This window comes from Apodemus sylvaticus, chromosome 7 (assembly GCF_947179515.1).
Source record: "Apodemus sylvaticus chromosome 7, mApoSyl1.1, whole genome shotgun sequence".
Classification (NCBI taxonomy): domain Eukaryota; kingdom Metazoa; phylum Chordata; class Mammalia; order Rodentia; family Muridae; genus Apodemus; species Apodemus sylvaticus.
Window position 1 is genome coordinate 91,773,914 of NC_067478.1, and position 72,089 is coordinate 91,846,002.

General features: G+C 37.7%; 1 protein-coding gene and 2 pseudogenes across 1 annotated transcript; all 3 read right to left on the reverse strand.

The window, feature by feature from the left end:
• Positions 1-11,271: 11,271 nt before the first annotated feature.
• LOC127689766 (olfactory receptor 145-like) lies at positions 11,272-12,237 on the reverse strand (annotated as a pseudogene).
• A 29,491-nt stretch (positions 12,238-41,728) lies between these two features.
• LOC127690040 (olfactory receptor 8B3-like) lies at positions 41,729-42,676 on the reverse strand. Its single transcript, XM_052189603.1, has one exon. It carries the CDS (start codon positions 42,659-42,661, stop codon positions 41,729-41,731), a length of 933 nt encoding a protein of 310 aa, XP_052045563.1. The 5' UTR covers positions 42,662-42,676.
• A 9,420-nt stretch (positions 42,677-52,096) lies between these two features.
• Positions 52,097-55,306, reverse strand: LOC127689767 (olfactory receptor 143-like; annotated as a pseudogene).
• Between the last annotated feature and the right edge of the window lie 16,783 nt (positions 55,307-72,089).

A 72,089-nucleotide genomic window follows, 5' to 3' on the forward strand; every position in this document is an offset into this window, starting at 1 on the left:
TATATATGTGTGTGTGTGCATGAGCATGTGCATGTGTGTATCTGTGTTTGTATAATTTTTCAACTTGCTGCTCTAAGACAATAATAATCCTGAAGACAAAAGTTCACAGTCTGACCGTTAAGTCTATTGTCAGGTCTTCTGATATAGTCAGGGCTTTTTGCTGTCTATTCAAAATAGTTTCATTACATCACCTTTATAGTTTACTTATATGTCTACTTTTTGTTTCTTTTGTTCAATTGTGAGGGTATCTCTCTCCTTCTCTCTCTCTCTCTCTCTCTCTCTCTCTCTCTCTCTCTCTCTCTGTGTGTGTGTGTGTGTGTGTGTGTGTGTGTGTGTGTGTGTGTGTTTGTTTGTTTGTTTGTTCCCACATCTGCATGCACTTGGCTGTGAGTGCTGGAGTTCAACAATCAGTTTATTTCCTTTACACCTGTTACTTCAGATCCTATCTTTCACCAGGAACTTGTTGATTAAACTAAGATTTCAGGTCAGTGAGCTTAAGGACTGTAACTGTCCAGTGTGGACATTAGAAATGCTTTCATTCCATCACACTTTGTTTTTTGGGTGAAGAGGGGTGAGGGTCAGGAGGGTTAATCAGCCTCTCACTTTTACATGTAACCCCTTTATTTACTTTGTTATCTTCCCCACTTTGTCTTTGATTTAAAGTGATGGATCAATAGGACAATTATACCATGCATTTTCCAATGAATGAAGAACATGATTTTTGAAATTTTGGATATGCAGAAATATTTAGAATTACAAATATGAAGAAAAGTTTTAGTAACTTATAATTCACTGATTAAGTTTTATTGACCTCCCATTGTGGCTCTCTCTGTGTAGAACTGATTTGAAGATTCATGTTATAAAAGTCTATTGTTATTAGGAAATGGTGAGTCCTTTCACTTCAGTGATTGCCATTTAAAGGGTTTCTTCCTGTGTCATGAAATGTTTCATTTGAAGGGAATAATATTCTTGGCTCATATTGATTACAACTAGATAAATCACTAAAGATGATTTTCAAAAACAAATGTGTTATGAGGTTTCCTTCCTTATGTCCTTTAGGAGGCATCATACCCATCTTTAACAACACATAGATGGAAGTCTCTGTTTTCAGTGTTGCCAAGTTATAATGACATTCCTGAACTGAAGACATTAGTTTAGAAAACCCCTATTTTATATCTTTCAGAAGCACATCACATAGTGGGAATAGATTAGTGTGATCACTATGCTTCCCAGCTCTATAGCTTCTCATGGATAAGGCTAAGTGATTCATTATAGAATAAGTTTCCTGGAATATTTCAGCTGTCACTGTAAATTTCAAATGACATTCAAGATACGTTCATTTGGTTTCATTATGAAAACTGTGACATAACTCCCTGGGTTGTGCATATTACAGACCTTGACAATAATAATAGATGCTTAAGATCTGGGGAACATGGATATATATATATCCAATATATATATATTGGATATTAGTCCTCTATCTGATGTAGGATTGGTGAAGATCTTTTCCCATTTTGTTGGTTGCCGATTTGTCGTTTTGATGGTGCCCTTTGCCTTACAGAAACTTTGTAATTTCATGAGGTCCCATTTGTCAATTCTTGATCTGAGAGCATACGCTATCGGTGTTCTGTTCAGAAACTTTCTCCCTGTACCCATGTCCTCAAGGGTCTTCCCCAGTTTCTTTTCTATTAGCTTCAGAGTGTCTGGCTTTATGTGGAGGTCCTTGATCCATTTGGAGTTGAGCTTAGTACAAGGAAACAAGGATGGATCAATTCGCATTCTTCTGCATGCTGACCTCCAGTTGAACCAGCACCATTTGTTGAAAAGGCTATCTTTTTTCCATTGGATGTTTTCAGCCCCTTAGTCGAGGATCAAGTGGCCATAGGTGTGTGGGTTCATTTCTGGATCTTTAATCCTGTTCCATTGATCTGCTTGCCTGTCACTGTACCAATACCATGCAGTTTTTAACACTATTGCTCTGTAGTATTGCTTGAGGTCAGGGATACTGATTCCCCCAGATTTTCTTTTGTTGCTGAGAATAGTTTTAGCTATCCTGGGTTTTTTGTTATTCCCAATGAATTTGAGAATTGCTCTTTCTAACTCTGTGAAGAACTGATTTGGGATTTTGATGGATTTTGCATTGAATCTGTATATTGCTTTTGGAAAAATGGCCATTTTAACTATATTGATCCTGCCGATCCATGAGCATGGGAGGTTTTCCCATTTTTTGAGGTCTTCTTCCAATTCCTTCTTCAGAATCTTGAAGTTCTTGTCATACAGATCTTTCACAGGTTTGGTAAGAGTCACCCCAAGGTACTTTATACTGTTTGTGGCTATTGTGAAGGGGGCCATTTCCCTAATTTCTTTCTCAGCCTGCTTATCCTTTGAGTATAGGAAGGCCACTGATTTGCTTGCGTTGATTTTATAACCTGCCACTTTGCTGAAGTTGTTTATCAGCTGTAGGAGTTCTCTAGTGGAGTTTTTTGGGTTACTTAGGAGACTATCATGTTGTCTGCATATAATGATAGTTTGACTTCTTCCTTTCCAATTTGTATCCCTTTGACCTCCTTATGTTTTCAAATTGCCCGAGCTAGTACCTCAAGTACAATATTGAAAATATAAGGAGAAAGGGGGCAGCCCTGTCTAGTCCCTGGTTTTAGTGGGATTGCTTCACGTTTCTCTCCATTTAGTTTGATGCTGGCTACCGGTTTGCTGTATATTGTTTTTACTATGTTTAGGTATGGCCCTTGAATTCCTGTTCCTTCCAAGACTTTAAGCATTAAAGGATGCTAAATTTTATCAAATGCTTTTTCAGCATCTAATGAAATGACCATGTGGTTTTATTCTTTGAGTTTGTTTATGTAGTGGATTGCATTGATGGATTTTTGTATATTGAACCAACCCTGCATCCCTGGGATAAAGCCTACTTGATCATGGTGGATGATCATTTTGATGTGTTCTTGGATTCGGTTGGCAAGAATTTTATTGAGTATTTTTGCATCGATGTTCATAAGGGAAATTCGTCTAAAGTGCTCTTTCTTTGTTGGATCTTTGTATGGTTTTGTTATCAGCATAATTGTGAGTTCGTAGAAGGAATTGGGTAGTATTCCTTCTGTTTCTATTTTATGAAATATTTTGAAGAGTATTGGTGTTAGGTCTTCTTTGAAGGTCTGATAGAATTCTGCACTGAAACCATCTGGTCCTGTGCTTTTTTTGGTTGGAAGACTTTCTATGACTCCTTCTATTTCTTTAGGGGTTATGGGACTATTTAGATGATCTATTTGTCCTGATTTAATTTTGGTATTTGGTATCTGTCAAGGAAATTGTCCATTTCCTCCAGATTCTCAAATTGTGTTGAGTATAAGCTCTTGCAGTAGGATCTGATGGTTTTTTGGATTTCCTTGGTTTCTATTGTTATATCTGCCTTTTCATTTCTAAGTTTTTTAATTTGGATACTTTCTCTGTGCCCTTTGTTCAGTCTGGCTAAGGGTTTATCTATCTTGTTGATTTTCTCAAAGAACCAGCTCCTAGATTCGTTGATCTTTGTTTCCAATTGATTGATTTTAGCCCTGAGTTTGATGATTTCCTGTCTTCTACACCTCCTGGGTGAATTGGCTTCTTTTTGTTCCAGGATTTTCAGGTGTGTCGTTAACCTGCTAGTGTATGCTCTCTTCATTTTCTTTTTTGAGGCACTCAGGGCTATGAGTTTTCCTCTTAGTACTGCTTTCATTGTGTCCCAAAGATTTGGGTATGTTTTGCCTTCATTTTCATTAAATTCTAAAAATCCTTGATTTCTTTCTTTATTTCTTCTTTGGCCAAGGTGTCATTGAGTAGAGTATTATTCAGCCTCCATATGTATGTGGGCTTTCTGTTGTTTTTGTTGCTATTGAAAACCACTCTTACACCATAGTGATCTGATAGAAGGCATGGGATTAGTTCGATCATCTTATATTTCTTGAGGTCTGCCTTGTGTCCAATTATATGGTCGATTTTGGAGGAGGTACCATTAGGTGCTGAGAAAAAGGTATATTCTTTTGCTGTAGGGTGAATTGTTCTATAAATATCAGTCAAATTCAATTGGTCCAAAGCTTCTATTAGTTTTACTGTGTCCCTGTTTAGTTTCTGGTTTTCCGTTCAGTCCATTGAGGAGAGTGGTGTGTTGAAGTCCCCCACAATTATTGTTTTAGTTGCAATGTGTGCTTTGAGCTTTAGTAAAGTTTCTTTTATGAATGAGGGTGCCCTTGCATTTGGCTCATAGATGTTCAGAATTGAAAGTTCTTCTTGGTGGATTTTTACTTTGACCAGCAAGAAGTGTCCTTCTGTGTCTCTTTTGATGACTTTAGGTTGAAAGACAATTTTATCTGTTATTAGAATGGCTACTCCTGCTCGTTTCCTGTGACCATTGGCTTGTAAGATTGTCTTCCAGCCTTTTACTCTAAGGTAGCTTTTATCTTTGACACTGAGGTGTGTCTCCTGTATGCAGCAAATTGTAGGATCCTGTTTCCTTATCCAGTCTGTTAGTCTATGTCTTTTTATTGGGGAATTGAGACCATTGACATTAAGAGATATTAAGGAATAGTGATTATTACTTCCTGTCATTTTTGATGTTCTTTTTATATTTGAGTGGTTATCTTCTTTTGGGTCTGATGAAGGAAGGTAACTGTCTTGCTTTTTCCAGGGTGTAGTTTCCCTCCTTGTATTGGAGTTTTCCTCCTATTATTCTTTGCAGAGCTGGGTTTGTGGAAAGATATTGTGTAAATTTGGTTTTGTCATGGAATATCTTGGTTTCTCCATCTATGGTGAATGAGAGTTTTGCTGGGTATAGTAGTCTTGGCTGACATTTGTGTTCTCTTAGAATCTGCATGAGATCTGCCCAGGATCTTCTAGCTTTCATGGTCTCTGGTGAGAAGTCTGGTGTGATTCTGATAGGTCTTCCTTTATATGTTACTTGGCCTTTTTCTCTTAGTGCCTTTAATATTCTTTCTTTGTTTAGTGCATTTGGGGTTTTGATTATTATGTGACGGGAGGTATTTCTGCGCAGGTCCAGTCTGTTTGGAGTTCTGTAGGCTTCTTGTATATTCATAGGCATCTCTCTCTTTAAGTTGGGAAAGTTTTCTTCCATAATTTTGTTGAAGATATTTGCTGGCCCTTTCTGTTGTAAATCTTCACTCTCATCTATACCTATAATCCTTAGGTTTGTTCTTCTCATTGTATCCTGGATTTCCTGGATGTTCTGGGATACAAGCTTTTTGGATTTTGCATTTTCTTTGATAGTTGAGTCACTGGCTTCTATGGTATCTTCGGCATCTGAGATTCCTTCTTCCATCTCTTGTATTCTGTTGTTTATTTTTGCATGTATGGCTCCTGATTTCTTCTCAAAGTTTTCTATCTCCAAAGTTGTCTCCCTTTGTGATTTCTTAGTTATTTCTACTGCTGTTTTTAGATCCAGGATGGTTTTGCTCAGTTCCATCATTTGTTTGTTTGTGCTTTCCTGTAATTCTTTAAGAGATTTTTGTGTTTCCTCTTTCATGACTTCTTCCTGTTGACTCAAGTTCTCCTGCATTTCTTTAAGTTTTTTTTTTTTGTTTTTGTTTTTGTTTTTGTTTTTTTGTCTTTGTTCTTTATTGGCTTCTATCTCTTGGGCCTTATTCTCCTGCATTTCTTTAAGTGATTTTTGTGTTTTCCATTATACGGGTTTCTAGCTTATTCATTTTCCCCTGTATTTCTTTAAGAGATTCATTTATGTCCTATTTGTGTTCTTCTAGCAGCATCATGACCAGTGATTTTAAATCCAAATTTTGTTTCTCTGGTTTGTTGGCATAACCAGGACTTGCTGATGTTGGAGAATTTGGTTCAGATGCTGCCATATTGCCTACATTTCTACTAGTAGCGTTCCTGTGTTAGCCCTTTGCCATCTTGTTCTCTGGAGCTAGTTGGTCTTGTCTCTGGCTGGTGTTTCAGCCTCCTGAGAGGCTCTAGGGCTATTTCTGCAACACTGGATGGCAGGGTTTCCCCTGTTGAAGATTGCTGATGTGCTGTCCTCCTCTTGGGTGCCCTAGCAGCCCTAGTGTCCTTTGCCCCAGATTGTGTCTGTGAACCAGATGATGCCCGTTTGCTCCTTCAGGGAGTGCTGAGGTTGTATGCTGCAGTACCTTTTCTGCCTGCTGATCACTCTGCTGGCCAGAGGAACTCCCAACCAGGTTGGTGCACACAAGGCTAGCCTCGCTGCTCAGGCCCTGAGTCTAGGCAAAAGCCTGGCAGGCCAATGTCCTAGCAAAGTTTCCCTCAGCTCTGAGTGTTCATTGGGTCTGTCAGGTGGCCAGCATGGCAGCGTGCATGTGCTCTCTGAAAGTGCTGGGAGTCTGCTGGGCTAACAACCTCCTGGCCGGGTCGGCACACAGATGGCCCACCGAGCAGCCCAGGGCCTGGGGGCAGTCCAGGGCCTGACCGTCTTTGACCCCAGCTATGTCAACCTCTGGCTAGCCTGTTAGCCGGTTTTGCCTGCTCGGACTCTCTGGCTTCCCCTAGGCAAAATGGTGGCGGTGCCTGCTTGTGCTTATGCACCAGCCCGGGCAAACAACCTCCTGGCCGGGTTTGCACACTGGTGGCCCCCCCCCCCGACCAGCCAAGGGCCTGGGTGCAGGCCAATGCCCATCTGGCTTAGACCCCCTCTATGTTAGTCTCGGGTTGTATTTGCGTACCTCAGTCTGTCTGATCTCTCTGGCACCCGAGAACCAAGATGGAAGCCAGTCTCTTCGTAACTGACTGGCGGGAGGCAGAGTTATGAAGTGGCTTCTGCGTGGTGAAAGGCACCGTAAATACGCGGCTGCTTGCAGCCTGGCTGGCCAGCGATGGCCAGTGGTCATGGGCGCAGGGTCTGCCTGGACTCTGTCAGCCTGGTTCCACTGCTGATGGCCCTTCCTCTGAACCAGCCACTGGTGCTGTTGCTGCTGCTGCCGACTTTGACATAACCCCTGCCACAGCTTTTCATATCAGAACAAGGCTACAGGCTAGGAACAAGAGACAGGATACAAGGAGGAGAACGGACATTCTAGGCACAAATATATTATTTTTATGAAGAATCCAAATTCATAATGTTTTGTGGGAGGGAAGCTTTAAACTATTACAAAAGAGGATTTGAAAAGTAAAATATTTAAAAGCTCTTGTGGTACAATAGCACCCAAGTCTAAAACCTTAGATCTATGTGGAAAAGATATCTGCATCAGAATTTTTTCTGTCTGTTCAAAATTGTTTCATGATATTACCGTATGCAAGTATATGTATATATATTTTATTTTTTTTATTTCTACTCCATAATTTATTCCACCTGCCCCATCTACCCTCTTACTTTTCAACATCCCATACCTTCTCCCGAACCCATGTCTCCATGTCGGTGTCCCAAACCCCAGTGCCATTAGAAATCTAAACTCCCAGGGGCCTCTAGTCTCTTGAGGTTAGATGCATCAGCTTTGAATGAGGCCAGACACTGTAGTCATCTACTGTATGTGTGTTGGGGGCCTCATATAAACTGGTGTTTGCTGCCTGGTTGGTGTTTCAGTATTTGAGAGATCTAAGGGTCCAGATTAATTGTGACTGATCCTACAGGGTCAGCTTCTCTTCAGCTTCTGTCAGTCTTCCCTAGTTCAACAACAGGGGTCTGCTGCTTCTGTCCATTGGTTGGGTGCAAATATTTGCATGTGACTCGTTCAGCTGCTTGCTGATTCTTCTGTAGTGCGGTTGTGCTAGGCTCCTTTTTGTGAGAATTCCATAGCCTCAATAACAGTAGCAAGCCTTTGGACCTCCCTTTGAGAAGCTGGATCCCACTTTAGACCTATCACTGGACTTTATTTCCTCAGGCTTCTGTCCATTTCCATGCCTGTAATTCAGATATCACCAATTATGGGTCAGGGTTCTGACTGTGGGATGACCCCCCTCTTACTCATTTGATGCCCTGTCTTACTGCTGGAAGTGGGCTCTTATACATATACTTTTATTTGGGTCTGTGAAACTGAGTGTGTGTGTGTGTGTGTGTGTGTGTGTGTGTGTGTGTGTGTGTATGTGTGTGTGTGTGTGTGTGTGTTTCAAACATGTATGCATTGCCCTGTGTATGCTAGAGTTCAATATCCAGTTGATTTCCTTCTTCATGTTACACCTGTTATTTCAGATTCTATCTATCTTTGACCAAGAACTTGGTGATTAAACTAAGATTGCAGGCCAGTGAACTTAAGGACCCATCTAACTGTAATTGTCCATTGTGGTCATTATAAATTCTTCCTTCCATCACACTTTGGTTTTGTGGTAAAGAGAGGTGAGGGACAAGAGGGTTAATCAGGCTCTCAGTCTTACATGTAACCCCTTTATTTACTATGTTACCTTTCCAAACTCATCTTTACTTTAAAGTGATTGATCAATAGGACAATTATACCATGCTTTTTCAGTGAATGAAACACATGATTGTTGAAATTTTGAATATCCAGAAATATTTAGAAAAGCAAAGATGAAGGAAATTATTAATATCTTAAAATTCATTGGGGAAGTTCTACTGATTTCCCATTGTGGTTTTCTGTGTAATTTGAAAATTCATATTTTAACAGTCCATTATTATTAAAAAATGGTGAGTTTTTCCACTTCAGTGGTTGTCATTTAACTTTCAATCCGGTGTCATTGAAAGTTTTAATTAAAGAAAATATCATTTTTGGAAATGGAAATATATTTTGAAGAAAATATTTTTTGAACAATGGTATTTTATAGGATTTTTATTTATTTATATTACAAAGTTTATCCCGTTTCCCAATGTCCCCAAAAATGCCTATCCCATTCTACCCTCCTTCTGCTTCTATGATGGTGTGGCCCCACTCACCTACAGACACCTGCATTCCCCTACACTGGGGCACTGAGCCTTCACAGGACTAAGGGCCTCTTCTCACTTTGATACCTAACAAGGACATTTTCTGCTACAGATTTGGTTAGAGCCATGGTTCCCTCCATGTGTAAACCTATGTTGTTGGTTTACTCCCTGGGAGTTCTGAGGGTTCTGGATGATTAATATTCTTGTTTTTTTCTAGGGTGTTACAAACCCCTTATGCTCGTTCAGTCCTCTTTCTAACCATTCCATTGGGGAACCCATGATCAGCTCAATGGTTGGCTGCCAGCATCTGCCTCTGTATGTGTCAGCCTCTGGCAGAGCATCTCAAGAGACCTCTCACTATATCAGGTTCCATCAAGATGTACTTCTTGAAATTCGCAATACTGTCTGCATTTGGTGACTGTATTTGGGACAAATCCTCAGGCATGGTAGACAGGCAGGAAGATCAATGGAACAGAATTGAACAACTAGAAATGAACCTACACACTTATGGTCACTTGATCTTTGACAAAGGAGCTAAAATCATGCAGTGGGGAAAAAAACCAAAATTTTCATGAAATGGTGCAGTTTCAATGGTGCAGTTTGGCTATCAGCATGTATAAGAATGCGAATTAATCCATTCTTATCTCCTTGTAAAAAGCTGAAGTCCAAGTGTATCAAGGGCTTCCACATAAAAACAGATACACTGAAACTAATAGAACAGAAAGTGGGGGAAGATCCTGGAATGCATGGGCACAGGGAAAAGTTCCTGAACAGAATACCGATGGCTTATACTATAATAATGGACAAATGGTACCTCATAAAATTATAATGCTTCCATAACGCAGAGGACAATGTCAATAGGACAAAACAGCAACCAATATATTGGGAAAAGAGCTTTAGCAAACATACATCTAATAGAGTACTAGTATCCAATATGTACAAGAACTCAAGAAATTAGAATCCAGATCATCAAAAAACATATAAAAATGGTATATAGGGCTAAACAAAATATTCCTAACTGAGGAAACGCAAATATTTGAGAAGCACCTAAAGAATTGTTCCACATTATTAGTAATAAGGGGACAGCAGATGCTTGTGAGGATGTGGGGGAAGAGGAACACTCCATTATTTGTGGGATTGCAAGCTGTTAAAACAACTCTAAAAATCAGTCTGGTGGATGAAGAAATTCTTAGACAAATGGATGGAACTAGAAAATATCATCCTGAGTGAGGTAATCCAATCACAAAATAACACACATGGTATATACTCACTGATAAGTGGATATTAGCCCAAAAGCTCTGAAGACCCAAGATACAATTCACAGGCTACATGAAGCTCAAGAAGAAGGAGTACCAAAGTGTGGGTGCTTTGGTCTTTCTTAGAACTGGTAGCAAAATACTCATTGGAGGAAATATGGAGACAAACTGTGGAGCAGAAGCTGAAGGAAAGGCCATCCAGTTAATAATAGTCTTGGCTTATATTGATTACAATGAGATAAGTCACTAAAGATGATTTTCATAGAACAGATGTGCTATGGGTTCTACTTCCAATGGCCTTGAGGAGGCATCAGAACAATCTTTAATAGCACATAGACAGTAAGTCTCTGTTTCTAGTGTTGCCAAGTTGTAGTGGTGCTCCTTAGATGAGGACATTAATTTGGAAAATCCTTACTTCTTATCTTTAGAGAAAAATTACATAGTGGGAATAAATTAGTGTGATCACTATGCTTCCCAGGTCTATAGCTTCTTATGGATAATGTTAAGTGATTCATTAAAGAATAAGTTTCCTGGAATATTTCAGCTGTCACTGTAAATTTCACATGACATTTAAGATATCTTCATTTGGTTTCACCGTGAAAACTGTGTCAAAACCCGCTGGCTTAGGCATATTACAAACTTGGAAAATAAATATGAATGTTGACGATCTGGAAAACATGGGATGCATTGCTTGTGGACATCTGCAATTATTCAGCCATGTTATAAAACAATCTGGTAGTACAAACGAAACTTACTGTAGCAATTGGGAACATTGTAAAACCAAAGGACATATGGTCACCAAAGAAAGTAAATTAGGAATGTAGACAATTTGATTAACTACTCAAAAAGAAGATAAATAATACCTATACTATCCACTGACGTTCTTTTTTTTATTATTCATGTAATCTTTATTTGGACATGTCCAACAATTAATACTTTTGAGAATGTGATACAATGATAGTGAAATTAAGTTAATGATGTTCTCAAATTGCTAAATAGTGAAGGCTGAAAGCTATAAAATGGTAGAGATCAAAGAAAACCTAAAAAACAAAACAAAACAAAGCAAGTTACAAATTCTCCTTTCCAAGTTTATTCCCTACACACACAATATAGAGAAAGATCCAGAAAAATATATTAACCAGTACACAATAATTCTTGATGATATATCTAAAGCTGAAAAACATACCAAATTCTGTTTAAAACTTTCTTTTGGTTAAAGTTTTTTTTCACAGCAATTTTAACATCTTTGTTCCTAAGACAATAGATTAATGGATTCATCATGGGGACTACAATGTTATAAAACACAGAAGATATTTTCCCCTGGTCCAAAGACCCAGATGAGGAGGGCTTTAAATACATATATGCACATGATCCAAAGAACAGAGAAATAGCTATTATGTGGGAGCTACAAGTGCTGAAGGCTTTGGATCTGCCTGCTGTGGAGCTCATTTTGAGAATGCTTGAGAGAATGAAGCCTAAGACATAAAGATGATGAGAGCGGGTACAATGATGTTTTTTCCTCCTACAATGAACAGCTGCATCTCATTAACATAGGTGCTGGTGCAGGAGAGCTCTAACAAAGGGACACTTTCACAGAAATGATGTTTGATGATGTTTCTATGACAGAAGGTCAGTCTCAGAAGACCTCCAGTGTGCATCATTACATCAAAAAACCCCACTAAATATGAACCAAGGATAAGGTAAGAACACATCTTAGGAGACATGACAATGTTGTAAAAGTGTGGATTGCAAATAGCCACAAAGCAATCATAGGCCATTCATTGCTGTCAGCACATAGCATTCAGTAATGCAAAAAAATCAAAAGAATTAGAACTGTGTCATGCATCCCTCATAAGAAATAACATTCTTCTTTAGTATAAAGTTCATCAGCATTTTGGGTGTAAAAACTGAACAATAACAAAGGTCTATGCAGGACAAATTAAAGAGAAAAAAGTACATGGGAGTGTGAAGGTGAGAATTCAGAACAATCAGCAGGATCATAGCCAAGTTCCCCAAGATAGTTATCATGTAATTCAACAGAAACTGTAGCAAGAGGTATATTTGTAGGTCAGGCTGGTTTGTTCATCCCATCAAGATAAACTCAGTGACTAGAGAAGTATTTTCTAGAGCCATTTTACTCTAAAAGATTCTGTAGGCAGAAAAAAAAGATAAAATAAGATAACATAGTTAAACACTCCACCCTAATCTCTCCTATATATATGATATATATATTAGAAATGTCTGAAATTTATTTTTTTAAAAGTTACATTTCATGATACCACATTCCTCAGTGGTATAGACTATCCATTTAAAGATGAAGTGTATTCTAGAGCATCAAAAACAATGTATACAAGCTGAATAGATTACTGTCATACCCAATGCAACTTTTAGAAAAACTAAGGGAGAAGGGTGAAGCAGGTTGTGCCAAGTCAAATTGCCCTTGGTCTCTTTAATATTATTTCTTTGATTCGGTTTCTTCCTTGAGGAGGTTAGAGTAAAGGTACTGAACTTCATCTAAATTTAACCCTTGCACAACATAAACAAACGAACTTTATTGTACAGATAGCTAATTTAGTATACTTTTTCTACACTCTGGTAGTTTAAAAGGAGCAAGCAGATATTGATAGGTCAACTTCTTATACAATAAAACCAATTGTCTATTGGGTATATTTTAAAATATTCCAAGTTTGGACTGGACAATAGTTAGAGAACTATCTGTTGCATCAATAGTGAGTTTTAAGGACTACTTTTAATTGTATTTATAAGGTTTAGCTGAATCTGTCACTCTTTCTATCTCTGTCTCTCTATATTTGTTTCTAACCATGTCTCTCTTGCAAGTCTGTTTCTGTCTAGCTTGGTCTGTCATTCTATGTGATTCTCTCTCTCTCTCTCTCTCTCTCTCTCTCTCTCTCTCTCTCTGTCTCTCTCTCTGTCCCTCCCTCTCTCCCTCCCTCTCTCTCTCTCTCTCTCTCTCTCTCTCTCTCTCTCTCTCTCTCTCTCTCTCTGTGCGTGTGTGTGTGTGCCTGTTTGTTTATAAGCTCATTCATATATTTTACCAGCATGTAATTAATAACAAAATTGTCATGTTGAAAAGAGTCCACTTTGGCATACAGTTACTTTGAACCACCTTGCAAGTAATCATCTCAAATTCGATGATCTTTGTCATGCAAATAGGGACCATGATAATGAAGGCCATCCAAATAAGAAAATGTAGGGGATTTCAGGTCAGGTCCTATTGCTAGAATGTAGGTTCTTGCAGTCTGCTCTAGCATTTTGATGTACTTGGATTCATAGACATTTAGATATTTCTTTGAGTGGACTACCTTCATTTTCTAGTTTCTTATTGATGGATCACTCTCCATTTTAGTTACCAGCCCTCTCTCAACAAAAATCAAAAATTCAGAAGCAAGCTCTGTGTATTCAAAAGAACTTGTACTTGTTAATTAAGACACCAAAGCAACTCGCATTTGACTGTCTCTACATAAAATTTCTACTCAGTTTTCAAGATATTCCCTAGTGTAATTTGGTTAAATTTTCTGACTGTGCAGATCAGAAAAGAAAGAAAGAGCTTGGGACTGGGCTTCAGCTCAATACAAAGCCTTTCTGCAAACATAATGAGCTCAAAGCACAAAGTGGAAAATACTTTATGACCTCTATGATATTTATAATCTAAGAGTTTTGTCAACAAATATAGATCATGGAATTTTGATTTCTGGAACAAATGGAAGGTAAAATGAGAATAAATTAGTAAGTGGATGTCAAATGTCACTGTATAAATTGATGAATAAGAAAATAATACTATAAATAAAACTTATTGGTTTTAAACTTACAATGACTACATGTTAAAAGGAAATTCATTCAATTGGAAAGATGCAGAGACCTAAAGATCTACTGTTCAACATATTAACAGGAATAATGCCTCATTTTTACCTTGACTTTGTTAAGAAAGTATATCTTAAGGTAATCTTCTGACTGAATACATTTTAACAACAAATGAAAGCAGTCCTCTATTCAAAAAAGCCACTTTTGAATCAGTTTCATTGTTGAGCATTTCATAAACACATGGATTAAAACAGATCTGTCTCATATGAACATTTTAGAGATATATAAGTGGAATCGTGAGGATAAATAGATGTCCTTGATTCCAAGGTGATACATTACAAAATGAATATCCTATATTCCTTGAACATCTTTCTGAACTACTGATCATAATTCACAAAGCTATTCTCTAAGACTCTGAAGAGTCACAGAGAATCATTTATCTTTTTTTTTTTTATCATGTCAGCCACTGGGGAAAACTAGATATTTTACATGATTTGCTACTGTCTTACATGTTGGTATGTTTAAGGAAGGGGCTTTCTTGGTATCTTCTTTGGACATAGGCCTCAGATAGAAAAGGGTAATTACATTTGCATGCCTGACTGTGATGTATGTCTAAATCTTTAGTGACTAGTTGTTCTCTTTTCAGTTATGCCTTCTCCTTTTGGAAATGTACTTTCTGTGTTCTGGGACCAATACTCAACTCCTATAAGACAGTAGTCACCTTTGTCTCTTAAGGGTAATCTGATAATTTTGTTATTTTCTCTTTGTTGCCGTATACTTTCATGGTAATATTCCACAGAGTCTATTTCTGTTATTGTCTACTGTCCCATTATTTTTTATATTTCTTTTAAAGAAGTCACCTTTTACATATTTTTCTCAAGGCCAAGTCTTGCTTTTATAGATCTGCATAAAGCGCAGGAATTTACCCATGGTAGACATGTGCTCTAACTCTGGAACACATACCCAGAGCTCCAAAATCTTAAAATCACATTTATTGCTCTGTGTGAAGCAGGGTACTCTTTTATTTACACCACTCAAAAGGCAGAGGCGACCAAATCTCTGTGAATTCAAGGCTAGCCTGATTCTACACATTAAATGTCAGGCCATCCAGGGCTACATATAATATATTTTCTCAAACAAACCAACCAACAAGCAAAAAACAACAAACAATGCCACATTTATAGTGTTGCAACACAACTAAATATTTTAAATAATTACTAAAAAATTCTTAGAGGCTGCCTGACTTGGTTATTAATAGTTTAGTAACAAGATGAATATTTTTCCAGTAAAAAATCTTGTTATTAAATGGTTAAAAGACAAATTATAAACTTTAAATATAATATGTATTATATATTAATGATAGTAGTGAAAATGTAATCACTTGTGAGTTTGATTTATTTTTGTATATTTGTGGTTTTTTTATTTTCAACACTTAAAAATTATTATAGACTATCATGTTAGTGGAAAATGAAGGAAGAAAGGGAAGATAGACACAAATGAAAATACAAATTAATGTATATTAAACAACTTTGATATTTCATGTCATCACATTCAAAATGACTGTTTTCTAGTGATCAAATGAAAGCACAAGGGCAGATTCAAATAACCTCCGAAGGTGGACCTCTAGTCTTCAAACACACTAATTTTAAATATGTATAAAGTTCATCTGAAGTTTAAAAATCCCTGAAGGTACTATTTATTTTTATTTTTATTAAATAATATTCAAATTATACACATATACATATATACTTACACATATACATACTTATACATATACACATATATAGGGTGTGTATGTACACACAAACACACAGATACACAGATACACATCCCACACACACACACAACACACACACACACTCACACACACACACACACACACACACACATATATATATATATATATATATATATATATATATATATATATATACACACACATTTATTCACTAATATAAATATAATTGTTCTGAAGCATAATCATTCAGGTTTTGCACTTAGTTGTTAATGACTAGCTACATTCATTAGAAATTAAATAAACAAATGATCAATTTTTCTGATTTTATTTGTAATTTAAAATAGCATCCTATTTATACAGTTTACGAGTAAAAATGTTAAACAATAGAAATCCATTGATACTAATTACATTTAGTAAAATGAAATAGTTATCATCTGACATAAACATCTTTGTAAACTGAAATGTAAAATTTAATATTCTATAAATTAAAAAAATCATTAACTGGAGTCACTATGTGGTATATTAGACACAAATATAATTTTTGAAGCCATATACAGATCTCCCTTTTTCTTTCTGTCTTCTACAAGTTCCTTATATTTATGGCAATTCTCATCCCATTATAAAATGAGAAAGCACATATTATTTGTCATTTTTGGTTTAAGATGTGAAATGTTTCAATGTTTTGTAACATAAAATTAACTTTGAGGTGAAAAATAGCCTAGGAGACAAAGTATGAAAAAAATGAGAAAATCCTGTATTTATTGTATCATCCATATGATATCAATCAATCATTTGGGTAAGCTGTTATGTATGTTGGATTTACAGAATCAAAATGAAATTATCCATATTTCATAAAAAGAGTTTACCAACCTACACACAGACATAAAAATGATCTTCACTGAAAAACCAACAAAAATTTAGATCCTCCAATATCTTAAAGAATTATTGATTCCAATTACAATCTGACTTTTCTCTGAAACTTAATCAATTGTTTTTTTAATGCCATCATGACATCTTTGTTCCTCAAACTATAGATCTGAAGGTTAAGCATGGGCCCAACATTAGTGAAGAAACCTGAAGATATTTTCCTTGTTCCATAGATAAGGAAGAGTATTTACATACACACGGAGGCTGAACAATACTCTACTCAATGACACCTTGGCCAAGGAAGAAATAAAGAAAGAAATTAAAGACTTTTTAGAACACAATGAAAATGAAAACACAACATACCCAAATCTATGGGACACAATGAAAGCAGTGCTAAGAGGAAAACTCATAGCCCTGAGTGCCTCCAAAAAGAAAATGGAGAGAGCATACATTACCAGCTTAATGACACACCTGAAAGCCCTGGAACAAAAAGAAGCTATTTCGCCCAGGAGGAGTAGAAGGCAGGAAATCATCAAACTCAGGGCCGAAATCAATCAAGTAGAAACAAAGAGAACCATACAAAAAATCAACAATACCAGGAGCTGGTTCTTTGAGAAAATCAACAAGATAGATAAACCCTTAGCCAGAATGACCAAAGGGCACAGAGAAAGTATCCAAATTAACAAACTTAGAAATGAAAAGGGAGATATAACAACGGAAACTGAGGAAATCCAAAAAATCATCAGATCCTACTACAAGAGCCTATACTCAACACAACTGGAGAATCTGGAGGAAATGGACAATTTCCTTGACAGATACCAAATACCAAAATTAAATCAGGACCAACTAGACCATCTAAACAGTCCCATAATGCCTAAAGAAATAGAAGGAGTCATAGAAAGTCTTCCAACCAAAAAAAGCACAGGACCAGATGGTTTCAGTGCAGAATTCTATCAGACCTTCAAAGAAGAGTTAACACCAATACTCTTCAAACTATTCCACAAAATAGAAACAGAAGGAACACTACCCAATTCCTTCTACGAAGCCACAATTACGCTGATACCAAAGCCACACAAAGATCCAACAAAGAAAGAGAACTTCAGACCAATTTCCCTTATGAACATCGATGCAAAAATACTCAATAAAATTCTTGCCAACCGAATCCAAGAACACATCAAAACGATCATCCACCATGATCAAGTAGGCTTTATCCCAGGAATGCAGGGTTGGTTCAATATACGGAAATCCATCAATACAATCCACTACATAAACAAACTCAAAGAACAAAACCACATGGTCATTTCATTGGATGCTGAAAAAGCATTTGACAAAATTCAGCATCCCTTCATGCTTAAAGTCTTGGAGAGAACAGGAATTCAAGGCCCATACCTAAACATAGTAAAAGCAATATACAGCAAACCGGTAGCCAGCATCAAACTAAATGGAGAGAAACTTGAAGCAATCCCACTGAAATCAGGGACCAGACAAGGCTGCCCCCTTTCTCCTTATCTTTTCAATATTGTACTTGAGGTACTAGCTCGGGCAATTCGACAACATAAGGAGGTCAAAGGGATACAAATTGGAAAGGAAGAAGTCAAACTATCATTATTTGCAGACGACATGATCGTCTACCTAAGTGACCCAAAGAACTCCACTAGAGAGCTCCTACAGCTGATAAACAACTTCAGCAAAGTGGCAGGTTATAAAGTCAACTCAAGCAAATCAGTGGCCTTCCTATACTCAAAGGATAAGCAGGCTGAGAAAGAAATTAGGGAAATGACCCCCTTCACAATAGCCACAAACAGTATAAAGTATCTTGGGGTGACTCTTACCAAACATGTGAAAGATCTGTATGACAAGAACTTCAAGACTCTGAAGAAGGAAATGGAAGAAGACCTCAAAAAATGGGAAAACCTCCCATGCTCATGGATCGGCAGAATCAATATAGTTAAAATGGCCATTTTGCCTAAAGCACTATACAGATTCAATGCAATACCCATCAAAATCCCAACTCAATTCTTCACAGAGCTAGAAAGAGCAATTATCAAATTCATCTGGAACAACAAAAAACCCAGGATAGCTAAAACTATTCTCAGCAACAAAAGGAAATCTGGGGGAATCAGTATCCCTGACCTCAAGCAATACTACAGAGCAATAGTGTTAAAAACTGCATGGTATTGGTACAGTGACAGACAGGAGGATCAATGGAACAGGATTGAAGATCCAGAAATGAACCCACACACCTATGGCCACTTGATCCTCGACAAAGAGGCTGAAAACATCCAATGGAAAAAAGATAGCCTTTTCAACAAATGGTGCTGGTTCAACTGGAGGTCAGCATGCAGAAGAATGCGAATTGATCCATCCTTGTCTCCTTGTACTAAGCTCAAATCCAAATGGATCAAGGACCTCCACATAAAGCCAGACACTCTGAAGCTAATAGAAAAAAAACTGGGGAAGACCCTTGAGGACATCGGTACAGGGAGAAAGTTTCTGAACAGAACACCAATAGCGTATGCTCTAAGAGCAAGAATTGACAAATGGGACCTCATAAAATTACAAAGTTTCTGTAAGGCAAAGGACACCATCAAGAGGACAAATCGGCAACCAACAAATTGGGAAAAGATCTTCACCAATCCTACATCAGATAGAGGGCTAATATCCAATATATATAAAGAACTCAAGAAGCTAGACTCCAGAAAACCAAACAACCCTATTAAAAATGGGGTACAGAGTTAAACAAAGAATTCTCACCTGAAGAACTTCGGATGGCGGAGAAGCATCTTAAAAAATGCTCAACTTCATTAGTCTTTAGGGAAATGCAAATCAAAACAACCCTAAGATTTCATCTTACACCAGTCAGAATGGCTAAGATTAAAAATTCAGGAGACAGCAGGTGTTGGAGAGGGTGTGGAGAAAGAGGAACACTCCTCCACTGCTGGTGGAGTTGCAAATTGGTACAACCACTCTGGAAATCAGTCTGGCGGTTCCTCCGAAAACTGGGCACCTTACTTCCAGAAGATCCTGCTATACCACTCCTGGGCATATACCCAGAAGACTCCCCACCATGTAATAAGGATACATGTTCTACTATGTTCATAGCAGCCCTATTTGTAATTGCCAGATGCTGGAAAGAACCCAGGTATCCCTCAACAGAAGAGTGGATGCAAAAAATGTGGTATATCTACACAATGGAGTACTATTCAGCCATTAGAAACAATGAATTCATGAAATTCTTAGGCAAATGGATGGAGCTAGAGAATATCATACTAAGTGAGGTAACCCAGACTCAAAAGGTGAATCATGGTATGCACTCACTAATAAGTGGATATTAACCTAGAAAACTGGAATACCCAAAACATAATCCACACATCAAATGAGGTAGAAGAAGAAAGGAGGAGTGGCCCCTGGTTCTGGAAAGACTCAGTGAAACAGTATTCAGCAAAACCAGAACGGGGAAGTGGGAAGGGGTGGGTGGGAGGACAGGGGAAGAGAAGGGGGCTTGCGGGACTTTCGGGGAGTGGGGGGGCTAGAAAAGGGGAAATCATTTGAAATGTAAATAAATTATGTCGAATAATAAAAAAAAAAAAAAAAAAAAAGAAATGAAAAGGGGGATATAACAAAAGAAACTGAGGAAATCCAAAAAATCATCAGATCCTACTACAAAAGCTTATACTCAACACCACTGGAGAATCTGGAGGAAATGGACAATTTTCTAGACAGATACCAAATACCAAAATTAAATCAGGACCAAATAAATCATCTAAACAGTCCCATAACTCCTAAAGAAATAGAAGGGGTCATAGAAAGTCTTCCAACCAAAAAAAAACAATAAAACAAAAAACAAAAACAAAAAAAAAAAAACAAAGCACAGGACCAGATGGCTTCAGTGCAGAATTCTATCAGACCTTTAAATAAGACCTAACAACAATACTCTTTAAACTATTCCACAAAGTAGAAACAGAAGGAACACAACCCAACTCCTTCTACGAAGCCACAATTATGCTGATACCAAAACCACACAAAGATCCAACAAAGAAAGAGACCTTCAGACCAATTTCCCTTATGAACATTGATGTAAAAATACTCAATAAAATTCTTGCCAACCCAATCCAAGAACACATCAAAACGATCATCCACCATGATCAAGTAGGCTTTATCCCAGGGATGCAGGGTTGGTTCAATATATGGAAATCCAACAGTGCAATCAACTACATAAACAAACTCAAAGAAAAAAAAGCACATGGTCATTTCATTGGATGCTGAAAAAGCATTTGACAAAATTCATGCTTAAAGTCTTGGAAAGAACAGGAATTCAAGGCCCATACCTAAACATACTAAAAGCAATGTACAGCAAACGGGTAGCCAGCATGAAACTAAGTGGAGAGAAACTTGAAGCAATCCCACTAAAATCAGGGACTAGACAGGGCAGCCCCCTTTCTCATTATCTTTTCAATATTGTACTTGAGGTAATAGCTTGGGAAATTAGACAACATAAGGAGGTCAAAGGGATACAAATTGGAAAGGAAGAAGTCAAACTAGCATTATTTGCAGGTGACATGATAGTCTACCTAAGTGACCCAAAAACTCCACTAGAGAACTCCTACAGCTGATAAACAGCTTCAGCAAAGTGGCAGGTTATAAAATCAACTCAAGCAAATCATTAGACTTCCTCTACTCAAAGGATAATCAGGCTGAGAAAGAAATTAGGGAAATGACACCCTTCACAATAGCCACAAACAGTATAAAGTACCTTGGAGTGACTCTTACCATACATGTGAAAGATCTGTATGACAAGAACTTCAAGGATCTGAAGAAGGAAATGGAAAAAGACCTCAAAAAAATGGAAAAATCCTCCATGCTCATGGATCGGCAGGATCAATATAGTTAAAATGGCCATTTTGCCAAAAGCAATATACAGATTCAATGCAATACCCATCAAAATCCCAACTCAGTTCTTCATAGAGTTAGAAAGAACAATTCTCAAATTCATCTGGAATAAAGAAAAAAAAAACAGAATAGCTAAAACTATTCTCAACAACAAAAGAAATTCTGGGGGAATCAGTATCCCTGACCTCAAGCAATACTACAGAGCAATAGTGTTAAAAATTGCATGGTATTGGGACAGTGACAGGCAGGCGAATCAATGGAACAGAATTGAAGATCCAGAAATGAACCCACACACCTATGGCCACTTGATCCTCGACAAAGGAGCTGAAAACATCCAATGTTAAAAAGATAGCCTTTTCAACAAATGGTGCTCGTTCAACTGGCGGTCAGCATGCAGAAGAATGTGAATTGGTCCATCCTTATCTCCTTGTACTGAGCTCAACTCCAAATGTATCAAAGACCTCCATATAAATCCAGACACTCTGAAGCTAATAGAAAAGAAACTGGTGGAAGACCCCTGAGGACATTGGTACGGGGGGAAGTTCCTGAACAGATCACCAATAGCATATGCTCTAAAATCAAGAATTGACAAATGGGACCTTATAAAATTACAAAGTTTCTGTAAGGCAAAGGACACCATCAGAAGGACAAATTGGCAACCAACAAATTGGGAAAATATCTTCACCAATCCTACATCAGATAGAGGGCTAATATCCAATATATACAAAGAACTCAAGAAGTTAGACCCCAGAAAACCAAATAACCCTATTAAATAATGGAGTACAGAGCTAAAAAAAAGAATATTCACTTGAAGAACTTCGGATGGCTTAGAAGCATCTTAAAAAATGTTCAACTTCATTAATCATTAGGAAAATGCAAATCAAAACAACCCTGAGATTTCACTTTACACCAGTCAGAGTGGCTAAGATTAAAAATTTAGGAGACAGCAGGTGTTGGCTGGGATGTGGAGAAAGAGGAACACTCCTCCACTGCTGGTGGGGTTGCAAACTGGTACAACCACTCTGGAAATCAGTCTGGAGGTTCCTCAGAAATCTGGGCACCTCACTTCCAGAGGATCCTGCTATACCACTCCTGGGCATACACCCAGAGGTTTCCCCAGCAGGTAATAAGGATAAGTGTTCCACTATGTTCATAGTAGCCCTATTTATAATAGCCAGAAGCTGGAAAGAACCCAGATATCCCTCAATGGAAGAATGGATGCAAAAAATGTGGTATATATACGCAATAAATATTCAGCCATTAGAAACAATGAATTCATGAAATTCTTAGACAAATGGATGGAGTTGGAGATCATACTAAGTGAGGTAACCCAGTCTCAAAAGATCAATCATGGTACGCACTCAGTAATAAGTGGATATTAGCCTAGAAAATTGGAATACCCAAAACATTATCCATACATCAAATGAGGTACAAGAATGGAGGAGTGGCCCCTTGTTCTGGAAAGACTTAGTGTAGTAGTATAGGGAAAAACCAGTACAGAGAAGTGGGAAGGGGTGGATGGGAGAACAGGGTGAGGGAAGGGGGCTTATGTGACTTTGGGGAGTAGGGGGCCTGAAATGGAGAAATCATTTCAAATGTAAATAAAAATTATATCAAATAAAAAGAGAAGAGTATTTAAGATCCATGAATGCAGCTGATCAAAAAAAAAAAAAAAAAAGAAGAAGAAGAAGAAGGAATCGTCATGATGTGAGAGTAACAGGTGCTGAAGTCTTTTGATCTTCCTTGTGTGGATTTGATGTTAGGAATGTTGGCAAGGATGACTAAAACATAGGAAAGGAAGATGGTAAAACTGTGGATTATGATGTTAATACCCACAATATGAGAACCATGACCTCATTGACATAGGTGCCTGTTCAGGGAAGTTGGAAGAGAGGGAGAATGTCACACAGGTAATGGTTGATGACATTGGCCTTGAGGAAGGTCATTCAGAGGATGCAGCCTGTGTGGGCAGAGCATCCAGTAAGCACCATCCTATAAACAGCAAAAGATATCACAGAACATCTGAGGGAACATGGTGACCTTATACAGCAGTGGATTGCAGATGACAATATAGTGATCATAGGCCATTAAGGTCACTATGTAGCATTCAGAGATGAGAAAAAAAGAGAAAGAGATAGGGCTGAGTCATGCATCCCTCATAGGAGATGGAATTCTCCTCAGAGACAAAGTATATCAGCATTTTGGGACTGAAAAGAAAAACATAACAGAGAATCATGAAGGAGATGTTGAAGAGGAAATTGTACATGGGGGTTTAAGATGAGGTGTGCAGATGACTATTGAGGACAATCAGGTGATCAATTGAAAGTTTCCTACCACTGTGAATATGTAGATTGTTAGAAACAGATAAAAGAGAGGTAGCTGGAGCTCTGGACTATATGTTAAATAAGAAAGGACAAATTCTGTCACAGAGGAGCCATTTCCAGCCTCATCATTGAAAGTGCTTGTCATTGAAAATATAGAAGCAAAGAAAATTTTATTAATGAATGGACCAGCTCTGTCCCAAGATTTATCATAAGCTGAATTTAGCACCATAGACAAACATTATGCTTTGTAATCTGGTTATCAGAGACTCCCATTAGTGAAAATATCGGTCAATCATTGCTTATCCTAATGTCCTGGATGCTATAATAGTATTCTCCTATCCTTGCCTCAACCTATTGAGGTAGTGTGCCAGACTTGCACACTTATCCATTAATAATCTTAGGTAGTGGGCTGTGGCTTGAAAAACAGCTCCATGATATGGTCCTTTATGTCTCACTCCTTTGTTCCATTAGACAACCTAGATCTTCTCTGATGTACATAAACATTTGTTCTAGCAGGGAATCACCCATACAGTTCCATTTCTCACAGTGTGTGAGGTTTTAATAGCACTTACAACTAGACTCTAGTAAGCTAACTTTTGACAGCAGGTAGAGAGGCTATATATAGTAGCTAAGTTTTATCTTTTTAATATTATAATATCAATTGTATTTTCAGTGCTTCTTTCCATTTTCTTCTACTCTGTCCTAGCTTCACACATGGATGAAGAAAGAATTTTCTATCAAAGGTTTATGAAATTATGAATGAAAAAAATAGTAAACAATGCAGGTGTAGTTTTCATTAATGATACTATTTTTAATATAAAAACTCTAATCATATATATAAAATCCTTTTGTACATGGTACTTTAGTGTATAGTTTAAACAAATAGCTCCTGTTTGTTATGGGAGCTTCTTATTTTCTGTGTCCCCTGAACCTATTATGGTTGCCCTATGCCAGGAGCCATCCTCACTTAGAACTCAATGCCAAGAACTCTCCATACCAGGAGCCATCCCCAGCTGACTCTCAATGCCAGGAGACCTCGATACCAGGAGTCATTTTCACTTAGATCTCCATGCCAGGAACTATTCCTAAGTAAATCTCAAAACCCCCTCCTATTGAAGTTCATCTGTAGATAGGTTACTGTAGCAAACACCTTTCCACTTCAACGCCTCATGACCCCCCTTTTATCATGCCAGAATTCCAACAGCAATAACTGGCTTTACCAGAAATTATGAGAAACTTTCTTAGAAATGATGTCAGCCCCCTGAGATTGTTCCCCCCTTTACCCCTCCCAAACCTTGTATGCTTCCCTTTATATTGACTTGTATGAAAATTAAAGTTTGACAGCTTGATCAGAACTACACAGGCTGTCCGGCCTCTCTCTTGTCTTGTTGCCCCATCGCCTTTCTTCTAGGTAGCCTAAGGAACCCTGTTGACTGTCCTGTGGGTCGGGACAGACCTACACTCCGAGTATAGAAAGAATAAAAACAACAAAGAGGAAACACATACAGTTGACAATAGTGTCAGAGCTCTGTAACAGTGTTCCATTGTTTGATGTTGTTATTTTTTTGTTCAATGTATAAGTACTCTATTTTTTAAATGCAATGGTAATTGGTGACATAAAATAGGGAATGAATGAACTCACCTCTTCTTATTTTTGAACAGCTTTCTCTCTATATGTCACCTCTACTATCCAGGCTGTAAACATGGCCAGATATGATCAAAACATCCTTTGGGGCAAAAGTGTCATAGCACAGGTCTCACAATCTGAATGTTTCATAATTCACACTGAGATGTGAATAACACTTCTAACTAGCCATTTCCCTAGAAATCTGTGAAGGAAAACCATGTATATCACTCCAGATTCACCATTTAAATAAGGCATACTTCCTGTTTTAAGTTTTGGGCCTGATTTAAAATCCAGGAGTAGGTCTCCCCTAAGGAAATCTCTATGATGATCAAGTAGGAAGGAAAAAATAAAATTTATGTTTAAATCACATGTTGTCATAGTACACATAATATTTTCACCAGGGAATTTCTAGTGCACTGGCTATAGACTTTGTAAGATGTAAATGCAATCAACACCATAAAAATGTTCACTTATTCAGGAGAATGTCCTCAGGTCAATGCATTAAAGGTATTTCCCACTTACTCTTCTATGAGATTTAGAGTGTTCAGTTTTATATTGAGGTTTTTGATCTCCTTGGACTTGAATTTTGTACAAAGTAATAAATATGAATCTATTTCAGTTCTTCTACATGTAGACATCCAGTTAAACCACCATCATTTGCTAAAGATACTTTTTTCCCATTTAATGAATGCGTCTTCTTCATCAGAAATACTGTGTCTATAGATGTGTGGGTTTATTTTTGGATCTTGTGTTCAATTCAATTGCTTAACATGTTAGCTTCTCTTCCAATACCATAAAGTTTTTGTCAGTATTACTCTTTGTAGTACAGTATGAAGTCTAGGATAGTGGTTCCTCCTAGAGTTCTTTATAGTTCAGGAATGTTCTAATTTTGTTTCTTTGTTTTTCAAATGAATGTAAGAATTGCTTTCTCATGGACTATAAAGCTTGTTTTGGAGTTTTGAAGGGAATTGCAATGAATCTTTAAATTGCTTTTGGCAAGATGACCATGGTATATACTCACTTATAAGTAAATATTGCCATAAAATACAAGTTCTATGCTACAATCTACAGATACAAAGAAACTAAGAAAGAAGGAAGGTCCAAGTGAGGAAACTTGAATCTCATTTAGAAGGGGGAGCAAAATAGTCATATGAGGCAGATTGAGGGAAGGACTTAGCAGGGAGCAGAAACCACAAGGATAATTGGGGGGGGGTGCAGGGTTCAGGAACAGGTTGGAGGAAGGACAGGGCACACTGATAGATGGCCAAGAAAGTGAATGGAAATCTGAAACTCACTGGCTTGAGGAGGTGGAGGACATAAGAAGAAAAAGATAACAGACATAACAAAAGAGAGGTACCCAAGAATCAGTGGGGGTGGCCTTAGCTGTAATTCACAACATTGGGTATAGAACCTGAAGATGCAACCTCCTCTACCAGGCAGGACCCCCTGTGGAATGGTAGAGACATTAACACCTCCACAAAACTTCTTAAGTAGCCTGACTATAAATAATGCAGACACAGAGATGAAGCAGAGACTGAGTAAATGGCCAATCAATAACCAACCCAAATTGGAACCCATCCTGTAGGGAAGCACCAATGCCTGACACCATTAATGACTCTTTAGTTTGCTCATGGATAGGAGCATGTTGTACTCAGAAAGACTCTGTCTCTGTAGTGGCTGGTTTTGTGTGTCATCTTGACACAGGTTGGAGTTATCACAGAGAAAGGAGCTTCAGTTGGGGACGTGCCTCCATGTGCTCCAGCTGTGGGGCATTTTCTCAATTAGTGATCAAGTGGGGAGGGCACCTTGTGGGTGGTACCACCTTTGGGATGGTGTTCTCGTATTCTATAAGAGAGCAGGCTGAGCAAGCCAGGGGAAGCAAGCCAGTAAGAAATATCCTTCCATGGCCTCTGCATCAGCCCCTGCTTCCTGACCTGCTTGAGTTCCAGTCTTGACTTCCTTTAGTGATGAACTGCAACATGGAAATGTAAGCTCAATAAACCCTTTCCTCCCCAACTTGCTTCTTGGTCATGATGTTTGTGCACTAATAAAAAACCCTGACTAAGACAGTCTAGGATTTGTCTTCAAATATTACACACACACACAGCCTAATAGTGGATAGAACTTGAGAACTCTTATGGAAGAATGTCAGGAAGGTTTGAGGGTCTGAAAGGGGATAGGAACTACAAATGAATGCCAACAGAGTCAACTAATCTGGACTGTTGGGGCTCTCAAAGACTAAACCATTTAAGCTAAGCCTCCCCGCACATATATAAAGGATGTGCAGCTTGATCTTCATGTGAGTCCTGACAAAGAACCAAAGTTTAGATAACCTTATCCAATCCAGGTACAAAAGAAACAGCCAAAAAATGAAAAATGACTTCGAATAATATTCTTCCATACTTAGAGATTGTCAAGAGAGTCTTCCTCCTTCAACAGATCGACCACACATTACAAAGATGATGAAGATACCACAATATTCAAATGCAATATGTGAAAAGAGTTGAACAAAGTCTGACCTGAAAACCTACCCAACAGGGACTAGCTTTCATGGTACTACAAATTGTTATTTGCCAAATAGATTCAATCAATAGTCCAACTCAGTCATGACACCTATTAATCTCAACAATCACTAACATGGCTAGACACTCCTAAAATGAAAAGTAGCACCTCATATCTAGGAGGCAACCAACAGCTGTCTAAACCGACTTTATGTCAGCTCAGTAGTAGGGTATTTTACTAGACATTGGGAATCTAGCCAATACCCAGAGCTAGTGAGGGTATGGATTCTAAATCAGGACATACAATGACTATTAAAACAGTCTAATTCTTCATACCTGCCTTCTAAATAATTATCTGTGTATGAAACCAACAGGTACATATCATACCACCCATCAGTAAAGCTTCTCTTTGCAATAAATGAAGAATACTATACAGGTAGTCAAACTGTAGAGAACAATTGATCTTTGTTTCCAATTCGCAATTTATAAATCCGCAATTCAATTTCTGCACATAAGGGTATGGGATATCAGAAAAAAAGGGAATAGTACGATTAGGAGACAAGACCAGAAAATCATTTGGGAGATTGAGTTGCATAAAAATGACACACCCATGATATTTCAACTGTATTTATGTTAAATAATACTTGAATAAGTAAAACACCATGTTAGTAGAAATGCTGATGTGGGAGAAATCCCCTGAGACATTACATATAGATAAGTTAATGCTTACATAAAAAGAGTTTATCTTCACCAGAAATGGACAGTTTTACTGGTTCACAAATACCAAATCATCTATATATACAAACATAAGTGTGTGTGTGTGTTTGTGTGTATGATTGATGACTGATAGATAGATAGATAGGTACAGATATGGACAGACTAAGCTACATACCCTATGTGTGTATATGAAATAAAAGGAAGTCATTAACTTGAGAGAGAGAATTGAGAATTGTGTGAAAAGTTGAAATAAGGAGAAAAGGGGCAATGGTGTAATTATATTTTAAATGAAAATAAATAACTCCTCATGCTCCAGCTTGCAAACTTCATGCAACATAAAAATAGCCCCAGTCATGATCACAGCTGAATTTCACAGAGCACTGTCTCAATGGTAACCTGGTGTGACCACTTGTATTGTGCAGCATGTCGCAGAAGTGTTACTCTAAATGACAGATAAAAAGATTTTGTTACACTGAGATCAATGTTACAATTAGAGCAGACAGGTTGTATCTGTATGCTAAGTAGGGTATTTCAATTTTTCTGTACATATTTCTTTTGAATTAAAACGTTCCTTTCTAGAGAGAGGAGATTGTTTACTAAGATTCAGTTTTTATGTAAGTCTGAAGATCAAAATGCTAGTCATAAATATTATTAAATTGGAAGTTAATTTAAATTTAAAAATTATTTCATTTTTCCAGATCAATAAAAGTAATTAAACTAGTAAAATAAGCCCATTTGCTAAGATGATAGCTTAATAGATAAAGTACTTGTCATGTAAGAATGAGGACTGGAGGCCAATCCTCCAAATCCACATAATTTCCAGGTGGGAACCTTGATCTTCCTGTAGTTGCAGTACTCACAAGACAGAGACAGGCTATATTTGGAGCAAGCTAGCTGTCCAGAGTAGCTATATTGCTTAGCTTAGGCATCAACTCAGAGACTAACTCTTTGAATATCTGGATAATCATGGTTCAAGTCTCCTGATATCAACCTCATGCATCTTCATTCACAAAGAGGTGCATGCATCCCTTGTGTGTGTAAACACTCATATGAACACTATGCACAAGTGCAAATTGAAGAAATAAACAAGCCCATTTACTTCACAAAACTGGGCCACCAGGCTGTACTGATGACTAGAAAAGATCACTCAGATGACATTTCCTATCTTGAACTTGAACTATCCTACAATTCAACATTTACTTTGTATTTAAGAACATTTTGCATTTGGGTTTTATGCGCCTGACCCTGTGACCTTAAAGAATTGTGCATATCTATAAAAATATGTATAAGTACTTTTCTTTCTTGTTTCTTGTTTTTTTGTTTTTGTTTTTGTTTTTTTGAGACAGGGTTTCTCTGTATAACTCTTTCTGTTTTGGAACTTACTCTGTAGACCAGGCTCGCATCTGCCTACCTCTGCCTCTCAAGTGCTTGGATTAAAGTCATGTGCCACCACTACCCAGTTGTAAGTACTTTTCAAACCATATTTCAGAATTCTTTGAGGTAAAGAAAAACAAAAAATAAAAAAATAAATAAAAAGCATAGAATATTCTTTTTTTTCTTGGTTACTTTATTTATTTATATTTTAGATGTCCCCATTCCCTGTTTCCCTTCCACAGCCCCATTATCCCAACCCCTATTCCCCTGCCTCTATGAGAATGCATACCTAGGCACCCCCACACACCTATCCATTTCTGCCTCACTGACTTACCATCCCCCTAAACTGGGACATCAAGCCTCCATAGGACCAAGGGCTTCCACTCTCATTGATACAAGCTCAGGATTTTATCTACTACACATATAGCTGGAGCCGTGGATCCTTGCATGTCTACTCTTTGGGTGGTGATTTAGTCCCTGGGAGCTCTGGAGTGGGCGTGGTCCTGTTAGTTGATAGTATTCTTTCTATGGGGGACTCAAGGTTCTTCAGCTCCTTCAGTCCTTCCCCTAACTCTTCCATTGGTGTCGCCATGCTCAGTGTGATGGTTGACCTCGAGCATGTGTATTTCTATTGGACAAACACTGGCAGAGCCTCTCAGGGGACAACTGTAACAGGCTCCTCTCAGCAAGTCCTTCCTGGAATCAGTAATAGTGTGTGAGTTCGTTGTCTGCAGATGGGATGGTTCACTAGGTGGTTCAATCTCTGGATGGTTTTTCCTTCAGTCTCAGCTCCATTTTTTGTCTCTGAATTTCCTTCAGACAGGAACAATTCTGGATTAAAATTTTTGAGAAGTGTGAGTGGAGTCATCCCTCAAATGCAGGTCATATATATCCACTGGTTAGGGTCTCTACAGGTTCTCTCTCCCCTTTGTTGGGCATTTCGGGTAATGTTATTCATGTTGGGTCCTAGGAACTTCTTGCATCCTGGTATCTGGGACTTTTTAGTAGCTACCTGCAGTTTCCCATCCCCCACTGCTACTTAATTCCATTCAGGAGTCAGGGGAGAAGTACAGAATATCAAGAAATAACATATTCTTGAGACATCAACTTTAAGTGCATTTGATAGTAATATAAATATTTTAATAACTAAAAATGCTTAACTCTATTAAAATTAATTTTAATCAAATTTATTCAAAGATTTAACTGGTATAATTATTTTTCAGACTATATATCCAAACAAATATTTAAGAACTTCTCAACTATCATCTTCAACATAAATAAAAGAATCACAATTTAAAGGTTCATTAGAGTACTCATATCAATTGATTTTTATAATATTTCCTCTAATGTTAGTTACCTCTCCTGGTGGAAAAGTCTATGCTCCTAATATTCATAAAGTTCACAATATTCACAATTCACTGCATCACGAAAATTAAATGCACCCTGAAGGAAGAATGTTCTATGTAGTCTTGACTGCCTGTCAGTTTGGGGACTTGAGAAATTGCTTATGACAGCCAGGGCTTATCAATGATGAGCCTTATGTGAGTCTCTCAAATTCCTGTCAGTGTCCCATCTTCTACACTCCCGTGAGCAATCCAATCAAATACATTTTTTTACCAGCTTGACTTGTGTTCATTTCTTTCTTTGGTCTGTTGTTGATACCCTAAGTAGAATAATGAAAAGTATATCCTTGGGTTTCCAAAAAAAATCCTTATGATGTACATAAAAGATCTTGTGCTCTGAACTGATTCTGGTAATGTGAAGACACACAAAAGGATATGTTGTACAATACAATTAACTGCTTTGTGTGTGTCAGGCTAAGTCATTTTTCTCTAGAAATAAATATATCAAATGAGAAAGGCTATGTAAAAGTATATTTAACAAAGAGAACATGGACATTGGGAAATCCTTTTCAAACTCTGCAGACTTACCATCCTAGAAAAAGAATCCCTAATCATAAAAGAGGATAAAAGTAGTACTCTGTGTCTCATGCACGTGCCACTTAAATACATAGATCGTAAGAACATGTACATTTTTTTAAATTATTACTAATTATTTACAATATTTCTATAATAAGGCACCATAGCTAAGTCTGTTTATTGACAGAAACCCAACTTTTAAATGATTATGAAACAACTCTGTATAAGGTCTGCCTGTCTTTTCCCTATCATCTGCCTTTGCATTTCTTCACCTATACACAATGAGTTTGATTCTAGTTTCTGAACCACAAGCTGTGTACCCTTAAAAATGTTATATAACTACATCCTTGTCTAGTCACATAAAGAAATAGCTATATAAAATGCATAATACTCTTGGCCTTGAGAATCAAACTAAAACAAAAGTGTATATACAATTTATTCCAAACACTTAGGCACAGCTTTGGTTTGTTTTATACAGGGAGCAAATTCATTGTTCTTTCAAAACTGCATCCATCATACATAAAGAACAGAGGAAATAAATTGCCCTGTGTTCTGTTGCCAGGAATGTAAGTATGCCATTTACATAACAATCATAGATCAATTATAAATGAGAGAAAGACTGTGACAATTTCTGCTTGATTCAAGAAGGCAATCAGATTTTCTACGTATTATCAAAACTTCAGTGGTAGATTAGGCTGATAACTTCATCAGTCTTCTAAGGATCAAATATTATATGGATAAAGAAAGATTTTCATTATAAACGTGAGACTAAAAGTCTGGAATAACAATCTCCTCTAAAGAACCCAAAACCATCTTGAAAGTTTGATAACTCTACTGTATCTACATTTTGTCTTCTTTTTATCTCATCTAAGTAACTTAGTTAACGAAACTCACTGTTTCCTTTGGAAATAAACAAAGAAAAGCAAAATTGTCTAAGCAAAGCAAGAAAGAAATAAAAGGAAGGAAGAAAGAATGGAAGAAGGAGAGAAAGAAAGAGGACTTAAAGATCATGTTCATGACTCTCTTTGCAGAAAAAGCACATAGCAAAAAGCTACTGTCATTTTTACTTTTTAGAAAAGAAAGACAGGGCAACAGGGTCTTGATCTAATATTGACAATGACCAACATCTTGGAGCTGTATGAAGATGAAAATCTCTCTGAGAGAAAAAAATGAAACACAACTGTTACATTTTATATTAGCAGTAATAAAGAGATTACAGTGGAATACTTTCCATACTGCTGACAATAAAATAGAACAGAATAGAATAATATAATGAAAATGACAAATAGAGAGGGTAAAGCAATGCTGTGGGGCACGACTAAAAAAGCAAAACGGTTTTTACCTTGTGACTCATTTCAATGTTCACTTCACAATAATTTTGACATCATTATGCCTGAAGATGTAAATAAGAGGACTCAGCATGGGTATCACAAGTGTGTAAACTACTGAGAAAAATTTCCCCTGGCCCACAGTCTTAGCAGATGACCAACCCCTACTTGATGGTATATGAAGGATATTGGAAAGGATCACAGCACATGAGACTCAGATAATGGGGCAAGATAAAATGGTAAGTTTTCCAACCATAGCAGAGCTTGCAAGCTCATTGACATAGGTGTTACTGCAGGAAATCCAAAGGAGAGGAAAGTTGCCATAAATGTAGTAGATGATGATATTTCAATTATAAAAACTGAGCCTAATTATGAACCCTGTGTGAGTCATGGCCCAAGAAAACCCCATCAAGGAACAAGCAAAAACCTGCAGATAGCAGATCTTGGGAAACATGAGAGTCATGTACTGGAGGGGAGGACATATGGCCACATAGTGATCATAGGCCATAGGTGTCAGCACATAACATTCAGAGTTTACAAAACAAACAGATGAAAAACAGTTGAGTCATGCATCCTTCATAGGAGATGGTGTTCTGCTCCAGAAACTGGAAAAGCCCCAGATGTCCTCAACAGAGGAATGGATACAGAAAATGTGGTATATATACACAATGGAGTACTATTCAGCTATTACAACAAATGAATTCATGAAATTCTTAGGCAACTGAATGGAAATAGAGTGTGTCATCCTGTGCGAAGTAACCCAATCACAAAAGAACACATATGGTATGCACTCAACAATAAGTGGATGTTAGCCCAAAAGCTCAAAATAAACAAGTTACAATTCACAGACCATAGAAAATTCAGGAAGAAGGAGGACTGATGTGGTGGTGCTTTGGTTCCTCAGAGAAATAAAATACAGGAACAATAAAGGAGACAAAGTGGAGAGCAGAGACCAAAGAAAAGGTCATGCAGAGACTGCCCTTCCTGGGGATTCACCCTGTAAACAGTCACCAACCCCCTGACACTTTTATGGATGACCAAAAGGAGCAGGTCATTGTCTCTGGAGGCACCCTGTCTGAGCTTTACACTTACAGAGGCAGATGCTAGCAGCTAACCACTGGACTGGGTGTGGGGTCCCAAATGGAGAAGTTGGAGGGTGGTCCAGAGGAGCTGAAGGGGTTTACAGCCCCATGGGAAGAACATGATGTCAGATACCCAGACACCCCAGGACTTCTAGGGACAAAACCATCAACCAAGAGGTCCACATGGTTTCAGCCAACAAATGTGGCAGAGGAATGCCTTGTTGGGTGGGCATCAGTGGGAGGAGTGCTCCTTAGTCTGGTGAAGGCTCAATAGGTACCCCAACAAAAGGAAATCAAGTGGGGGGAGGGCAGGAGGGAGGTGGGAGTGGGTCAGGTGGAGTAACATATACTTGGAGGCAGGGGTGGGAGGAGGGGTTGGGGGTTTTCAGGGAGCAGGAAAACCAGGAAAGGTGTTAACATTTGAAATATAAATGAAGATTATATTCAAGAAAAAAAGAGCATGAACTCAGCCACTGAAGAATTACTTCCTGTGACAATTAGTTCCATGACTTGTGTCTTTAATAATGAGAGGATAAATTGTCATGAGTAGACTATTTTCTTGGATTTACGGATTTCTATGGGAATACTTTGGCCAACATCTCAGTTGTATGTCCAGTTTCACCACTTGACAGAATTCTTGCTGTCTAAGGATGACCAGTTGGTATTCCTTCTACCTCATTATATGGAGACTTTATTATGTTCAGCTTCATATACGTTAGGAAGTGTCTACTGCACCATACTAGCAGTCAAATGCCCCTTGATTCTCTTCCTACATTCCTTACCTCATACTCACTTCCCCTCCATGTAAACCTCATCCTCCCATTCCAAATTACCCACCTTCATTCCACTGATAAATTCTCTTAATTACTCCCTCCAGTCTCTTCCTTTATACCTATCATCTTTGGGATTATGAATTGTAGCTTAGATATCATTTGTTTCAGAGTTAATATCTATATATTAGTGAATGGATATCATAAACATGTTTTTATGTCTAGTTTAACTATGTTTTTATTTTCTAGCTCTAACATTTGCCTGCAAATACTACGGTGTCTTTTTTTCCTTTATTTTTATTAGACATTTTCATTATTTATATTGCAAATATTTCCCCTTCCTTGGTACATCTCAGAAATACCCGTATCCCATCCCCCTTCCCCTGTTTACCAACCCGTTCCCCACTCATACTTCCCTGATTTGGCATTCCTCTTCACTGCAGCATTGAGCATTCACAGAACCAATGTTCTCTCCTCTTATTGAGGTCTGAAAAGGCCATCCTCTGCTACATATGTAGCTGGAGCCATGGGTCTCTCCATGTTTACTCTTTAGTTGGTGATTTAGTCACTGGGAGCTCTGGGGGTACAGGTTGGTGCATATTATTGTTCCTACTAAAGGGTTGCAAACCTCTTCAGCACTGTGGGTCCTTTCTCTAGCTCCTCCATTGGGGAAACTATGCTAAGTCCATTGGTTGATGTGAGTCATGGGTATTTTGATCCCCCTTTTGATCCATTCTTTTCACCATGTACTAAACTTCACTCCAGGTGGATCAACAACCTCCACATAAAACCAGACACACTGAAACTAATAGAAAAGAAACTGAGGAAAATCCTTGAGGACATGGGCACAGGGGAAAAGTTCCTGAACAGAACAACAATAGCTTATGCTCTGAGATCAAGAATTGACAAATGGGACCTCATAAAATTACAAAGTTTCTGTAAGGCAAAGGACACTGTTAAAAGGACAAAACGGCTACCATCAAATTGGGAAAGGATATTCACCAACCCTACATCTGATAGGGGGCTAATATCCAATATATACAAAGAACTCAAGAAGTTAGACCCCAGGAAACCAAATAACCCTATTAAAAATGGGGTACAGATCTAAACAAAGAATTTTCACCTGAAGAAATTTGGGTGGCTGAGAGGCACCCTCACTTCCAGAAGATCCTGCTCTACCACTCCTGGGCATATACCCAAAAGATTCCCCAGCATGTAATAAGGATACATGTTCTACTATGTTCATAGCAGCCCTATTTATAATTGCCAGAAGCTGGAAGGACCCAGGTATCCCTCAACAGAAGAGTGAATGCAAAAAATGTGGTATATATACACAATGGAGTACTATTCAGCCATTAGAAACAATGAATTCATGAAATTCTTAGGCAAATGGATGGAGCTGCAGAACATCATACTAAGTGAGGTAACCCAGACTCAAAAGATGAATCATGGTATTCATTCACTAATAAGTGGATATTAACCTAGAAAACTGGAATACCCAAAACATAATCCACACATCAAATGAGGTACAAGAAGAACGGAGGAGTGGCCCCTTGTTCTGGAAAGACTCAGTAAAGCAGTATAGAACAAAATCAGAACAGGGAAGTGGGAAGGGTTGGGTGGGAAAATAGGGGGAGGGAAGGGGACTGATGGGACTTTCGGGGAGTGGGGGCCCAGAAAAGGGGAAATCACTTGAAATGTAAATAAATATATCAACAAATTAAAAAACAAAACAAAACAAAAAAACAAGAAGTGCTCAACATCATTAGTCATTAGGGAAATGCAAATCAAAACAATCCTGAGATTTCACCTTACACCAGTCAGAATGGCTAAGGTCAAAAACTAAGGTGGAGATAGAGGAGCACTCCTTCACTGCTGGTGTGGCTGTAAGATGGTACAACCACTTTAGAAATCAGTCTGGCGGTTCCACAGAAAACTGGACATGACACTTCCAGAGGACCCTGCTATATCTCTCCTGGGCATATACCCAAAGGATTCCCCAGCATGCAATAAAGACACATGCTCCATTATGTTCGTAGCAGCCTTATTTATAATAGCCAGAAGCTGGAAAGAACCCAGATGTCCCTCAAAGGAGGAATGGATACAGAAAATGTGGTATATTTACACAATGGAATACTACTCAGCAATTAGAAACAATGAATTCACAAAATTTTTAGGCAAATGGTTTGATCTGGAAAATATCATCCTAAGTGAGGTAACCCAATCACAAAACAATACACATGGATCCTCTGATGAGTGGATATTAATTAGCCCAGAAGCTCTGAATACCCAAGGCACAAATCGCATAACAAATGACTCCCATGAAGAAGTATGGAGAGGGTCCTGATCTAGAATTGGAGGGGAATATAAGGACAGAGAAAAAGGAGGGAGTTGATTGGAGAATGGATGGAGAGAAGAAGGTTTATTGGACATATGGAGAGAGGGGATCTGGGAAAGGGGAAATCATTTGGAATGTAAACAAAGAATATAGAAAATAAAAATATTCTTTGTTTAACACTGTACCCCATTTTTTAATAGGGTTGTTTGGTTTTCTGGAGTCTAACTTCTTGAGTTCTTTATATATATTGGATATTAGCCCTCTATCTGATGTAGGATCGGTGAAGATCTTTTCCCAATTTGTTGGTTGCCAATTTTTCCTCTTGATAGTGTCCTTTGCCTTACAGAAACTTTGTAATTTTATGAGGTCCCATTTGTCAATTCTTGATCTTAGAGCATACGCTATTGGTGTTCTGTTCAGATACTTTCTCCCTGTACTGATGTCCTCAAGGGTCTTCCCCAGTTTCTTTTCTATTAGCTTCAGAGTGTCTGGCTTTATGTGGAGGTCCTTGATCCATTTGAATTTGAGCTTAGTACAAGGAAACAAGAATGGATCAATTCGCATTCTTCTGCAAGCTGACCTCCAGTTGAACCAGCACCATGTGTCTAAAAGGCTATCTTTTTTCCATTGGATGTTTTCAGCCTCTTTGTCGAGGATCAAGTGGCCATAGGTGTAGCATCTTAAAAATGCTCAACTTCATTAGTCATTAGGGAAATGCAAATCAAAACAACCCTGAGATTTTACCTTATACCAGTCAGAATGGCTAAGATTAAAAATTCAGGAGACAGCAGGTGTTGGAGAGGGTGTGGAGAAAGAGGAACACTCCTCCACTGCTGGTGGGGTTGCAAATTGGTACAACCACTCTGGAAATCAGTCTGGCGGTTCCCGCGAAAACTGGGCACCTCACTTCCAGAAGATCCTGCTATACCACTCCTGGGCATATATCCAGAGGATTCCCCACCATGTAATAAGGATACATGCTCTACTATGTTCATAGCAGCCCTATTTATAATTGCCAGAAGCTGGAAAGAACCCAGGTATCCCTCAACAGAAGAGTAGATGCAAAAAATGTGGTATATCTACACAATGGAGTACTATTCAGTCATTAGAAACAATGAATTCATGAAATTCTTAGGCAAATGGATGGAGCTAGAGAACATCATACTAAGTGAGGTAACCCAGACTCAAAAGATGAATCAGGGTATGCACTCACTAATAAGTGGTTATTAACCTAGAAAACTGGAATACCCAAAACATAATCCACACATCAAATGAGGTCAAAGAAGAAAGGAGGAGTGGCCCCTTGTTCTGTAAAGACTCAGTGAAGCAGTATTCGGCAAAACCAGAATGGGGAAGTGGGAAGGGGTGGGTGGGAGGACAGGGGGAGAGAAGGGAGCTTACGGGACTTTCAGGGAGTGGGGGGCTAGAAAAGGGGAAATCATTTGAAATGTAAATAAAAAAATATCGAATAAAAAATAATTTTGAAAATTAAAAAAAAGAAAAATATTAAAAAAAAGAAAGACAAGACAAAAAAAGAAATAAGCACAGTCAAGACAAAAAAAAGGAAAAGCTAGGTTTTGATGTTTAGTGAGAAAACTTGTGATATTCATGAATATAAATCTTACTACTACAGTCTAAAATGTTTCCACGTATTCAGCAGAAACTACTAAAATTATCTGTCTTTGTTCTTTGTATTTTGTCTATGTCTTACGCACAGTAAGCATCAGCAGCAATTTGTTGAGTGAATGAATAAGATAATCTATATAGTTACTGGATAAAAAACAGACATTACTAACTAAAGATTTAATTAAAATTAAAAAAAAAGACAGGATTTTCAACAAATGGTGCTGGTTTGATTGGTGGTCAGCATGTATAAGAATGCAAATTGATCCATTCTTATCTTATTGTACGAAGCTCAAGTCCAACTGGATCAAAGACCTCCGCATAAAACCAGATACAGTGAAACTAACAGATGAGGAAGTGGGGAAGAGCCCAGAATACATAGGACCAGGAGAAAAGTTCATGAACACAACACCTATGGCTTCTGCTCTAAGAATGGACAAATGGAACCTCATAAAATTGCAAAGCTTCCATAAGGCATAGGACACTGTCAATAGGATAAAATGGCAACCAACATATTGGAAAAAGATCTTTACCTATCCAACATATATTAAAGAGTTAATATCCAATATATACAGACTACTCAAGAAATTAGAATCCAAACCATTAAATAAACCAATTAAAAATGGGTCCAGAATCATTAGTCATTAGGGAAATGTAAATCAAAACAACTCTGAGATTTCACCTCACACCAGTCAAAATGGCTAAGTTTAAAAAGTCAGGAGACTGCAGGTGTTGGCAAGGATGTGGAAAAAGAGGAATACTCCTCCATTGTTGGTGGGATTGCAAACTGGTACAACCACTCTGGAAATCAGTCTGGTGGTTCTTCAGAAAACCGGGAATGACACTTCCAGAGGACCCTGTTTACCACTCATGGGCATATACCCAGCAGATTCCCAGCATGCAATAAGGACACATACTCCTCTATGTTCATAAAAGCCTTATTTATAATAACCAGAAGCTGGAAAGAACCCAGATGTCCCTCAGTGGAGGAATGGATACAGAAAATGTGGTATATTTACACAATGGGATACTGCTCAGCAATTAAAAACAATTAATTCATGAAATTTTTAGGCAAATGATTGGAATTGGAGAATGTCATCTTAAGTGAGGTAACCCAATCACAAAAGAATACACATGGAATGCAGTAATGATAAGTGGATATTAATTAGCCCAGAACCTCTGAATACCCAAGACACAATTAACATTCCAAATGTTTGCAAAGAAGCAGGAAGGAGAGGTCCCTGGTCCTGGAAAGGCTTGATCCAGTATTGTAGGGGAGTAACATGACAGAGAAACTATGTTCATAGTTTCCAGATTTAATTATAGTAGCCAGAATGTAGAAAAAACCCAGATGTCCTTCAACAGAAGAATGGATACAGAAACTGTAGTACAATTACACAATGGAGTACTACTCAGTTATTAAAAACAATGAATTCATGAAATTTTTATATGAATGAATGGAAACAGAAGATATCGTGCTGAGTGAGGTATCACAATCACAAAAGAACACACATATACTCACTGATAAGTGGATATTAACCCAAAATCTTAGAATACCCAAAACACAATTCAAGGACCACATGAAGCTCAAGAAGAAGGAAGACCAAAATATAGGTCCTTCAGTCCTTCTTAGAAAGAGAATACAATACTCACAGGAACAAATATGTAGACAAAGAGGTGAGCTGAGACTGAAGGAAAGGCCACCCAGATAATAATATTCTTGGCTCATATTGATTACAACTAGATAAGACACTAAAGATGATTTTCATAGAGCAGATATGCTATGGGTTCTACATCCAATGTTCTTGAGGAGGCATCAAACCATCTTTAATAATACATAGAGGGAAAGTCTCTGTTTATAGTGTTGCCAAGTTATAGTAATGCTCCTGAGCTAAGGACATTTAGTTGGAAAGTCCTTACTTTATATCTTACAGAGGCACATTATATAGTGGGAATAGATTAGTGTGATCATTATGCTTCCCAGTTCTCCAGCTTCTCATGGACAATGCTAGGTGATTGATTGTAGATTAAGTTTCCTGGAATATTACAGCTGTCACTGTGGATTTCACATGACATTCAAGATATCTTCATTTGGATTCATTATGAAAATTGTGTTATAATTCACTTGGTTGGGCATATTACAAACCTGCACAATAAAAAATGAGCATTGAAGATCCCATAGAATATATGGCTTCTGGACATCTACAATTATTCAGTCATGTTATCAAACAGTCTAGGAGTACAAAAAGTGAGTTACTGTAATGACTGTGAACACTGTCAAATCTAAGGACAAATGGTCACCAAAGAAAGTAAATCAGCAGTAGAGACAATCTATATGACTCACAACTTAAAAAGAAGACAAATAATAACTGTACCCTCTAATGACATGTTTTTATTTATTATTTATGTAATCTTTATTTGGACTTGTTCCAACAATTAATGCTTCTGAAATGTGATATAAAGAAAATGAAAGGAAGAAGTTAATTACTTACTGATATTCTCAAATTGCTGAAAAAATGAAGGATTACGGCTTTCCAATGGTAAGGATCAAAGAAAATCTACTAAAAATGAAACAAGTTACAAATTCTCCCAATGTTAATGCCCCCACACACACACTTCAGAGAAGAATCTAAAAAAATATGGTAATCAGTATACAATATATCTTGGTGTTATAACTAAATCTAAGCATGTTACCAAAGTGTGTTTATAACTTTCTTTGGGTTAAGGTTTTTATCAGAGCAATTTTAACATCTTTGTTCCTAAGGCTATAGATTAATGGATTCATCATGGGGACCACAATGTTATAAAAGATAGAGGAAATTTTTCCCTTGTCCAAAGACCCAGATGTGGAGGGCTGTAAATACATATATATACCTGATCCAAAGAACAGAGAAACAGTTATTATATGGGTACTACATGTCCTGAACACTTTGGACCTGCCTGCTATGAATCTTATTTTGAGGATGCTTGAGAGGATGAAGGCATAAGAGGTAAAGATGATCACAGTGGGCACAATGATGTTTTTTCCAACTATAATAAGCAGCTCTATCTCATTGACATAGGTACTGGTGCAGGAGAGCTGTAGCAAAGGGATGAGGTCACAGAAATAATGATTGATAGTGTTGCTATCACAGAAGGTCAGTCTTAGGACACATCCAGTGTGGATCATTCCATCAGAAAAGCCCACTAAATATGAAGCAAGCATAAGATAAGAGCACACCTTAGGAGACATGACAATGTTGTACAAGAGTGGATTGCAAATGGCCACATAGCGATCATAGGCCATTGCTGTCAGGACATAACATTCAGAAATGATAAAAAAGCAAAAGAAGTAGAACTGTGTCATGCATCCCTCATAAGAAATAACATTCTTCTTTAGTACAAAGTTCATCAGCATTTTGGGTGTACCAACTGAGCAATAGCAAAAGTCTATGCAGGACAAATTAAAGAGAAAAAAGTACATGGGAGTGTGAAGGTGAGAATTCAGAACAATCAGCAGGATCAAAGCCAAGTTCCCCAAGGTAGTTATCAAGTAAGTCATCAGAAAGAATAGGAACAAGGGAATTTGTAGGTCAGAATGGTTTGTTAACCCCATCAAGATGAACTCAGTGTCCAGAGAAGCATTTTCCAGAGCCATTTTCTCTAAAAGAATCTGTAGAAAGATAAAATGAGAAAATTAGGTAACATTCAAAAAACACATCACCAAAACTTCTATATAAGTGAGGTATGTATTACAAACAACTTAAATGTATTAATCTGAAAAAATAAACAGCCACATTTCATGATACCATATTACTCAATGGCTTAGTCTATCCATTTAAAGATGAAGTATATTGTAGAGCATCAACAACAATGTATACATGTTCACTAGATTACTGTCAAACACAATACAACTTGAAGAAAAACCAAGGGATAAAAGTGAAGCAGTTTGTGCCAATTCAATTTGCTCTTGGTCTTTTTAATATTGTTTCTTTGACTGAGCCTCTTCCTTGGGCTGTCAGAGGTTAGAGTAAAGGTGCTGAAGTTCATTAAATTTAATACTTGAATAACAGCACAAACAAAAGAATTCTATGGATATTTAATGTTGTGTACTACATGTCTACTCTGGTAGCTTAAGAGGGACTGGCAGATGTTTATAGATTAACTTCTTATACCAAGTGTTGTGTACACTCCAAAATGTAGTAAGTTTGGACTAGGCAATAAGTAGAGAAGTATTGTCTCAACAGTGAGATGAAATGATCATTTTAATAGTATTTATTAGGTTTAGGTGAGTCTGGCTCTCTATCTCCCTATTTCTGACTAAGTCTCTCTTTCTCTCTCTCTCTGTCTCTGTATGTTTCAGTCATTTTTTTGTCTATCTCTGTTGGGCTGTGTGACTCTCCCTTTTTCCTCCCCCAACTCACACTGTGTGTGTGTGTGTGTGTGTGTGTGTGTGTGTGTGTGTGTGAGAGAGAGAGAGAGAGAGAGAGAGAGAGAGAGAGAGAGAGAGTTTACAAACTCATGCATGTACTTTCCCAGAATGTAATTCATTAAAAAATAGACAAATTGAAATGGATACACTTTGGTATACAGTTATTGTGAACCACCTTGCAAGTAATAATCTGTTGTTGGATGATCTTTGACAGGCTAATATGGGCCATGCTAATAAGGGCCATCCTAATAAGAACCCTCAGGGGCTTCAGGTCAGGTGAAGCTGCTAGGATGCAGCTTTTTGAAGACAGATGCACCATTCTTGATGTGCTTGGAACTCCTAGACTTATAAAAAATTCCTTTGAGTGGAACACCTTCATATTCTGGTTTCTTATTGGTAGATAACTCTCCATTTTAGTTACCAGCCTTCTCACAACAAAAATCATAAATTCAGAAATGAGCTCTACCTATTGAAAACAACATGTTGATTAAGACACCAAAAGCAACTCCTATTTTACTGACACTAAATAAATCTTCTGCTCACTTTTCAGGATATTTCCTGGTTAATTTTGGTTACATTTTGTGACTGTACAGATAGGAAAAGAAAGTAAGATCTTGGGTTCTGAGCTTCATCTCAATACAAAGCCTTTCTTCAAACATAAGTAGATCAAAGCATAACATGGGAAACACTTTATGACCTCTATGATATGTGTAATGTAGGACTTGTCCACATGCATAGGTCATGGGATGTTGGTTACTCAAGCAAGCAGGAGGGAAGAAATCAGAATTAAGGAGTAAATGTTTGTCAAATGTCACTGTACAAATTTATCAATAAGAATAATAATAGGAACAAATACAAGATGTTGGCTTTAAACCTGCAATGACTATATAATAAAAGAAATCCATTCAATTGGGAAAGACGCTGAGAACTAGAAATCTACTGTTCAACATATTAACTGCAATAATGTCCCATTGTCATCTTTAATTTGTTTAGTATATCTTAATGTTACCTTATCACTGCCTTCATATTAAAACCAAATGAAAGCAGTCCTATGTCCAAAAAAGCCATATTTATTTCAGTACATTTCATAAACACATGGTATTTCATAAACACATGGATTAAACAAATCTGTCTCATATGTACATTTTAGAGTTTAGAAATATGTTAGTGAAATTGCCAATTAACAAGTAAAATATTGGCTTAGGATTCAAAAATTACCCTCCTTTAGTGAGAAAAACATTCTTGCTTACTTACAGAATCCTTAGGATACTCCTGGTGTCATGAGAAGGATTTAGATGCCCTTGTTTCCAAAATGATGCAGTACAAAATTAATATCATATAATCAAAGGAAATTTTTCTGAACTACTGATCATAATTCATAAAACTATTTCCCAACACTCTGAAGAGTCACAGGGAAGCATGCAGCTCTTCTTTATATCCTGATGGCCACTAGATAGTTTACATAGTTTACTACTGCCCTACATGTGGCTATGGTTAAGGAAGGGCTTTCTTCGTCTCTTCTCTGAGCATAGGCCTCAAACATAAAAAGGGGAAGGGGTTATTTCCTTTGTGGACTTGACTGTGATGTTTGGCTAAACCTTTGGGGACTAATTTTCTATTCAGTTATTACTTCTCCTTTAGGGAATGTACTTCCTCTCTTGGAAGAGAGTGGAACAAATACTGAACTCCCCTCTGAAAGACATCTTTGTCTCTTAAGGGAAATCTGATGCTTTTGTTATTTTCTCTTTGTTCCCATATTCATTTAAGATAATCTTCCACAGAGTCTATTTCTGTTATTTTCTAATTTCTCATTATTTTAATTTTTTTTTCAAGGAAGTCACCCATGTTTAGCATGTATTTTACCACTAAGCAATATATCCAATCCTCCAAAACCCTAAAATCACATTTGTTGTTCTGTGTGAAGTAGGGTAGTCTTTTAATTACATGACTCAAGAGGTAGAGGCAGGCAAATCTCTGTGAGTTCAAGGCTAGCCTTATTCTACAAATGAAATGCCAGGCCATTCAAGGCTATAAAAATAATATATTTTCTCAAATAAATAAATAAACCAACAAACAGCATGCATGGTATTTCAACTCAATATTTTTAAACAATCACTAAAATATTCTGAGTGAGTGCCCTGCTTAGTCATTAAGAGTTTAGTAACAAGATGAAAATTTTTCCAGTAAAAAACGTATTATTAAGTGGTTAAAAACAAGCAAATAAAAATTTTTAAAGGCAATATGTAAGTGGATTTTCTATATATTAGTGAAAGTAACAGGAATTTAATCATATGTGAGTTTGACTTATTTTTTCTATTTTCAACATTTAAAAATTACTATAGCCTAGCACATTGATGAAAAATCAAAGGAGAAAAGGAACATATACACAAATGAAAATGCAAATTAATATAAATTAAAACAACTATGATATATCATCTCATTGCAGTCAGAATAACTGTTAGCAAGTGACCAATGAAAGCAAAGGGTAGATTCAGGTGCTACCTGAAGGTAGACATGCAGTCTTCAAACACACTTACAAACTATAAATATATATTAAGTCACTCAAGGTTGCTGAATCCCAGACAATAATATTAAGTTTTATTACTACTTCAATATATATGTATATATAAATGAAAATATGTAATTCTTCTGAATCAAAATTCATCAAACCGTGTAGCTTTTAATGACTATGTCACTTTAATTAGAAGTTATATAAACAAATGAGCAATTATTCTCATTTTATATGTAATTTAAAATAAATAATACATATATTTTTTGAGTAACAATGCTAGACAATAGATATTCACTGTGAAATAATTGAATTGAATAAAATTAAATACTTATTATCTGATATAATTGTTACTTCTTTGTAGCTTGAAATTTAAAATTTATTCTTTATAAATAATACAAAAAATCACTAACAAGAATGACTATGTGGTGCACTGGACTCAATTGTAATTTTCCTGATTGAAACTGTGTAACCTGTCTGCCTTCTTGCTCACTTCTACACAGCTCACTATACTTATGGTAACTCTGGTTCTATTTCAAAATGAGAAAGCACCTAGTATGTCATTTTTGGTTTTATATATGAAAGTTTTCAATGTTTTGTAACATAAATTTTCCTTTTTTGAAGTTAGAAATAGCCTAGGAGAAAAAGTATGTATCAATAATGAAAATTATCTGTGTATTTAATGCATCATCAACAAGGGATTAGTCATTTGGAGAAGCTGTTCAATTACACTAAGGATACTGAAAAAATGAAATTATCCATATTATTATAAAAGGAATTTATCAAACAACACAGTTACATAAAAACAATTTTCAGTGAAAGGACCAAGAAAAGTTAAGGTCATCCGATTTCTTACAGGATTATTGTTTCTAATCAAAATCTCTCTTTTTTTCTGACACTTAATCAATGATTTTCATAAGGACATCTTGACATCTTTGTTCCTCAAACTGTAGGTCAGAGGGTAGAGCATGGGCTCAACATTAGTGTAGGAAACTGAAGATATGTTTCCTTGTTAAATAGATCAATAAGAATATTTAAGATACATGAATGGAGCTGATCCAAAGAAAAGAGAAATCGCCATGATGTGCAAGCTACAGATGATGCAGGCTTATGATCTTCCTTATGTGGATTTGAGGTTTAGAATTTTGACAAGGATGAAAACATAGGAAAGGAGGATGGTAAAGCTGGGGAGTGTGATGTTAATACCACAACTATGAGAACCACGACCTCATTGACATAGGTGCTGGTGTAGGAAAGTTGGAGGAGAAGGAGAATGTCACACAAGTAATGTTTGATGACATTAGCATTGTAAAAGGTCAGTCTGAGAATGCAGCCTGGGTGGGCAAAGGATCCCATAAGCAGCAAAAGATATCACAGAACAGACCTGAGGGGACATGGTGACCTTCTACAGCAGTGAAATACAGATGGCCACATAGCAGCCATAGGCCATTGAGGTCAACATGAGAAGACAAAAAAGAGAAAGAGAAACAGCTGAGTTATGCCCCCCTCATAGGAGATAACATTCTTCTCAGAGACAATGTTCATCAGCATTTTGGGGCTGATGAAGAAGGAGTAACAGCAATCAATGTAGCAGATGTTGAAGAGGAAATGAGGGTGTACAGATGAGGATTGAGGCCAATCAGGTGATCAAGCCAAAGTTTCTCAACACTGTGATTATATAGTTTATTAGGAACAGATAAAAGAGAGGCGCCTGGGGCTCTGGACTACCTGTCAAGCCAGCAAGGACAAATTCTGTCATAAAGGAGGCATTTCCAGTCATCATGCATATTATTTAAATTCTAAAAGAGAAAACCATATTAATTCATGCACCATTTCTGATTTACAAATTTACCATCAGCTGAATTTAGCACAACTGACAAAAGTTCTGCTATGTCATCTGAATATATTTTCATTCTCTTCCATTGTGGAAAATATGAGTTAGCCAATGCTTATCTTTATAGTCTGAATACTTCAATAATATTCTTCTGTCCTGGCTTCAACCTATTGAGGTAGTTTGCCTGTCCAGCATGCCTTTTCATTAACTTAGGTGGTGGTGAGATTCATTCCTCACAGTGTTTGAGGTATTCATAGAAGTTACTACTAAAATCTTTGAAGCTAGCAGTTTATAGCAAATATAGAGGCTATCCACTGTAGCTCAAGTTTTATCTTTTTGAAAATATAGTAACGAATATACTTAATAATATAATAACAGTGTTTCTTCACATTTTCTTCTACTCTATTCTAGTTTCACAAAGGGACAAAAGGATTTTCTTTCAAAGGTGTATACAGGTATGAAAAATAATTAATAATCAATGTGGGTGTGGGTTTTATTAATGATACACATTTTAATTTCTAAACAGTATTTTTCATATATAAAATCTTTCTGTACATGGTACTTTAGAATATTGTCTGATATGGTAGCTTTGTATTTCATGTACCACATTAATATGTACCACATGTTTAAACTACACCTTGGCATGTTATACATAATATTTTCACCAGGGATTGTCTAGTTCACTGGGTATACAATTAGAAAGATGTAACTACAATTAACACCATTACATTTTTCACTAATTCAGGAAATTGGCATATGTTCCAATACATTAAAGGATATTTCTCACTTTCTATTCTTTGATATTTAGGGTATCCAGTTTAATATTGAGGTCCTTGATCTATGTGAACTTGAATTTTGTGCATAATAGTAAATAGGGATCTATTTTTATTCTTATACATATAGACATCCAGTTAGACCTGTATCATTTGTTAAAGATGATTTCTTCTTTCTTTTTTATAGTTGTGGCTTCTTGATCAAAAATAAGGTGTTGCATATTTGTGTGAGTTTATTTTTGTATCTTGTGTTCAATTACAATGATCAACATGTCAGCTTCTCTATCAGTACCATGCAGTTTTTATCAGTGTTACTCATTGTAGTACAGCTTGCTGTCAGGGACAGTAATTCCTCCCAGAGAACTTTTATTTTTTCAGTATTGTTCTGTGTTTGTTTATTTTTCCAAAGGAACCTGAAAATTGCCTTCTCAAGGTCTATAAAAGTAGTTTTGGAATTTTGATAGAATTGCATTGAATCTGTAGATTGCTTTTGGCAAGATGGCTATAGTATGTACTCACTAATACATGAATATTGCTATAAAATACAAGTAACACCCTAAACTAGTAACGCCCAGACACAAAGAAACAAAACAAAAAGAAAGGTCCAAGTTAGGCAGCTAGGCTCCCACTTAAAAATGGGAATAAAATAGTCATAAGAGGCAGATGTAGAAAGGGAACTGGCAGGGATTCAAATCAGGGAAGGGAATGGAGAGTTCAGGGTCAGGTGTAAGAAAAGACAGGAGTGACTGCTAGATGGACATTAAAATGAATCGAAATTGAAAATTGACAGTGGAAAAGAGGCTGGGGGGCATATCTCCAAGAAAAGTCAGACATCTATCATAAGAGAAGTAACCAACAAAGACCGGCTTATTGATAAATGGAATAGAAGTGAAGACCCAGAAATGAACCCACACACCTATGGTCAATTGATCTTTGACAAAGGAGCTAAACCAATCCAATGGGAAAAATATAGCTCCTTCTACAAGTGATGCTGGTTCAACTGGCAATTAGCACATAGAAGAATGCAAATATATCCATTCTTATCTCCTTGTACAAATCTCAAGTCCAAGTGCATCAAAACCACATACACTGAAACTAACAGAAAAGAATGTGGGAAAGTATTTCAACCCCAAAAGAACAGGGGAAAATTTCCTGAACAGAACACCAATAGCTTATTCTCTGAGATCAAGATTTGACAAATGGGACCTGATAAAATTACAAAACTTTTGAAAAGCAAAGGACACAGTCAATATTACAGAACAGCAACCAACAAATTGGGAAAAGATCATTACCAGCCCTACATCCGCCAGAGGGATAACATCCAATATATACAAAGAACTCAAGAAGTTAGACTCCAGAGAAGTAAGTAACCCTATTAAAAATGGGGCACAGAGCTAATCAAATAATTTTCAACTGAGGAATATCAAATGACTGAGCCGCACCTAAAGAAATGTTCAACATCCTTAGTCATCAGGGAAATGCAAATCCCAACAACCCTTAGATTCTACCTCACACCAGTGAGAATGGCCAAGATCAAAAACTCAGGGGACAGCTAATGCTGAAAAGGATATGGAGATAGAGGAACACTTCTGCACTACTGGTGGGATTGTAAGCTACTGAAACCACTCTGGAAATCATTTTGGTAGTTCCGCAGAAAATTTGCCATAATCCCGTTAGAGGACCCTGCTATTCCACTCATGGGCACATACCCAGAGTATTCTCCAGCATGTAAAAAGGACACATGCTACACTATGTTTATAGCAGCCCTATTTATAATAGCCAGAAGTTGGAAAGAACCCAGATGTCCCTCAATCGAGGAATGGACACAGAAAATGTGGTATATTTATACACTGGAATACTACTCAGCTGTTAAAAACAATGAATTTATGAAATTCTTAGGCACATGGGTGGAATTGGAAAATATCACCCTGAGTGTGGTAACCCAATCACAAAAGAATGCTCATGGTATGCACTCAGTGATAAATGGATAATAGCCCAGGAGCTTTGGATACACAAGACACAATCCACAGATAAAATGAAGCTCAAGGAGAAGGAAGAACAAAGTATGGATACTGGTCCCTCTTAGAAGGTGGAACAAATACCCACAGAAGGAGATATAGAGACAAAGTGTGGAGAAGAGTCTGAGGGAAAGACCATCCAGAGACTGTCCAACCTAGGGCAGTATCCCATATAAAGTTACAAAACCCAGACACTATTGCGGATGCCCACAAGTGCTTGGTGACCGGAGCAGGATACAGCTGTCACCTGGGAGGTTTTGCTAGTGCATGACAAATACAGAAGGGACACTCTCAGCCAACCATTGAACTGAGAACAGGGAACCCAATGGAGGAGCTAGAGAAAGGATCCAAGGAGCTGAAGGGGTTTGCAGTGACATAGGAGGAAAAACAATTATCAGCCACCTAGTACTCTCAGACCTCCCAGGGATAAATCCATCAACTGAAGAATATACATGGCTCCAGACATACAAGCAGCAGAGGATGGCCTTTTTGGGCATCAAGGGGTGGAGAGGCCCCTGGTCCTGGGAAGGCTCAATGCCACAGTATATGGGAATACCAGGACTGGGAACCAGGAGAGGGTTGATTGGGGAACAGGAGTAGGGAAGATGGGTTATGGGATTTTGAGGGTGGGGGAAGGGAACCAGGAAAGGGGACAACATTTGAAATGTAAATAAAGAATATATCTAATAATAATAATGAAAAGACTTGCACAACATAAACAATAGCAACATTTGACATACCAACGTAGATAGATGAAATTTCACGTCTTTATCCCTAGATGAAGAGTTACAATGAATAGGTGCTGAGTATAGGAGAACTTTGTATTTTCCTGAGATGAGTTTCCTTTTAGGTTATTTGATCTCTAACAGTCAGCTCTAAAAGTATATAAATATAAGTAACTCTAAATAAAATAACATGGCCATATTTAAACATAAAGTTGCAAATATATTTTGTTTCATGTGCATATTTGTTAAATTATAAGTCATGAATTTGAGAGAGAGGTGGGGGAACTTGAAACAAGTTGGAGGGAAAAAATTAGATACAAATTACACATGTACACACACACTCATATAAATATAATTGTTGGAGACATCATGGCTGGAGAGATGACTCAGAGTTTAAGAGCACTGACTACTCTTCCAAAGGTCCTGAGTTCAAATCCCAGCAACTATATGGTGGTTCATAACCATCCATAATGAGATCTGATGCCCTCTTTTGTTGTGTCCGAGGACAGCTACAGGGTACTTATATGCAATAAATAAATACATCTTTAAAAAAAAATGGTCTCTGTATTAAAGTGGCGCTACATTCACATAAAAGCTATACAGAGAGTGGAAAATATTACTTCATTTCACAAAGAAAGAGAAAAAAATAGTAGAGAGGACATATGCATTTTCCACTCTGAACATATTCAAGAAATAAACATGAAAAGAAGGAGAGTGAGCCATAGAAGAAGTGGACAAGGAAGAGAAGTGAAGAGGAGGAAAATTAGAGACATGGCTTATGGCTACAACACAAATACTTCACTTAGATTTTGATTCTCTTTAGTGATCTCTTCATAGCAAGTATGGCACCCTTTTTCTGGAAGCTGTGAATAAGGGGATTCAGCAAAGGCAGCACAGAAGTATAAACTGTTGAAAAAATTTTCCTCTGAACTACAGATTCTTTAGATGATGGTTTAATATTGGCGAGCAGACCAAATCCTTAGAACAGTGCAGCAGTTGTTATGTGAGAATTACATGTGCTCATAGATTTAAAACAACCCTTAGATGATGACAAATGGATAATGTTGATGAGAATCAAAACATGAGGATACAATGAGGAGGCTAGGTCAGGAACAAGGACAGCCACAGAAACAGAACTCACGAGCTCATTGGCATGGCTGCTACCACAGGAGAGCTTAAGAAGGGGAAAAGTATCACACATGTAGTGGTTGATGAATTTGTAACCACAAAACCTGAGCTGACTTATACACCCTGTGTGGAAAACAGCAAAAGAGATACCCATTAAGTGTGCAGCAAGCAGTAGCAGGATACAAGCCCTGGGGGACATGACTATTGTGTGTAGCAGAGGCCTACATTTGGACACATATCTTCTACAGGCCATGGCTGTCCTCAAACAGCACTCAGAGTTAACATAAAGACAGAAAAAACAGCTGAGTCATGCATACTGTGAAGGAGATGGCATTATGTTCTGAGACATATTCCATCAGCATTTTGGGGGTAAAAAAAAATGAATAACAGGTCAATGAAGGACAAGGTGAGGATAAAAATGTACACTGGTGTATACAGATGCGAATTCAGACAGACGAGGCCATTAAGTATAGGTTTCCCAGAGCATAGCAGATTTTTTCCATTTTTTGAGGTCTTCTTCCATTTCCTTCTTCAGAGACTTTAAGTTCTTGTCATACAGATCTTTCACTTGTTTGGTAAGAGTCACCCCAAGGTACTTTATATTGTTTGTGTCTATTGTGAAGTGTGTCATTTCCCTAATTTCTTTCTCAGCCTGCTTATCCTTTGAGTATAGGAAGGCTACTGATTTTCTTGAATTGATTTTATGACCTATCACTTTGCTGAAGTTGTTTATCAGCTATAGGAGTTTTCTGGTGGAGTTTTTTGGGTCACTTAAGTATACTATCATATCATCTGCAAATAGTGATAGTTTGACTTCTTCCTTTCCAATTTGTATCACTTTGACCTCCTTATGTTGTCTAATTGCCCTAGCTAATACCTCAAGTAAAATATTGAAAAGATAAGGAGAGAGAGGCAGCCTTGTCTAGTCCCTGATTTTAATGGGATTGCTTCAACTTTCTCTCCATTTAGTTTGGTGTTGCTACCAGCTTGTGGTATATTGTTTTTACTATGTTTAGGTATGGGCCTTAAATTCCTGTTCTTACCAAGACTTTAAGCATGACAGGATGCTGAATTTTGTCAAATCCTTTTCAGCATCCAATGAAATGACCATGTGGTTTTTGGCAGGATTGATATAATTAAAATGGCCATCTTACCAAAAGCAATATACAGATTCAATGCAATACCCATCAAAATCCCAACTCAGTTCTTCATAGAGTTAGAAAGAACAATTATCAAATACATCTGGAATAAAAATAAAAACCCAGGAAAGCTAAAACTATTCTCAACAGCAAAAGAAATTCTGGGGGAATCAGTATCCCTGACTTCAAGTAATACTACAGAGCAATAGTGTTAAAAACTGCATGGTATTGGTACAGTGACAGGCAGGCAGATCAGTGGAATGTGATTGAACATCCAGAAATAAACCCACACACATATGGCCACTTGATCCTCGACAAAGGAGCTGAAAACATACAGTGGAAGAAAGATAGTCTTTTCAACAAATGGTGCTAGTTGCATGCAGCATGCAGAAGAATGGGAATTGATCCATCCTTATCACCTTGTACTAAGCTCAATCCAAGTTTGTCAAGGACCTCCACATAAAACCAGACACACTGAAGCTAACAGGAAAGAAACTGGGAAAGACCATTTGAGGATATGGGCACAGGAGAAAAGTTCCTGAACAGAATACCAAAAGCATATGCTCTAAGATCAAGAATTGACAAATGGAACCTCATAAAATTACAAAGTTTCTGTAATGGAACCTCATAAAATTACAAAGTTTCTGTAACATAAAGGACACCATCAAAAGGACAAATAGGCAACCAACAAATTGCGAAAAGATCTTTACCAACTCTACATCTGACAGAGGGCTAATATCCAATATATACAAAGAACTCAAGAAGCTAGACCCCAGAAAATCAAATAACCCTATTAAAAAATGGAGTACAGAACTAAACAAAGAATTTTCACCTGAAGAACACTGGAAGGCTGAGAAGCATCTTAAAAAAAATGTTCAACATCATTAGTCAATAGGTAAATGCAAATCCAAAAAACCCTGAGATTTCACCTCTCATCAGTCAGAATGACTAAGATCAAAAACTAAGGAGAAAAGAAGTGCTGGGGAAGATGTGGAGAAAGAGGAACGCTCCTTCACTGCTTGTGGGGTTGCAAATTGATGCAACCACTTTGGAAATCAGTCTGGTGGTTCCTCAGAAAACTAGGCACATCTCTTCCTGAGGACACTTCTATACTACTCCTGGGCATATACCCAGAGGATTCTGTCATGTCATAAGGATTCATGCTACACTATGTTCATAGAAGTCCTATTTATAATAGCCAGTAGCTGGAAAGAACCTAGGTGTCCCTCAATGGAGAAATGGATACAAAAAATGTGGTATATATACACTATGGAGTACTATTCAGTCATTAGAAACAATGCATTCATGAAATTCTTAGCAAATGGATGGAGCTGGAGAACATCATACTTGGTAAGGTAACCCAGTCTCAAAAAGATCAGTCATGGTATTCACTCACTGGTAAGTGAATATTAGCGTAGAAACTTGGAATACCCAAGACATAATCCACATGTCAAATGATATCCAAGAAGAACGGAGGATTGGTCCCTGGTTCTGGAAAGGCTCAATGCAGCATTATAGGGCAATACCAGAACAGGGAAGTGAGAAGGAGTGGATGGGGGAACAGGGGGAGTGAAGATGGCTTATGGGACTTTCGGGGAGTAGGGAGCCAGGAAAGGGGAAAACATTTGAAATGTAAATAAAAATATATCGAATAATATTAAAAAAAAGCTTAGGTTTCCCATCACAGTGCCTCTATAGTTCACCAAGAAAAGGACAAATAAGGGTCCAAAGAAATTTTTTCTCATTTTTAGAGTTTCCTGACAGTTTGCATGAACTCCTTCATGGTAGATACTTCTGAGCCTATTTATCATAGATGCTAATAACCTAACATTGAATCTTTGGAGATTCGAAGTTCTATTCAATCTATAACATCCCTCCAGGAGTATCTAGTTCCCAGGGCAGAGTTCCATGGTCTCCCCTGGGAATTTTTCCACTATGTTAGAACAAATATAAAACAGGAAAACCCAAAGATACAGTCACTTGACATAACTGAGGATTTCCTATCATTGTCTGGGATTTTATAAATAAATATGCAATTCTTTAGCTTTCACCATACATTTAGTAAAGAGTACATTAAAGTATAAAGAAGGAACTTTAAATGCATCTGAATTAAACCCAGGTTGTCATCTTTCTCATATGAACCTGGCAAGAAATAACATATCATGCCCAAGCTTTATTTACACTTATTATTGTATATTGCTATGTGTAGATATGATATAAGATTCATAAAATATAGATTGGCATGCACATCAGTGGTCTGCTGTTTCAACACAATGGATTGAATTGTATACTAATAAAAAGATGTCCCTTTCAAGGAATGCTATTGGGAAAACTCATTATTTATATACAGAAGATGGAACTAATATTCCGTTTTTTATTCTGCAAAGAAAGTCAATTCAAAACTTACCAAAGTTTATTAAGTAATTCATAAATGTTTGAAATTTCTAGAGATAAATAGCAGGAACATTGTTTAGTATCAGGTGATCTCATTTTGATTAAGACTGCAATTGCAGAAAAAAATATTTGAATGGATAAATGGAATTAAAGAACACGCAAAATATCTTCACAAGAAAAAATAGTGAAATGGCAGCAAGTAGAAAAGAATAAAACTTGACAGGTATTCTGTCATTGTATAAATATCTGAATACAAAAACGTAAAAAGCAAAGAATAATAATTGAGTTAGGAAATGTTCAAGTAAAGGCTGGGCATGAAGCACACTGAAATAATGCTTGCTGAGTATGCATGGAACCCTTATTTTGGTATCCATTTTTTGCAAAATATAAATAAGCACAATAATTAAGTGAGTAAATGAATTGAAAAAAGTCCTCCAAAAATTACAATAGTTAATAAATACATAAAATTTTTTCACTACCCTAAGCATCAGGAAAATGCAAATTAAAAATACTTGAAATAGTACATGGGGTCTCAAGCCTGTAATCCTTGCATTTCAGAGGTGTTTACAGAGTAGGTCCCCATGAAAGAAGAAGGAAGATAAAAGAAAATACATACAGACACACAGACACACAGACACATACATACACACACACACACACACACACACATACATTGGGAATCTACATTCCTCCATTCTGAATGTCTTTAATCAAGAAAAGAAATAACTGTCCAGGATGTTAAAGGAAAGCAACCCTAACAAAAATGGTGGCAATTTAAAGTAGTTCAGACACTATGGAATTGATTGTGAAGGTTCGCCACCCCCAGAGTTTAAATGAGATCAGTCACATAATTCTCTTTTGTCATTCCTGGCACCTAATACCTACACACCTGTCTTTACCATAAAATTCTTCTTTCTTGATTTGTTACAGAACCAGTATAGAAATATAGAACTGAATTAGTGGACAATCAAAATACATTTAGTATTCATGAGAGAGTGTTATTTACAATTTAGTTCTGGAAAATCAAGGAAAAAGCATAGAAGTTAAGATGAAGACAAGAGATACTACAGAGCAATAGTGTTAAAAACTGCAAGGTATTGGTACAGTGACAGGCAGGCGGATCAATGGAACAGGATTGAAGATCCAGAAATGTAACCACACACCTATGGCCACTTGATCCTCAACGAAGGGGCTGAAAACATGCAATGGAAAAAAAGATAGCCTTTTCAACAAATGGTGCTGGTGCTACTGGAGGTCAGCATGCAGAAGAATGGGAATTGATCCATCTTTGTCTCCTTGTACTAAGGTCAACTCCAAATGGATCAAGGACCTCCACATAAAGCCAGACACTCTGAAGCTAATAGAAAAGAAACTGGGGAAGACCCTTGAAAACATCAGTACAGGGGGAAAGTTCCTGAACAGCACACCGATAGCTTATGCACTAAGATCACGAATTGTTAAATGGGGCCTCATAAAATTACCAAGTTTCAAAGGACACCATCAGGAGGGCAAATCGACAACCAACAAATTGGGAAAAGATCTTCACCAACCCTACATCAGATAGAAGGCTAATATCGAATATATATAAAGAACTCAACAAGATAGACTCCAGAAAACAAAATAACCCTATTCAAAAATGGAGTACAGAGTTAAACAAAGAATTTTCACCTGAAGAACTTTGGATCACGGAGAAGCATCTTAAAAAATGCTCAACTTCATTAGTCATTAGGGAAATGCAAATCAAAACAACCCTGAGGATTCACCTTACACCAGTCAGAATGGCTAAGATTAAAAATTCAGGAGACAGCAGATGTTGGCTAGGATGTGGAGAAAGAGGAACACTCCTCCACTGCTGGTGGGGTTGCAAATTGGTACAACCACTCTGGAAATCAGTCTGGAAGTTCCTCTGAAAACTGGGCAACTCACTTCCAGAAGATCCTGCTATACCACTCCTGGGCATATGCCCAGAAGATTCCCTAGCATGTAATAAGGATACATGTTCCACTATGTTCATAGCAGCCCTATTTATAATTGCCAGAAGCTGGAAAGAACCCAGGTATCCCTCAACAGAAGAGTAGATGCAAAAAATGTGGTATATCTACACAATGGAGTACTATTCAGCCATTAGAAACAATGAATTCATGAAATTCTTAGGCAAATAGATGGAGCTGGAGAACACCATACTAAGGGAGGTAACCCAGACTCAAAAGATGATTCATGGTATGCACTCACTAATAAGTAGATATTAACCAAGAAAACTGGAATACCCAAAACATAATCCACACATCAAATGAGGTACAAGAAGAACGGAGGAGTGGCCCCTTGTTCTGGAAAGACTCAGTGAAGCAGTATTTGGCAAAACCAGAACGGGGAAGTGGGAAGGGTGGGGTGGGAAAACAGGGGGAGGGAAGTGGGCTGATGGGACTTTTGGGAGTGGGGGTCTAGAAAAGGGGGAATCATTTGAAATGTAAATAAAAAATGTATCGAATAAAAATATACATTTAAAAAATATGATTTACTTGTTTACTGGACTGTGGGACTGCTGATGGCAGTGAGAAATCACAGGTTAGATGCTGTCAGAGCTGGATGGGAGAGGGTAACTCAGCATCCTGAGAAAATACACAGAGCAGGGACCCCACCAGGACATGGTGCTGAGGCCTGGCAGGGCAGGAGAGTTGGAGTGAGTGGCCAAGACTGCTCCAGAGATATCTATTGTCTAGCATTGTTACTCATAAACAATATATGTAGGGTTTTATTTTAAATTACAAATAAAATCAGAATAATTGATCATTCATTTACATGATTTCTAATTAAAGTAGCATAGTCACTACAAACTAAGTACAAGGTCTGATGAATTGTGATTCAGAACAATTACATATTTTCATATGTATACATACATATGAAATATATATGTGCATATATACATATATATATACACACACATATATATCAAACATTTGAAATAGTACTTAATAAAAATAAAACAATATTATTATTTTCTGGTATCGTTAAACTTGAATGCCTTAATACATATTTATAATTTTTAAATATGTTTGAAGACTACAGGTCCATCTACAGGTGCTAATTGAATCTTCCCTTTGCTTTCCTTTTAATTCTTGATAACAATGATTTTGACTGCAATGGGATGATATATTAAAGCTGTTTTAATTTACATTTATTTGAATTTTCATTTGTGTATACCATCACTTTCTACTTGATTTTCCATCCATGTACTTGGCTATAGCAATTATTAAATACTGAAAAAAAAATAAGTCAAACTCACACATGATTAAGTTTCCACTACTTTCATTAATATATAGATAATTCCCTTACAGGTTTCCTTTAACGATTTTATTTGCTTGTTTTTTTTTTTAATTTTTTTTATTCGATATAATTTATTTACATTTCAAATGATTTCCCCTTTTCTAGCCCCCCCCACTCCCCGAAAGTCCCGTAAGCCCCCTTCTCTTCCCCTGTCCTCCCTCCCACCCCTTCCCAGTTCCCCGTTCTGGTTTTGCCGAATACTGTTTCACTGAGTCTTTTCAGAACCAGGGACCGCTCCTCCTTTCTTCTTGTATCTCATTTGATGTGTGGATTATGTTTTTTCTACGTTAATAACCACTTATTAGTGAGTGCATACCATGATTCACCTTTTGAGTCTGGGTTACCTCACTTAGTATGATGTTCTCTAGCTCCATCCATTTGCCTAAGAATTTCATGAATTCATTGTTTCTAATGGCTGAATAGTACTCCATTGTGTAGATATACCACATTTTTTGCATCCACTCTTCTGCTGAGGGATACCTGGGTTCTTTCCAGCATCTGGCAATTATAAATAGGGCTGCTATGAACATAGTTGAGCATGTATCCTTATTACATGGTGGGGAATCCTCTGGGTATATGCCCAGGAGTGGTATAGCAGGATCTTCTGGAAGTGAGGTGCCCAGTTTTCGGAGGAACCGCCAGGCTGCTTTCCAGAGTGGTTGCACCAATTTGCAACCCCACCAGCAGTGGAGGAGTGTTCCTCTTTCTCCACACCCTCTCCAACACCTGCTGTCTCCTGAATTTTTAATCTTAGCCATTCTGACTGGTGTAAGATGAAATCTTAGGGTTGTTTTGATTTGCATTTCCCTAATGACTAATGAAGTTGAGCATTTTTTAAGATGCTTCTCCGCCATCCGAAGTTCTTCAGGTGAGAATTCTTTGTTTAACTCTGTACCCCATTTTTAATAGGGTTGTTCGGTTTTCTGGAGTCTAACTTCTTGAGTTCTTTATACATATTGGATATTAGCCCTCTATCTGATGTAGGATTGGTGAAGATCTTTTCCCAATTTGTTGGTTGCCGATCTGTCCTCTTGATGGTGTCCTTTGCCTTACAGAAACTCTGTAACCTTATGAGGTCCCATTTGTCAATTCTTGCTCTTAGAGCATACGCTATTGGTGTTCTGTTCAGAAACTTTCTCCCTGTACCGATGTCCTCAAGGGTCTTACCCAGATTCTTTTCTATTAGCTTCAGAGTGTCAGGCTTTATGTGGATGTCCTTGATCCATTTGGATTTGAGCTTAGTACAAGGGGACAAGGATGAATCAATTCCCATTCTTCTGCATGCTGACCTCCAGTTGAATCAGCACCATTTGTTGAAAAGGCTATCTTTTTTCCATTGGATGTTTTCAGCCTCTTTGTCGAGGATCAAGTGGCCATAGGTGTGTGGGTTCATTTCTGGATCTTCAATCCTGTTCCATTGATCCTCCTGCCTGTCACTGTACCAATACCATGCAGTTTTTAACACTATTGCTCTGTAGTATTGCTTGAGGTCAGGGATACTGATTCCCCCAGATTTTCTTTTGTTGCTGAGAATAGTTTTAGCTATCCTGGGTTTTTTGTTGTTCCAGATGAATTTGATAATTGCTCTTTCTAACTCTGTGAAGAATTGAGTTGGGATTTTGATGGTTATTGCATTGAATCTGTATAGTGCTTTTGGCAAAATGGCCATTTTAACTATATTGATTCTACCGATCCATGAGCATGGGAGGTTTTCCCATTTTTTGAGGTCTTCTTCCATTTCCTTCTTCAGAGTCTTGAAGTTCTTGTCATACAGATCTTTCACATGTTTGGTAAGAGTCACCCCAAGACACTTTATACTGTTTGTGGCTATTGTGAAGGGGGTCATTTCCCTAATTTCTTTCTCAGCCTGCTTATCCTTTGAGTATAGGAAGGCCACTGATTTGCTTGAGTTGATTTTATAACCTGCCACTTTGCTGATGTTGTTTATCAGCTGTAGGAGCTCTCTAGTGGAGTTCTTTGGTTCACTTAGGTAGACGATCATGTCGTCTGCAAATAATGATAGTTTGACTTCTTCCTTTCCAATTTGTATCCCTTTGACCTCCTTATGTTGTCGAATTGCCCGAGCTAGTACCTCAAGTACAATATTGAAAAGATAAGGAGAAAGGGGGCAGCCTTGTCTGGTCCCTGATTTCAGTGGGATTGCTTCAAGTTTCTCTCCATTTAGTTTGATGCTGGCTACCGGTTTGCTGTATATTGCTTTTACTATGTTTAGGTATGGGCCTTGAATTCCTGTTCTCTCCAAGACTTTAAGCATGAAAGGATGCTGAATTTTGTCAAATGCTTTTTCAGCATCCAATGAAATGACCATGTGGTTTTTTTTCTTTGAGTTTGTTTATGTAGTGGATTGTATTGATGGATTTCCATATATTGAACCAACCCTGCATTCCCGGGATAAAGCCTACTTGATCATGTGGATGATCGTTTTGATGTGTTCTTTGATTCGGTTGGCAAGAATTTTATTGAGTATTTTTGCATCGATGTTCATAAGGGAAATTAGTCTGAAGTTCTCTTTCTTTGTTGGATCTTTGTGTGGCTTTGGTATCAGCGTAATTGTGGCTTCATAGAAAGAATTGGGTAGTGTTCCTTCTGTTTCTATTTTGTGGAATAGTTTGAAGAATATTGGTGTTAACTCTTCTATGAAGGTCTGGTAGAATTCTGCACTGAAACCATCTGGTCCTGTGCTTTTTTTGGTTGGAAGACTTTCTATGACTCCTTCTATTTCTTTAGGCTTTATGGGACTGTTTAGATGGTCTAGTTGGTCCTGATTTAATTTTGGTATTTGGTATCTGTCAAGGAAATTGTCCATTTCCTCCAGATTCTCCAGTTGTGTTGAGTACAGGCTCTTGTAGTAGGATCTTATGATTTTTTGGATTTCCTCAGTTTCCGTTGTTATATCTCCCTTTTCATTTCTAAGTTTGTTAATTTGGATACTTTCTCTGTGCCCTTTGGTCATTCTGGCTAAGGGTTTATCTATCTTGTTGATTTTCTCAAAGAACCAGCTCCTGGTTTTGTTGATTTTTTGTATGGTTCTCTTTGTTTCTACTTGATTGATTTCGGCCCTGAGTTTGATGATTTCTGCCTTCTACTCCTCCTGGGTGAAATAGGTTCTTTTTGTTCTAGGGCTTTCAGGTGTGTCATTAAGCTGGTAATGTATGCTCTCTCCATTTTCTTTTTGGAGGCACTCAGGGCTATGAGTTTTCCTCTTAGCACTGCTTTCATTGTGTCCCATAGATTTGGGTATGTTGTGTTTTCATTTTCATTGTGTTCTAAAAAGTCTTTAATTTCTTTCTTTATTTCTTCCTTGAGCAAGGTATCATTGAGTAGAGTATTGTTCAATTTCCACGTGTATGTGGGTTTTCTATTGTTTCTATTGCTATTGAAGACCACTTTTACTCCATAGTGATCAGATAGGAGGCATGGGATTAGTTCGATCTTCTTATATTTGTTGAGGTCTGTCTTGTGACCAATTATATGGTCGATTTTGGAGAAGGTACCATGAGGTGCTGAAAAAAAGGTATATTCTTTTTTTTTTAGGATAGAATGTTCTATATATATCTGTTAAATCTAATTGGTCCAAAGTTTCAATTAGTTTCATTGTGTCCCGGTTTAGTTTCTGTTTTCCTGATCGGTCCATTGAGGAAAGTGCAGTGTTGAAGTCACCCACAATTATTGTATTAGGTGCAATGTGTGCTTTGAGTTTTAATAAAGTTTCTTTTATGAAAGAGGGTGCCCTTGCATTTGGAGCATAGATGTTCAGGATTGAGAGTTCTTCTTGTTGTATTTTTCCTTTGACCAGCAAGAAGTGTCCCTCAGAGTCTCTTTTGATGACTTTGGTTTGAAAGTCAATTTTATCTGATATTAAAATGGCTACTCCAGCTTGTTTCCTGAGACCATTTACTTGTAAAATTGTCTTCCAGACTTTTACTCTAAGGTAGAGTTTGTCTTTGACCCTGAGGTGTTTTTCCTGTTAGCAGCAAAATGTAGGGTCCTGTTTATGTATCCAGTCAGTTAGTCTGTGTCTTTTTATTGGGGCATTAAGTCCATTGATGTTAAGAGATATTAAGGAATAGTGATTGTTACTTCCTATCATTTTTGACGTTATTTTTTAAATTTGATTGCTTAACTTCTTTTGGGTTTGATCAAAAGTTACTATCTTGCTTTTTCCAGGGTGAAGTTTCCCTCTTTGTATTGGTGTTGTCCTCCTATTATCCTTTTTAGGGCTGGGTTTGTGGATAGATATTGGGTAAACTTGGTTTTGTCATGAAATATCTTAGTTTCTCCATCTATGGTGATTGAGAGTTTTACTGGATATAGTAGTTTTGGTTGGCATTTGTGTTCTCTTAGAGTCTGCATGAGATCTGCCCAGGACCTTCTAGCCTTCATAGTCTCAGGTGAAAAGTCTGCTGTGATTCTGATAGGTCTTCCTTTATATGTTACTTGGCCTTTTTCTCTTACTGCCTTTAATATTCTTTCTTTGTTTAGAACATTTGGTGTTTTGATTATTATGTGACGGGAAGTATTTCTGTTCTGGTCCAGTCTGTTTGGAGTTCTGTAGGCTTCTTGTATATTCATGGGCATCTCTCTCTTTAGGTTAGGGAAGTTTTCTTCCATAATTTTATTGAAGATATTTGCTGGCCCTTTAAGTTGTAAATCTTCACTCTCATCTATGCCTATAATCCTTAGGTTTGGTCTTCTCATTGTGTCCTGGATTTCCTGGATATTTTGGGTTACAAGCTTTTTGCATTTTGCATTTTCTTTAACTGTTGAGTCCATGGTTTCTATGGAATCTTCAGCATCTGAGATTCTTTCTTCTATCTCTTGTATTCTGTTGTTGATATTTGCATCTCTGTCCCCTGATTTCTTCCCAAGGCTTTCTATCTCCAAAGTTGTCTCCCTTTGAGTTTTCTTAGTTGTTTCTACTTCTGATTTTAGATCCTGGATGGTTTTGCTTAGCTCCTTCACTTGCTTGTTTGTGCTTTCCTGCAATTCTTTAAGAGATTTTTGTGTTTTCTCTTTCATGACCTCAGCCTGTTGACCAAAGTTCTCCTATATTTCTTTAAGAGATTTTTGTGTTTCGTCTTTCATGACCTCAGCCTGTTGACCAAAGTTCTCCTGTATTTCTTTAAGTGTTTTTTGCATTTCCTCCTTGGTGGCTTTTGTATTCTCCTGGATTTCTTTCAATGATTTTTGTTTTTCCCTTGCAAGGGCTTCTAACTTTTGATCCATTTTCTCCTGAATTTCTTTAAGTATGTCCTTCATGTGTTCCTGTACCAGCATCATGACCAGTGATTTTAAATCCAAATCTTGTTTTACTGGTGTGATGGGGTATCCAGGACATGCTGGTAGAGGAGAATTGGGTTCAGATGTTGCCATATTGCCTTGATTTCTGTTAGTGATGTTCCTGCGTTTGCCTTTTGCCATCTATCTCTCACTTGTGTTACTTAGTCTTGGCAGTGCTGGACTCACCAGTGCAAGCTGCCCCTTCCCCGTTGGCCTCTGGTGCACAGCTTACACCCTGCACTGACTGTAGACAGGGTGCTGCTGTCCAGGCTGTTCAGATCCCAAAGCAGGCACCTGAAGGCTCCCACTGGGGCCCGCAGGATTTACCGGAGCATACCGACTTCTCCCAGCTGGCCACCCGGAAGCCCCGGCTAGCCTCTTGAGGGACCTGGAGATGTGGTGCGGCCGCCCAGGCTGATCTGAAGCGGAGAGAGTTTAGCTGAGGGCTTCCGCCTGAGGCCTTGCCCCAGATTGTGTCTGTGGACCAGATGGAGCCCGTGTGCACCCCCAGGGAGTGCCGAAGGTGTATGCTGCTGTGACCTCCCCTGTGTTCCGCTCACTCCGCTGGGCAGCCGATTCCCCAACCGGGCTGGCGCACACAAGGTTAGCCTGGTCGCCCAGGCCCTGAGTCCAGGCAAAAGCCTGGGAGGCCAAGGTCCGAGCAAAGTTCCCCTAGGGCTATGACTGTTAATTGGGTCCGCCAGGTGACCTGGATGGCCGGCGTGCGTGTCCGCGCTCCCCGAAAGCACCGGGAGAGTCTGTTGTGCTAACAACCTCCTGGGCGGGTTGACACACAGATGGCCCACCAAGCCGCCCAGTTCTTGGGGTCAGTCCTGTGCCTTTTGGGGCCTAGACCCCCATTTTGTTAGCCTCAGGCTACGCTTGTTAGCCGTCTCTGCCCTCCTGAGCACTCTGGGTCCTGTAGGCAAAATGGCGGTGCATGCTCCGGCCAGGGCAAAAAAACCTCCTGGCTGGGTTGGCACCCCGATGGCCACCCGAACAGCCCAGGGCCTGGGTGCAGGCCAACGCCCATCGGGCTCAGACCCCTGCGGTGTTGGCCTCGGATTATGTTTGTGTACCTCAGTCTGTCAGGTCTCTGGAGTCCGAAATCAAGATGGAGGTGATTCTCTCCTGACTGGCGGGAAGCCGAGTTCTGAAGTGGCTTCCGTGCAGCGAAAGGCTCTGCAGAACCGCAGCTGCTTGCTGCCTGGCTGGTCAGCGAAGGTCAGTGGTCATGGGCTCAGGGCCTAACTGGACCCTGTGTTGCCTTGGTTCCACCGCTGATGGCCCTTCAGCTGGACCAGCCACTGCTGCTGCCGCCACCGAAAAAAAAAAGCTTTTTTAACCACTTAATACCAACTTTTTACTTCGAAAAAAAAAAGTTCATCTTGTTACTAAACTGTTAATGAACAAACTTGGCACCCACTCAGAATTTTTAGTAGTTGCTTAAAAAATTTATGTTGAGTTGCAATACCATGAATGTTGTTTGTTGGTTTATTTGTTTATTTGAGAAAATATATTATTACCATACTTCACACGCAACAATAAATGTGATTTTATGATTTTATTATATGGGTGACTTCCTAAGTTTTATCCAGATTTATAAATGCAAGAAATGACCATGTGAAAAATATTTATTAAAGGTGATTTCCTTTAAAAAAAACATTAATATAATGAGACAGTAGACAATAAAGTAAATAGACTTTGTGGAAGATTACCTTAAAGGAATGTGGGAAAAAGAAAAATAACAAAAGCATCAGATTTCCCTTAAGAGATGCAGATTACTGTCAGAATGGAGTTCAGTATTATCACATGCAGAGGAGAGGTACATTTCCTAAAATAGAAGGCATAACTAAATAGAGAATTGGTCCCCAAAGCTATAGACAGACATCACAGTCAAGCATCAAAATGCAGCAACACCATCCCCTCTTTATTTCTGAAGTCTGTGTCCAGAGAAGAGACCACAAAATCTCATTTTTTAACTGTAGCAGCATGAAGGACAGAAGTAAACTAGGTAAAATTTTAAGAGATGGCCATTGACCAGCATGATATAAAGAAAAAGTGTTTGCTTCCCCATTAGCTTTGTGAATTATGATCAGCAGTTTAGAAAGATTTCCAATGAGTATAGGATATTAACTTTGCACTGGATCACCTTGGAATCAAGGTGATATCTAAGTCTTCCTCATGATACCAGGATTATTCTCAGGATACTTCATTTATATTCTTTTTTCTTGTTTTTTATTCGATATATTTTTTTTATTTACATTTCAAATTATTTCCCCTTTTCTTGCCCCCCCACTCCCAAAAAGTCACATAAGCCCCCTTCCCTCCCCTTGTTCTCCTATCCACCCCTTCCCTGGCTAACTTGAAAAGGAGAATTTATAAATTCTTCAATTTGTAGTAGGATTTTTAGATCCCTATAGTGGAAAGCTTTCATTCTTCACTATTTAGCAATTTGAAAGCATCAGTAAGTAAATAAATTCTTCCTTTCATTATCATTATATCACATTTTTGAAATATTAATTGTTGGAAAAAGTCCAAATAAAGATTACATAAATAATAAATAAAAGCATGTCATTTGATGGTACACTTACTATGTGTCTTCTTTTAAAGTTGTGAGTCAAATAGTCTGTCTATATTCCTGATTTACTTTCTTTGGTGACCATATGCCATTTGATTTGACAGTGTTACAGTTGTTACACTAACTCACTTTTTGCACTACCAGACTGTTTTTTAAGATGGGTGAATAATTGCAGATATCTGTAAGCAATGTATTCTATGTTTTCCAATGTTCAACATTCATTTTTTATTGAACAGATTTGTATTATGCCCAACACATTTGGTATGAGACCATTTGCATGATAATAAAAATGAAGATGTGTTGAATGTGGTATGAAATTTACACTGAGAGCTGAACTATTCCAGGAAACTTATTCTATAACGAATCACAGCATTGTCTATGAGAAACTGTAGAACTTGGAAGCATAATGATCACACTAATCTATTCCCACAATGAAATATGCCTCTGCAAAGTATAAAGTAAGGGCTTCCCAAACTAATGTTCTCAGATCAGGAGCATCACTATAACTTGACAACACTAGAAACAGAGTTTTTCCATCTATGTGTTATTAAAGATGGTTCTCATGACTCCTCTAGGACACTGGAAGCAGAAACCATAGCACATCTGTTCAGTGAAAATCATCTTTGGTGAATTATTTAGTTGTAATCAATATGAGCCCAGAATAATATTATCTGTTTAGCTTCTCCTTCAGTCTGTGCTCCACACTGTGTCTCCTCCTTTTCTCCCATGAGTATTTTGTTACCCCTTCTAAGAAGGACCGAAGCACGCACAGGTTGATCTACCTCCTTTTTGAGCTTCATATGGTCTATGCTTTGTATCTTGGGTATTCCAAACTTTTTGGCTACTATACACTTATTAGTGAATACACACCATATATATTTTGTTATGATTGGTTTACCTCACTCAGGATATTTTCTAGTTCCTTCCATTTGTCTAAGAATTTCATGAATCCATTTTTTTAATACCTGAGTACTACCACATTGTATAAATATACCCATTTTCTTAATCCATTCCTCTGTTGAAGGACATCTGGGTTCTTTCCATCTTCTGGCTATTTCAATAAGGCTGCTATGAACATAGTGGAGCATGTGTCCTTGGTATACGTTAGAGCATCTTTTAGGAATATACCCAGGACTGCTATAGCTGGGTCCTCAGGTAATACTAAGAACAGGTTTCTAAGGAACAACCAGACTGATTTCTAGAGTGATTGTTCCAACTTTTAATTCCACCAACAATGGAGGAGGGGTTCTCTTTCTTTACATCCTTGCCAGAATCTACTGTCACCTGAGTATTTTATCTTAGTCATTCTGACTTGTGTGTGGTGGAGTCTCAGGGTTGTTTTGATTTCCATTCCCATGATGACTAAGGATGTTGCACATTTGTTTCAGTGTTTCTTGAATATTCAAGATTCCTCAAATGAGAACTCTTTGTTTAGATATGTGCTCCAATTTTAAAACGGTTAATTGATGGGATGGAGTCTAGATTTCTTTGTATATACTGTATATGAGCACTCTTTTGGATGTAGGATTGTTAAAAATATTTTCCTAATCCATTGATTGCTATTTTGAAATATTGGCAGTGTCCTTTTTCTTACAGAAGCTTTCCAATTTTATGAGTTCTCATTTCTCAGTTCTTGATCTTAGAGCATAAACCATTGGTGTTCTGTTCAGGAACTTTCCCCTGTGCTCATGTATTCTAGGATCTTCCCCACTTTTTTCCTATTAGATTCATTGTTTCTGGTTTTATGTGGAGGACTTTGATCCACTTGGACTTGAGGTTTGTATAAGGATAAATGTATGGATCAATGTGAATTCTTCTACATAAGGACCACCAATGAAACTAGCAACATTTGTTGAAAATGCTGTCTTTTTTTCCAATGCATGATTTTAGCTCCTTTGTCAATGATCAAGTGACCATAAGTATGTTTGTTCATTTTTGGATATTCAATTCTATTCCATCCATATTCCCTCCTGTCTGTATCAATGGGGATTCATCCCATATACAGTCAACAAATGCAGACACTATTGTGGAAGTCAAGAAGGGCATGATTACAGGAGCCTGATATACTGGTCTCCTGAGAGTCTCTGCTGAGGCTGATGCATACAGAGGAGGTTGCTCACAGCCAACCATTCAACTGAGCAAGGGATCCCCAATGGAAGAGTTAGAGAAAGGACTGAAGGAGCTAAAGGTGATGTCAGTTTCATAGGAAGAACAACAATATCAATCAACCAGACTCCCCAGATATCTCAGGGACTAAACCACCTACCAAGAATTATCTCTGGCTCCAGCCCTATATGCAGCAGAAGGTGGCCTTGTTGAATATCAGCGTGAAAAGAAGCCCTTGGTCCTTTGAAGGCTCAATGCCTTCAAATTCAATTCCTGTAGAGGAATGCAAGGAAAGTGAGGAAGTAGTGTGTGGGTTTATGGGGGACATACCCTCATAGAATTGGGAGGAGGGGAAATGGGATAGGGGGTTTCTGAGTGTCAAATATGGAAAGGGGATAACATTTGCAATGTAAATAAAAATATCCAATAAAAATATAAAATTAAAGGAAATAAAATGTGATTACCCACTTCAGAATAATTATTAATTTCTTCAAATCAAACTTTTAATGATATAGGAAATAATCTTTTAAATGAGAAACCCTGCAGTTGAAGGAGTCACCATTTTCTTTCTTTTTTTAATAAATATTTTTGCTAGTTATTTTTATATACTTCATATTCTATTCACCACCCTACCAATGCCAGTCCACCCTCTGACTCTTCCACATACCATGACTCCCTTGCCCCTTCTCTCCACAGGGATGTCCCTACCTCCAACCCCCACCTGACCTCTACACCCCCTGGTGTTTTCAGTCCCTTGTGGGTTAGGTGCATCACCTCTGAATGAACAGAAACCTGGCTGCCCTCTACTATTCGCGTGTTTAGAGCCGCATATCAACTGGTATATGCTGCCTGTTTAGTGGACAAATGTTTGAGAGATCTTCAGGGTACAGCTTAATTGAGATTGCTCGTCCTCCCATTTTCTAATAACAATAGACTTTTAAAACATGAATCTTCAAATTACACACAAAGCCACAGTAGGAAATCAGTTGAATTCTCCCAAGGAATTTAGAAATACAAACAACTCCCCTCATCTTTGCTTTTGTAAATATTTTTGCATCTTCAAAATTTTAAAAATCATGGTCTTCATTCACTGCAAAAGTATGGTATAATTGTCCTATTGATCAATCACTTTAAATTAAAGATTAGTTTGGGAAGATAACATAATAAATAAAAGGGTTATAAGTAACATAGAGCCTGATTAACCCTGCTGACCCCCACCCCTCTTCACAAAAAAAAAAAAAAAAAACAAACTGTGATGGAAGGAAGGCATTTCCAATTAACACACTGGATAGCTATGGTTACGCTCTTCCTTAAGCTCACTGGCCTGCAATCTTAGTTTAATCACCAAGTTCTTGTTCAAAGATAGGTAGATAGTGTAGGAAATAACAGGTATACGATGGTCAAGGAAATAAACCGGTTGTTGAATACTAGCATGCACAAGTAACTGCATGAATGTTTGCAAACACACACACACACATACACTCACATTTGTATACATTCAAATTAAAATATACATATATGAGCCCACCACTAGTAGGAAGACAACACATCAAATGAGGGAGAGGGGGTATATCCTACAGTCACTCTGAACCATAATCATTCCCATCTGGAATGAAGAGGAGCCTGAGGTAAAGAAGGTACAACAACAGGCCAAAGTGGAATCCAGCTCATTGGGAGGGAGGTCCTAAGGCCTGACACCATCATTGATGTTATGGAGTTGTCATAAAAATGGACCTAGCATGATTGCATTCTGGAAAAGCCAACAAGCAGTTGAAAGAGTCAGATGCAGATATTTGCACACAACAAATGGACAGAAGCTGACCCCTGTTCTTGAACTAGGGAAGGCTGAAAGAAGCTGAGGAGAAGGGCAAGCCTGTAGAAGGATCAGCAATTTCAATTAATCTGGACTCCCTCAGATGCCTGAATCATTGGACCAGCAACCAGGCAGCATACAGCAGCTTATATGAAGCCCCCACCACATCTACAGTAGAAGACTGTAGGATCTGTGCCTGTTCAGAGGTGATGCACCTAACTTTAGAGCATAAACCATTGGTGTTCTGGCTTCAGTGGGGAAGAAATTGTCTAGCCTCATAGTGACTTGAACTCTAGATTAGGGAGATTCCAAGGGGGACTCTCACACAATGAGAAGAGAAGGGGTAGGAAGGATGGAAAAAAATTCTGTGGGATCGGCTGACAGGGAGGGAACAGTGAGCAGGCTGTAAATTTAATAAGTAAAATAATAATAATTTTAAAAATTGGGTGCAGAAACACACTGAAGTATATTCCATAGAAGAGAATTGGAAGAAGTTAGGTATTGAGACTTGAAAAAAGTGGAGAAGCCTTAAGGACACATTGCTAAGTGAAATGCTGACCTTTATAAGTTAGATACCAGGTGAATCCAGTGTCACTATTATACAGAGTGGGAACAATCTCTGTGACTATGGGAATATTAATGGTTGCTAGGGATTAAGTGGTAACTGAGAGGAAATAAGAGAAACACAGTGAACTTCTAGGGCTAGCAGTCAACCCCGAAAGATGTTGTTGTGTTGTATACAACATGTTGTTTTAAATGCTGGAGAATCTTGATGTTCTCTGTTAATATATATTGTAAGCATAATGTTTTTGGGCACTGTGTAAAGGTTATCCTTGTGTTATTCAAATGTTGATTTCTCTGCACTCATACCTTGTTTCAAACTGGACACTACATTGTAGTGTTTATTCCAAGAATATTTGGCTCAAGTTTGTGTAAACAATTGGTACCTGTTATTCTTTGACTTGTCTGTAAACTATGACCACCCAGTGGCTGGGCAGAATAGAGAAAA

Excerpts from the sequence above, each read along its gene's own strand:
- LOC127690040 (XM_052189603.1), bottom strand. The coding sequence starts at position 42,661 with ATGGCTCTGGAAAATGCTTCTCTGGACACTGAGTTCATCTTGATGGGG.